Genomic DNA, 72,089 nt, shown 5'->3' with positions numbered 1-72,089 from the left:
GTGGCGGGATTTTGAATTCGACATTTTCCAATTCTTAATTTCGTGCAGCGGTTTAATCACGTACATCCCATTATCAGGGCTTCATTAAGCATTGAGGAGGGGTAGCACAGGTAGAAGCCTTGGCATCAAAGCTACTGCATAGTTTTGAGAGTAGGCATCCTTTAGCTAACTCTTTACTCTTCTCTTGGGACTCCTACCGACTTGTCCCTGGTTTTACATGTGTTCCAAGTTCCTCCATTTTGAGTCACTGTCGGAGGTTCTCATCAGCTTTCTGTCTGCATGGGATTGAAGAATGTGCGGTCTTATATCATAAACCCTATATCTGTGTTTTCCTGACAAAGTCATTCGTCATCTTTCTCCCATGTTTCTCCCAAAGAGTGAGGGGTTGGTTTTGCCAGTTTTTTTCATGGAATCAGAATTCCCTAGCACCAGAGTAAATGCAGTTCCTTGAGCTAGCACAATGCCATAAATATACTATGGCTATTTGGGATGCTCAATACCTTTGTGTCACTTTTGGAACATATTAGATGAGTTTAAACCTTCTCCTTCTACCCTGTGGATTAAATTGGTAATCTCTACAGCCTGCGACTTTTTGACCGCCCCAATTGCCACCTCTTGCATAGCCAATCAACTAGAGATATCACAGCCTCATGGGCAGAGTATAGTGGCACCTCTCTGCATGACTGTTAAGGAGGTTTTTGCACAACCCCCTGGTGATGGCTGTGTAACCATTTAATCTAAAGGTAGATCAGCGCATCTCACTAAAAGGAAATACCAGACTCTCTAATGGGGAAGCTGTGGCAGAGTAGTGAGGCTTAACTTAAGAAAGGAAGGAAGGCTGGTAGTTAAGTACAGTGATTCCATACTGTTAACCAAAGGAAACATGCAACACTGGTATACTGAAAAAATACTCTTTTGATAAATCACACACACATATATATATATATATAAGGTTAAGGTCAATGCATACTTAAGTTCCTGGTGATAGGCACGTCACAGGGCTAAGAGGTGGGAGGAAAAGGTGAACCCCAGGCAACAGAAACACACATTACAGTCATAATCAGGGGCCCATATGCCAGCTCAAAACACAGTCACAGTAATTCTTAACCCTCTATGACATAGTAATATGCATGATCTCAATGCAACCATATGTGAAAATAGCCCAGAGGCCAAAACAGTCAGGCCACAATGACACTAATAGCACCAGACTCATTACATATCTAAAACAATGATGCAGTCATATTTTACAGTGATACAATGTGACAACATAACAAGGCATTTTTCATGGACAGGAGCGGACGTTACAGATAAAATAAGTCATATTAGGAGAGTTTCAGGTAAGTTCAAAAAGTCAGCAGGCACAGCTGCCGTTATGGGGAAAAGGAAGGTAAATTCCAGTTCTACCTCACATGTGTAAAGAACACTGCAACCAACCCCAGGGAATGCCAGCTGCGACCATCTTGATGAGCTCCAGTGCCAGGTTTGAGACCCAGCAACCCTGGGAATAAGATAAATGAACAAAGATTCGGGCCAGTGCAAGTGAATGGCAAAACACAGTAAAAGGGGCCCTGCAGAAACCCTCAACCACGGACCATGGGAACCTCTGAGGGTGAGTACCTTGAAGAATCCATCAATCCAAGGCCCAGGGTAAGTGGCCATGATGGTGGCTCCTGCAAACACAGCTCAGGAATAGCTAAACAACTTGGTGAGTACAAGATCTTCTTTTGCAAGGTAGTATACAGGGACGTAAATCCAGGACCAGCAATGATCCAGGCATCCAAAAAGAATAACAAACAGCCTTCAAAGGAGTGAGATTCACCAGCCAGGAGTGAAAGCCATTGTGAAGAGGGTGAGAGGAAAATGGAGCCTACTATGAGGGGTCAGAAATGCGAGGCGGACAACTTTGTGAAGGTTTTTCAAAAAAATCCCTTTTATTAAATTAGATGGTTTGATACATGCCTCACTATCCCTACCCTGACGAGGATTTCCCTGCCTAAAATAAAGAAAAGGAAACCCTATAACAAAGGATATCTGTCCCTCACACTTATACATACAATACATAAATAAGGAAATACGTGACAGTTCAAAGACAACAAAATAATATGATAATTATGATAATGATTATATGAAAAATATGATATTCGTAATGTAACGAGAGTCTCTCCGAATTCCCCTTCCCCAGATTTAAGCAGGATTCTGCTTCACAGTTCCAAAAAGAAAGTAAGGAAATCCTGATTTGCAACAAATTTCCAGCACAGTTCTTTGCAACTTGAACTTGTCAACAGAAAGTTCTAACACTCCAGTTATTCAACAAAGAAAATAGAAGGCTCTTCCTCTTCTTTGAACCAGTGTACGATTCATCCTTCTCCGATAAAGAACATTTTCTCAGTTCATCAACAGCAACAATAATTATCTTGGTCAGGATGATTTGCCACAACTGATAAGTTCTAAAGAAATATAACTTCTTTGTTATACAGTTGTTCCTTCAGCACCACTGATAACATACATTGGGCCTCATTACGAGTCCGGCGGTAGCCGTGCCGGAAAAACTGGGGCATGAATTACTGCCTCCGGACTTGCCAGATTTACCGGGGCATTACAGCCCCGGCGGTCCGGTAGTTCCGGAGCCAGAATAACGTTACTCCCCATTCCCATGGAGTCCCATAGGACTCCATGGGGATGGGGACCATGGAAACACTGGCACCCTAATTAACGGTGCCACCAGTGTTTCCATTTCCGTCTGCAGGTGGGTGGCGCTATTCCCGCCAGGTCAGACCAGGTCACCACCCGCCTGCAGAACTCTTAATCTGCCGGTCCAGAAACAACGGTGGAGGAGGGTTTACCGCCACCGTTGTTTCTGGATCTGCAGAGTCATAATGAGGCCCATTGTCTTTGTCAGGATCACTTTATAGCACTTCAACTTCTACTTGGTTTACTTCCATGCCAGGCCTACTCCCTCGGTTTACACCTGGTTTATTCCCATGCCAGGCCTAGTCCTCGAAAGGTGCACCATCCGGATGCCCTTCCCTGCCTAAACAGCATTTTACAATCACAAGTACCTTTATGGTTAAGGTCAACTGACAAGAGGTTTACAACAGCTTCACAGTTTTGCAGCTTCAAACTTTTAACAACTCTTCAGGGAAACCCAGATTCACATTGTTGCTCTTTAATACTCTTCTGTAAATAATGCTCCTGTCTTTCTGAATAACCTTTTCCAGTAGGGCAGCCTTTTTTGCCACTCTTGTTTCTCCAGTGCACAAGTAACCAAACACTGGCAAGGATAGGGTCTTATTCTGCTTCTCCCTTGTCTTTGGCAATGCAAGTTTATACCAACTTTTACCATATGTTGTACCAAGTATGGGCAAAGGTTTCACAATTTATAGAGCTTCCATTAGCCCACTTCTGCTGTTGGCAATATCGGCTGGATTGTAGTTGCCTTGATTTTAGTCTCTCTTGGCTTGGGCAATGTTTGTAGGTATTAGTTATTAGCAATATCGCCCCATCAGGTTGCTGGCTATTCCACAAACTCACATGTTTAAAGTTACAGTCATTTGGTTTTGTTATATAAGGCTTTCACTGCTTTTCAATATTTCGGTATTTCAAAATGACTTTTAGAACCACTTTCACTCATACGCGAGTGCTGCTTTTGCTGCTTTTCAATAGTCCGCTATTCAAAATTACTTTCAGAGCCACTTTCACTCTTACGAACGTGCTGTTTACTTGATGAATGCCTGCCTTGAACACGCAAGCGAGTGCAGAGCGCTCCAGGGTCACTCCCAGCTTGTGAACTCACCGGATAAGTCTTGCACTTCCGTTCCCATCGCCACTCGCAGGACTTCTGCGGCTCCTCGCAACCCGGCAAACTGCTTCTCTTACTCCGCTGTCACCCATGCCACCTGCAATAGGAGCTCCTTTTTCTCCTGAGGCCCTCTGGTGCACTCCAGCCACCGGAGACACCCTCAAGGCCTTCTGGTGCACGCCAGTGCAGGAGGAAAGCTTCCCTAGCTTTCACTTCCTACTGTGCAGACTCTGCAGAACAGGTCCCCAGAGGACAAGCTTCCCTCCTGCACGCTTCCCGCTGCGCAACCTCTGCACTCAGGTTTCGGGAGACACAGACCCTCTCAGGGCAGCAGCTGATATCTGCCGAACAGTGGTCCTGCGTCTTCTCCCTCCTCCAGCTTCTGCCTTGGCTGCCTGCACAAATCACACTGCTTCTGCTTCTTGCTCTTTCTGTTGGCCTGCACCTGAGGGGTCCTTTTAAGCCCCTTTGTCTCCTCCAGGTGTGGGTCATCTGAGTTAATAATCTGACCACTCCTGCAACAGTGTACCTTTTTAGCCCTCTTCTTCGTCCCAGTACTAAGGGAATTATAGTACTTGAAATCCCTAATGGCAAAGGTTTGATTTTCACTTTTAAACTCATCTCTGTTCCTTATACTATTCTTTAGGGGAATAATATAAGGTTCAGTCACCAGACGGGATTGAAAAGAGGAATGCAGTTCTTTTAAGCTGTTATTATTTTCAGATTTTCTTTCACTGTACCTTTATGAATTAGGGAGGTTTTCAGGATTTGTGATTGTTCTTAACCATATTTATATGTTTAGCTTGTGGGACAAAAGATGGTTATTACAACAAGCCATTACATAGTTTGGCATTGAGGAGATATCCTACCTAGAGGAAGACAAATACTGTGTCTTATCCAATGGAGTCCTCCCGCAGAACACCACCCCCAAGGTCAGGACCAGAATGGGTCTGTCTTTCCCTGGCCACCTGGGAAGAGACTTTAGGCAGGGATTTAGTGAGGAGTCTGTAGGATTCACCACACTACCAAGCAAATTTCAGTGGCAGGATGGACAAACATGGGCAACCAACCAGCATAAAATGGTCCCACGAACTAACAAATGGTAGTGGTGACCCGAAATAGGCCAAACAAACAGGGAAGATGGATTATTGGAGTCCCAATACCCTTCTGGTGATGACAGCTTCCTACCCTAAGACAACAAAGGCAGTAAAACTGGAAGACAACAGTAATATGGCCCAGAGATGGTCTTGCTCAGTCAATGAGGAGGACAAGGGGGAGAAGAAGACAGGCCAGGATGGACATCCAGCAGCCAAAGATAAAAAAACTGGAGCTAAGGATGTGGGACTCTAGCCCGGGCAGTATGACGAAACCTAGTCCCAAAACTGCAGCAGTAGCTCCTTGTTGAAAAATCCTCCAGCAGGTTAGGAAACCTACAGAGATCAACAGAACTCTGGAAGGAAATATCCAGCAGAACTGAGGCAGAATCAGGGTATTTTCAAGAAAAATCCATACACTCATGGGCTGGTCTAAACCAGCCCCCCAATCACAGAGCAGGACACCTAAACGTAGGTGTCCATGGCCAGCCAATCGGGTTGGCCGCAAAATCCATCAAACATTCAGGTCCATCCACATACAAGGTGTAATGGCCTGTCTAGGGTTAGCGACTGGTCTTAACCAGTCCAAACCACTCTAGAGAGTGCATGGCAGAGCTCAGAGTGAGCTCATGTGTGCACAGCGGCTATTTTGGCCTTCCCTGTTCTTTCTCCATTCAAAGGGATGGCCAAAAAACAAAATGGCAGAGAAAAGGACTTTAAAATACATTAAAAACCCAATGTCTACCAAAATGTTACATTGGGCTACTAATGCAGTAAATCCGGCTCTCACCCCTGGTGAAGCCAAAGCTAGATTACATCTGCTACCACTCTACTCTCTAAAACCAACGTAGAGTGACATAATAACATGATGATCAAAATGTGATGTCTAAAACGAAACCCTGTTCCAGGAGCCACCTGGACAGTGAGCTACCACAGGACCCTATACTAAAAAGTGTTGCAGTATCAGGGGGACTTCAGTAGATGTTCCACTAGCTCCAAAAGAGGTAAACGATGCTGAAAACCGAAGGGGAAAAAGCAAAAACTTTAGGGGTCCCCTAATATTGTAGGCAAATCCAAGAAATAGACCCCTGCAGATTGAAGTAAGAGCAGTAACCATCCCAGTTAGGTTAACAACCAACCAACATCAGGAGCAGGCCCAATGGGGAGATGGATATAAATATGTTTTCCCCTAAAAACCAGGACAAGTACAGGGAGAAGTGCACCAGATACACACACAGCCTGGATGAGTGATAAGTCTAAAACCTTACTGGTTACCAGAAGCTTGGAAACAAATCATACATGAGGAACTGCAGAAAATGCTTGACTTGGGTGTCAAGTTGTCCTAGTTCCAAATTCACACAGTTCCTGGTTTTTCTGGACAAACTTCCGAATGCACAATGACTCAACACCTACCCCCTGCCTAGAGTTGATGAGCAGGTGGAGAGACTGGGTCAGGCAAAATTAATGTCGACACGGCACCTGATGAAAGGCTGCATTTTCTATGCCTGAAGGTTTTTTCCAGTTTACTGTCTTACCCTTCGTGCTCCGTGGGCCATGGGGCACCTGCCACCTTCCAGAGGTTGATGGATTATGTTCTAGTCACTTGTCAAGCCTTCAAGGGTGCTTATCTAGATAACATAGTCTTCTATAGTTCTACGTGGGAAGAACACCTACTAAAGTACCTTACTGCCATCTGGGACCAGCTGAGGAAAGCTCACTTGACCTCCAACCCATTGTCAAATATTTGGGGTTTCAATTAGGGAATTGACAAGTACTTCCCCAACAGCTTAAGATCGAGATAGTTCAAAAGGTTTCCAGACCGGTCACGAAAAAGGACATCTGAGCTTTCTTGGCCAATTTCCCTTACCTATAGAGTCCCCCAGCAGCTTTGCTGGATTTGAAGGGTTTGTTTTTTTCTCTTGTTAAGAGTGAGACTCTTTCTCCCACTCTTAGACATTTTTGCTATGTGTGTTCTAGGCTATTTTTGTGTTTAATGCCTATGCGGTTTCTCTCACCTCCATAGGAACCATCTTTATTCACATGTGTTACACAGCATCCTCCGTGCAGTGACACAGGGGTGTCGTAGCGACCCCCAAACATAGACTCCATACCCTGGGATTGACTACTGTCTCCCAGGGCATGTAAACTCCCCATTGACTTTACTAGTCAATTTTTGTGAACTAAACCAGTACAACCCATCTTACTATGGAGGTACTGGGAAGGGTTAATAGTTTTTCCCTTATGTTCATTTTCGAGAGGGTACCGTCCAGTCCCTCTCGCAAAAGTTTCTGGCTGGTGGCAGTGGTTACTACCGTAAATATTCGACCGCAAATATTTTCCTATGGGATTTTCCCACCACATTTTCTGACAGCCTCTAGCATACCGCCGGTGTATTTTAATATTAACTTTACTCTGGTAGGTTTTATTTGCCAGAACTTTAATATAACTTCTTTCTCGTGTCTTTCTCTAAACTCCTAACCCAGGTTGGGGATCCTTTGTTCGTCCTTTTGGCAGGCTTCTGCCAAGAAGCCCTCCTTTTGGCGCCACTGAGTCTGGGGTGAGTTCGTTGTGTGGGGGGGGAGTAGGACCCCTGGACAGGGTTGTCTCCGCAACCTATGTCGCATTCTATCCTGATAGGCTGGAGGGTCTCCCGCAACATGACCACTCCACTGTGACTAGGCTGTATGAATGGGGCTCTTTTTGCATAAAAGCAGGGCCCTGAGGACTGGAAGAGCAAGACGTCGCCACTGGAACTAAGAAGCCGAAGAGGAGAGAAGCCAAAGACACCTGCAACGACTGAACGACTGAACCACCGGTGAAGCCCTCCTGCAGCGTCTCACCACTTTCCACCACACGACGAGAGGAGATCTTCATCCGAAAGAGCCTTCTTCCCTTGAGCTGGTGGGGCCAACCAGTTTGCCAATCGCATTCCCGGACCTGTCTTGGTCGAATCGCCAGTACCCTGTACTCGGAGGCCGGATAGCCAGGCACCAGACCACCCGGACCGCGATTTAAAGGATCGTACCTTTTATTTGTCGGGCAGCACCGCGGCTGGTTTCCTCCCTGGGTAGTGCAGTAACTCGAACGTTCCGCCACAACGAGAGCCTCTCTTCCTCTGCTGGATCCCCTGAACTGCAGGAACTACCAGGAACAACCACCACCACAGCTGCCACTTCTTCATTTTAAAGGTACATTGTTCCGCCAGGCCGCCCTTTCTCCGCGGTAGAGCTAAAGGTGTCTTAAATCCTTTACCTACCTGTTGGGTTGGCCGCCCCTCTCTCTTAACATTGTCTTTCACCTTCAGCATCCACCTTTTCAAAATCGTTAACCAAAGACTTGACTGCAGCTACAAGAACAGTTTGCTCCTGGGACCTTGCCCTGTACCACTGACTCTGGCACAGGCCTACTTTGGCTAAATTTGTTAGAACTGCCTTCTCTAGATTGCTTCTCAACTAGAACTGTGTTGATGCGCCTACTTCTTATAACCACCCTTTCCTCCCCACTTTTAAACCTTGTGAAATGCCATTTTGCTCAGTTTTCCTTTAAGTATTTTCTATACTGATGCACTGTCTTGCTTAAACTGGTTCACAAACTTATGGGAAGTGTTGCTAGGGTGTGTAAGAAGATATTTCTGTATAACTTGTGCTTTCCCTCCCTTGTGAGAAATTGCTAGAGTGCCATTTGTGTTTGCTTTGCACTGTGCCGTTTTGCTCAGTTTTCCCTCTTGCGCAAACTTGTCTACAATTTAACTGGGGAGTTGTGTATACTTTCTTTGACCGAATTTAACTTGCTTAATAACTGTGATAGATGTGTTTAACTAGAAGTGTATAAAATAAATATATATATTCTTTTTACTACAAAGCTTTGGTCAGTGTTGCCTTGTTCCATAGTACTGAAGGTCTATTGTGTAAACCCTGAATACAGCTCATCTCCCTCTTGAGATAAGTCTGACTGCTCAGCCACAGCTACCAACTAAATCTTTGTGGTCCAGACTGATACCAAAGGGGATTTATTGCTCTCACCTGTAGTCTCAATCTTCTGTAGTGCTCCCTAAGGGAACTGCACAGGATTCTGCCTAACACTAACTTTTCAGAGAAAGCCCGCTCATGCCCATTTCATCGCAGGCACATTTGCCCGAGGCAGATTTGTTTGCAAATTTGTAACACATGTCCTCGCAAATATGTATTGTCCGGGTGGGTTTAGGTATTTAATTATGGTGTGGGAATGTGGGCGGGTTGTGAGGGGTCTGCCCCACATTTTATTTGCAAGTAAATGTGTTACAAAAAGAAATAATGCAAACAAATCTGCCTCGACTAAATTGCCACAAACAAACAACGTAGAACCATAAAGCCAGCCCTCTAACTATCCGACTTGGAAAAAGCCACTCCTATATCATCAAATGGAATAAACTGGCCCAAGATCCCTTCAGTCAGTTGAAGAATGCTTTATCGTAAAGCCCTTTATTATACCAGACGTTTCAAAGCAATTCATCCTCCAGACTGACGCAATTCGTCCTCCAGACTGACGCGTCCTCTGTCACTTGTGATGAATCTGGGGAATTCTGCCCTTCTTTGCAGAGGGGAGCCAACCCCTTACTACCTATAAAGAATACCCTGTTTGCATACATGGGAATAGAAATTACTAATGTTGTTTCAGTTGATCTGCATTCAAAACATACGAAAATCAATTCCCTAATGTTGGCTCATGGTAATGCTGGAATTTCTCACAAACTCAGCAATTGCTGGAGAACAACACACTTCTTTTAAGTACGGTGGCAAGAATAAAGAGATGAGGAACCTTGAATACAGAGAGAAGAATTTTATGCAGAGGCCAGCCTCTGAAATGAGAACGCCCTCGAGGGGCAGAGCCACGCCACACTGCGGTGCTAGCGGTGGCGTGAAGGAACGAACAGAGGAGAGAAAGAGAGAGAGAAACAGGGAGGCCGGCATTGGAAAGGGCAATACTGCCAAGACGGAGACAGAAGGAAGATCGTCTTACCTGGTTGCGGGACCACTCTGCAGCCGCGCTGCAGAACTAATCCTCTGCCCTCATGGCAAGGACTGCTGAGCGTGCCATGATAGGCAGAATACAAGAAGCAAATCCTTACGAAATGGCGAACCCGAAGAGCGGGGTGAATGGCCACGTCCTTGCTGAGACACCACTCCACTGGAGCACGCCCGACGACAGCAAAGGTACCCTGGTTGTCCAGGGGAGAGGGAGGCAAGTGGAACAAAGCCAGAACAGAGGAAATGACAACAAGGGTTATGAGAGCCCTCAAAGTCTGAATGGCGAAGATTGGCAGAGGCCACAGATACAACCCCAAAGGTTAAACAAGCCAGAAGTCTGGAGAGGGGGTCTGGAGAGGGCTAGAGAATTAAGTGACATTTTTCAACCTGTGAGAAGAAGGGAATCTGCCGGGTTCAATCAGTCTGTCCAAGACATAAAAGATGTGTAAATGAAAGGACCAAGTTGATGGAGAAGGATTAAGGGAGTCATTCCTCCCCTCAAAGAGAGATTTAATTTGTATAAAAATGTACAAGATTTACAACTTTTCTTGAGGAGCCTAAAGAGAGAGCTGAAATATTTTCTTTGGAGAACTGTGAAGAACATTGTTTTGAACTGTGACCAATACTCAGAGAGAGACCCAAGTAACATTGGCCAGACAAAGCCTGAGCCAGTATTTTATGTTGTTCTTTTCTAAAGTGGTAGGTTTTTTGGACTGAAGACTCATTTTGTTTTGACAAATGACAAGCACCTTTAGTTTAGTTTGTAGGCAGGGAAAATCCCTCTGAGCAGTAGGAACAGATAAGCATTTTTTCATTTGATTTAAATAAGATGAAGTCCTTGGGTCTGACTCCTTCTGGTTCGCCACACATTTTAAGAGCAGTGTTGTCGCAAATAGAAAATGGGGAAGAGAAAACAATCATGTACCTCAGATGTAAATAATTCCAAAGGGAAAGAAATGATCCTGACCTTGTCAAGATGCAAAGGGAACTTATCTCAGCCAGAGGTGGGAAACCTCTGAAGGAGCAAGCCAGTACTTCCCATGAGGAATATGGTGGCCAATGAAAGGGTTCTAGTTCCTATCCCTCAGCTTGTGCCAGCATGCTATTATGCAGTCCAGAGTTGTCTCACAACATGCCTCCTATACACAATTCTTGACACACTGTTTCTGTTTTGGTAGAATCAGAGTGAAGCTCATCATCCAATGTCATCAGCAAAGATCCTTGCCCTAAACATCTTAGGCAGCTGTGAAGTAGACACAGACAACTTAATAAAGTTTGGGCTATAAATGTTTATTAAATCAAAAAGAGGTTTACAAAAAGGCCTAACTTGCCCTATGCTAAGGTGGGATTACCCTACCTAAATGAAACTAAGGATAGTCTGTGTCAGAAAGCCCAAAGCAAATGTCTGTCTGTGTCCGAAACCTATACTTGCCCTCACATCTAACTGCATGCAATGTGTAGGGATGTAAGCATCAAAGTAAGTAGTGTTCAAATACAAGTTCAGAGTTTCTTCCAGCTTTTGGTTTGTTAAGGGTTTCTCTTCCCCAAGTTCAAAATATTTCACAATGCATAGGGGTTCCCTTCCCCAAGCTTTCAGGTCTTTCAACTTTACAAAACAACACAATTCCTCTGGACACTTCCCAGCTCTTCTGGTTTGGTTAATTCGCACCAGGTCCATATAGTTCAGTTCACACAAGATTTCCTTTCTTATTCAAACACAAACTTCTTTGTGGCTGCTTTAAGTGGCTTTTCCATAGATGGGTGCACTCCGTCTAGGCACCACACGGTCCACCCATTACAGGTCAACCAACCGACACACCTTACTTGCTTCTTTTTCATATGCACGTTGCCACTGCTTCAACTATACAGTGGAGCTTGGTTCATTCTCATTTTACATCCTCATGATGCTTTCTTATTGCTTGTTTTGCCATCATTCACTTGTTGGACTTTCACATACTCTCCTGGCTCTTGCCAATTCTTGTTCATTCAATTTACACAGTTCCTTTTACTCTTATGGCTCTTGCCAATGCGTGTTTGCCAATACTTGGGTCTTTCAAATTACACAGTTCCTTTTCATCAGGAAGTTCCACAAATTTGCTTTCAATCAGATCAGTATTCAAAAAACGTTTACTTTTGTTTTCACTCGGATCGGTCTTCGAAAAGTACTTGCTTTCAATCAAATCAGCATTCATCAAAAGTATTGCGTGCTCACCTGCCACCCCGGTGTCCCCTTTTCTAGGTTGACTCACCGGTCGGAGCTTACTGCGTTCCATCAAGGCTTCCAGACACCATAAACTCTCTCTCTCTCTTGTGCAGCGTCTTGCTCTGTATCCCCAGCAGCTCTCCATGGCCTTGCTCACACCACCAACGCTTCTCTCGCAGCTCTGGCCTCGCACTGCAGCTTCGTCTGGTCATGCCGGTTCCTTTTCCTCTGTCGGCCACCGGTCTCCAGCTTCCTTCAGCCTCACTTCCCGCTGAATACACTCTGCATCTTCCAGGGGTTCTCGAGCACTCTATCTGCCACTCTGCCTTCAAGGAGCGGTCTGCTCTCATCCAGCAGTCCGTAGACCTGCTTCCACAGCTGACTCCAGTTTCACCGTACTTCCTGCTTTTAAACCTCCTGCCAGGTTGATTGGTCCAAAAAGGACTAGACCGCTCATTGCTGACTCAGGAGTTCTGCATTGCTTTTGCTGGCCTTCTCCTCAACCCAGGACCAAATTGGTGTCTATTGGGGAATGATTCAAGGGAAAAATAGGCCAGGGATTTACAATAGCCTATAAAGTCTTAAGGGACATTAGAGTCATGGTGAAAGGGGAATAGGGATACTGTGTCTCACATAAGGGTGCCTCATCCCCACTCCCCAAGTCTCCTCCACCCAGGTGATCATCCCTCGCAAATCCACCCCCAGGGTCAGGATCCGATAGCGACAGCCTTTCCCTGGCCACCTGGGAGGAGGATATATTGGGGAAAGAAGTCAGGATGGCCTCAGATTCCTCACACAGCCTAGAACTGAAGCAACAACAGTAACCCCTCCACTTTGAGCACCACTGGCATTCCATGCCGGGAAGGAGAGAGACCGCTAGAACCACACAAGCCACAAAACCATTATGCAACAGCAAGTGGAACCATACAACACTTCCAAGCGCTAGCAACAACAGATGCATGCTCTTCACCACCAGAGACATTTTAAGCAAACCTTTAAGCATAAAGAGACTGAACCTACCTGGGGCGATTTAGGAGCTATCACCCCAACAGGAACATGGGCACTGAACGCCTAGGCCCTGCATCAGTATTCTGTGATCTGCCTGCGTGGAAAAAAGGGGCACAGCATGTGACTTATCCCACCATTTAATATCTCTGTTTATTGTGTCTCTACCCAGGAGGGAACATGAGTGCTAAATTGGTTTAGCTCCCTTCCTAACTAGTGTCAGGAAGTGGGAGGACATAAAAGGAAGGACAGGAGACAAGAAATTGTGGGTTGTTCAGATGAGATCAGAGGAGGTGGTTGACCAAGACCAGCAGGAAGAAGAAAGGAGTGACGAATTGTGGAGACAATTTCTGGAAAAGGTGAGGTATTGGTTACTGAGTGCAAGTGGTACTGCAGCGTGAGGCAAGTGTGGTTAGAGAATTTAGTGTAGGGAGTGATAGTTAAGTGGCTGTGACTAGATGACAGGAGTGTGACTGACTAAATAGGGGGCTGGACGGGAGTAGTAGTATTGTGGAGGTGGGAGTAGTAATGTAGAGGAGGGTGTAATAGTATGGAGGAGTGAGCAGCAGTGTGGAGGAGGGAGTAGACAAGTGGAGGTGGGGTAGTGTAGAGGAGGGAGTAGTAGTGTGGAGGAGGGAGTAGTAGTGTAGAGGAGGGGGAAGCATAATCAAGAGGGTGGAGTAATATCAAAGGCTTGAGGTGAGGCTTAGGTGGAGTGAGAGATATCGGAGACACAGTAGAGTAGAGGTAGGTGAGAGAGAAAGATGGGCGGAGTTGGAGGAGGAGTGTAGCGAGAGATCAGGAGAGGGAGAGGCACGAGTGAGCGTGGTAGAAGAAGGGCCGAATCCAACATGGTGTCTGTAAGGTACAACTCCCTATTCATATTGAACACCAGCAACTGGTTAGAGTAAGGACAGTTAGGTAGTCGCTGAGGGAGTTTATTTAGAGAAGGCACCCTGACTTTAGGTCCTCATATCTAGCATAAGCTAAATGTAGACAGTAGGGGACAATCTTCAGTTCCTACTTACCTTAGGGTTTGGAACACCTGGGTTAGGGAGGAGGTGTGAAACAAGACTAGAGAGAGGTGGCCCTAGTGGCTATTACGATTTCACTAAAAACCCTGAACAGTCTCTGAGGCTTGGAGTAATTCTTATGCTATCTATGACGAGTCTCAGGAAGTTGATACCTCACATAAGTATGGCCTGTGATGTCGAAGACATGAACTCATAGCAATGAAGATTACCAGTAAGTAATCGGCCCACATTTCACTATCTCGAATCCTGGCACCTGTCAGGTATAATGGAACCACATTTGTATTTGGAATCCTGTTTCAGTACTCCACCATCACACAACAGCGAGCTTACAAAGCTAGCCTTGATAATCTACCTTCTGGCCTCACAATACTTGCCTGTGTTGCAGAGTCAGGGTTTCCCAACACAGACCAAACCATGTGATGAGTTGCTGTAATGCTGAGTCAGCAACAACAGTGCAACTGAACATATATGTAAACGTTGTAACACTGGCTGCTAGAATTAAACTAGCAGGAAAACTGCTTAAATGTGGAATAAGGCCTTTATAGTGGCATCCTCCTCAATGATACAGTAACTTAGCATGGAAACAAGCAACAATCATTACAAGAAGGGTGATTTCTAATGGCTTTTATAAAAATCTAATTAACTTTAAAAATGTTTTTACTTTACAGTTTAGAGAAAAGAAATCAGTACTTGGAAGGCTTGATCATGAAGTTCAGAAAGAAATACAGGAAGGAAAGGTAAACACAATTGTCTTTGCAACATATATAGAAATTCATCTGTTAAAGGAACACTGTATTTCTCACGGCTATACATGTAGTGTCTTTTGTGGTCTCAATTGTAGCTCAGGGCCCTGATGTGTTGATATTATTGAATTATATAATGGATTATATAAAATCATTATCAGTCATTCCCTTTCTGGTGAAGGTGCATTTTTTAAATGATCCTGGGGAAAAAGTATGCACCAACTCTATATAATGCCCAGTAGCTTCTACTCTGTATGGTCTCACTATGGCATTACAGAAAGGTCTGACTTCCATTATATTCCTGTTACAATGGAAGTTGGTCCTTTCCGAGAAAGACTGTGCAAGACTGTTGAGGCAAAAGTTATGTTTCATTAGAATGCAACTGTCATCAGCAACCACTCCAATGGATCAATGGGAGACCAGGAGCACCAACCAGCAGCACCAATTGGCATTTGCGGTTCTTGTGTTTCTGCACTTTCACTTCTCTATCCCTATGGAGGTTGGAGTCTGATTAGTTATTCTTGCTGATCCTTGCTTAGGGCTTTATTGAGTGCTTGTGGGTATTTTGTTTTAGAAATATAGTGTTTACTGCATTAGCATATGCATTTATATTATGTTATGCTAAATCATTTATAAAGCACTTTTATGCCATAAATGGCTCTTTGGCACTGACTGATTAGTCTCCCACTACCCACCTAAATCGGATAGAGATGAGTCTTCAGCAGATTTCAGTAGATAAGATTAGCCTTTGTTTACTGTGTAGCGGTAGGACATTCCATCAAGGTAGAGAAAGCACTGAGAAGAACCTGCCTCCTAACCCCCCAAGCCCATAACAAGGAACAACCAGAAGAAATTTATTGGAAGAGGGAAATGGGCGGATGGGTGCATATTCCTTAAATTGCTTTTCAGATATTCTAGACCGGTATTGAGAAACACTCTATATCCCATACGAAAGATCTGCAGCCTTCCAAATAAATACTTACAGAACCCAAGATAAATGACATTTGCATAATCCAAGCTGAATTAGACGAGTGCCAGAACTGCTTAAATATGAGAAGAGATGAAATAGTGTTCAATAAATGCAGATGGGGAAAAAAATGTTTTATTATCCGAGGAATTTGGGAGACTAGGTAAAGTTCATTGCCTATGGGAATTCGAAGGCTTCTCACAGACTGTGATAGAACTGGGAGGTTGCAGATCAAAAGTCGAGCCACCCACAAGCATTGCCACAGCTTTGCTACGATTGAATTTGAGAAAGTTCATATTCACCCATGTATCCAATGATAAAAAGAGATTTTTACATTTCTTTGCAAACATCTCTGATAATGACATAGTCATTTCTTGAATAATCTGTGTTTCATGTGCATAATTAAAATATAAAATCAAAAGATTAGATTAAAGATGCCAGTCAGCGCAAGTAAACATTGAAACAATTTGGGGATAAAGTTGACCCCTGAGACAACCCGCATTTCAATGATGTGGAGTTAGAAGCAAAAAGGGGAAGACTAAGTCATTGATATTAGTTCATCAAGAATAAAGTAATCACATTTTGGAAGCAAAAGGGGAAGACTGAACCATTGATAGTGGTTCGTCAAAAAGAAAGTAATCAAATTCAAGGCAGTTTCTTCATAGCCTATGCCACTTAGGTCAACTAAAGCTGCAATTAGAACTGATACCCAACTACTGCCCGGACTAAATCCAACCTATAAGGCAGTGATCTGTAATCTTTGGCTCTAATGATGTTTTGGACTACAACTCCCATCATTCCAAGCCAAAATAGTCAATGGTAAGGGATCATGGAAGTCATAGTCCGAAACAGCTAGAGAGCAGCAGGGTACAGAACCCTGCTGTAAGGGTTCTAGAATTTACTTGGTGTACAACAACTACGGATTCCAAGGTTTTAAATAGATACGCAAGATTAGAAATTGGGTGAAGGTTTCCAGGGTTTATGTTTGGTCTAGGGGGTCGAAATGGCCTCCTTAAAGATATCTGGGACCTGGCCCTGACTTAAGGAACCTTGACAAATATTGCTAAAGGCACTGCAAAGCAGTGGTTACTGAATCTCTTACCTGAACAAAGTCAGTGGAAGAGGAGCGAGAGGGGTTCCAGCCACTTAGCTGGCCTTAATAAAAAAGAGCCTAATTGTTTAGTTGTCAGCATATGAAATGAGTGAAACATGTATTCAGCAGGCTTGGTTACGTGATTAAACATAGCTTGTATGCCTTGAGTGGGGAGTTTATGCTGAATTTCTATGTGGATCTTACAAATTTGACCCTCAAAAACATGCCACGTCCTTACATAGCTGTTGACTAACAGCTATGTAAGAACTTTAATTGTGTGTGTGACTTTAATTGTGTGGCCAATGGGTTTCAAAAATCCACTTTCAGCAGCCCCAAGAGTGCTTTCTGAGCATTAGGTGCCTCTTCTACCTTCTGTATATAAAAGCTTTTTTTGTTGCAATAATCAGTGGTTGATAGGTTGAAGTTTGAATTTAAAGGGCTTCCTAATAAAAGCAGAGTAGTGGCTAAGCAGCCATGCTGTGAGGACGTTAACTCTGAGAGCTCCCGATGATCCGTAATTATCCTGGCCTGAAACGGGGGTCCCAGTTTGCAGGGACTCACAAATAAAATTGCATTGGACGTCGGAAAGTAGCTGGCACAATCGTATGCAGACACATAGCTGGTGGGATATGCTGCAACAGAGAGCGAGGCAGCGAAGTAGAGAGCCCCGCCAGAGACAAAAAGAACAAAATGGCAGCCACCATGCAGAACGGAGGAGAATAAACAATAACACAGCATCAGAGATGGGATCAGTTACAACAACAAGCATCGAATCACAGTGGGCACAGTGCTTGGGGTTCACAGAGGTCGGGTCTGATTAAAGGAGGCAGGCTGCTGGCTAGAACCTCAGTGGGACGCACAGAGGACCAGATGGGAGCCAAAGCGGTGAAAACTGTCTGTTTCCACTGTGGTCCGCCCGCGACAGGGAATATAACAACAACAGAAGCCGTTGTAACGCGAGGGACCCTGAATCGGAATGGTCATAGGAGGACAGAACATTGATCCCCCGGAGGGCAGTCCGCAGCACACCCATAGTTGAAGGCGGAGCGGCAGTGCAAGCTGCGTTACCCTAGGTACATCTGCGGACATTCAGCTTCCACTGTGGTCTGCTCATAAGGACAAAGGCATGCAAGGTTGGAAAGATAACAGACGCATGCACAATGGAAGCGTGGGACGCAACCTGAAACGAGGAACTTGACTCTGGAGGCTGGTTGCTGACTTCGCTGAGAGCTGGCCCAAAAAAGGGACATTCAGCAGGTGCGAGATTATAGTGCATAGAAGTTAGGCATGTGCAGTGAAAGCAAGCAGAGTTGAAAACTCTTGTTGGCAAAGGACTGCCTGTCTCCACTGCGGTCCGCCCACGGAGAAGTGCGCCACACATTGAAATCGCTACAGCAAAGAGGATCCCGGTGAAGGCAAAGTTGTGCTGCAAGCTGTTCCCCTTAGGGTCTGCCCGCTGCACATTTAAAGTTGGAGGAAAATCAGTTGTGGGACGTGAATGGCATCGTTCCACGTTTATAAGCGAATACTCAGCTTCCAGTGCAGTCTGCCCATATGTGTAAGCCAGCGGGAAGCAAATGATTTTTGACACATGCCCTGCTGGTACAAGAGAGCTGACTTGGTGGCCTGTTAGCCGACTCCCACCGAGACCCGGTCCAATAAAGAACATCCGGGACACAGGCAGCATCACTGCAGTGGGCGCCAGAATATTAGCGCTGCACTCTGAGACATCTGCAAATTCACCACGATACGTACAGCAGAGCCGCATGAAGGACAACAGAAGACACAGAATCATGCCCTGCAGTAGGCGACATGTATAATAACACAGGGCGCTGGCTGAAGCCATTTCGGCACAGCCCAGCTCAGCATCAAGAGGACAGAGGGTGTGCAGCTTCCCCCCCCCCCGGCCTGCTCAGGAGGCATTACTTGAAAAGTGGCGCGAGGGGGCGGGATGAAGCCAGGTACTGGGAGCATATCAATGACCCAATGCATGGAATGTCAACAACAGCCAGACCGACACTCCCAGTGAATAGAGGTAACCCGGGAGAGGTGTGACTAGTGTCATGGTGCCTACCCCCAGGCATCCGGACCAAGCCCATCAGCCCCGGGAGCAGGCATCTAGACATTTAGTAAAACCTCAGCAGCCCCGGCTAGGGGCTATCTGGGTTCAGTCCTGGCGCCTGATGCGCCAGGCTCATAGTAGGAATCAGTCCTGGCGCCTAAGGCGCCAGGCTCATAGTCATTACTTACCTCAGGCAGACCATGCTGCAAATGACTCCAATCCAACATTAAGCCTGAAAGGGACTATTTTTCTACAGGGACTATTTTTTACTCGGGTGTGGTTCTAGGGACTTCTTACCTGGGACTACTTTTGAGGCTTTTTAAACCACACCCGACCAGCAACACACGCTTCGCGTTATTCTGCATCCAGCAGCGTAACACTCACCGTGCCTGCAGCCTGCATCGAGTCTTCTGCCACGCCCGCCTCGAATCCAGAGCTCCTAAAACAAAGAGGAAAGAAAGGGACAAGGTTAGAAAACGAACTTATTTCTATTCCAACCTGATTCTGGATCCATCTTGTCTCCGGACCTGTAAAGAACATAATTTCTGCACGCATCGCACCTCCAGCTGCAGCGCCACGCCATACTCACCAGTCTTCACAGCATCCTTCGGGTCGGCGCTGCCTCCATCATTTCTTCGCCGAACTTCGGCACCTAGGAGACAAAAGAAAACCACAAGGTGAGCCGAGGGAACCAACAAATATAATTCTTACCACCATAGACTTACCTGATTTACCACCGTAGGCATCCTTTTGTGACTCTCCATATTTTCACGTGCCACATCTGTAAAGAGAGACAAAACAACACGTTTTCCTCGTGCAACATTTACCGGACAGCGCCGGGTAATACAGACTCTTACCTGAGCGCCACCAGCTGCCACAAGAGCATCTTTTCACGAGCCAGCTGCAAGACAAGAAAGGAAGGGGGGAACAAGAGTGAACATTGGACAAATTGAACTCTATGAACTTAATACTTACTGGTCCTCACCAGGAACCTCAGAGTCAATACTCTCCAGAACTCTCCCGAGCCTTCAAACCAGTGAAGTAACTGGAATCGACGCGCCCCTGCAAATCCACGCAGGATGGATAGCTCATCTTTCAAGAATATAAGGTGAGATTGCTGTGAGGGCATTTCGGAGGTGATTAGTTGGGGAGGACTGTGGGGGTGCCATCACTTGAATCCACAAGTGGCTAAATCCATCTCTCCACTTGCAGGAGAATATTTCTACAGGTTAAGCAGACAAGATTAGGAGGGCAGATCCAGTCAGTCATCGCTGCACTACGCATCACGTGGGTGGAGACCGCAGCTGTCCGGGTCCGACCGACGCACCTGTGGGAGCCAGGTGAGCGTAACAGAACGCGAAGCCTATCTACAAATCCCCACCCGGGCGTTATGGAAACGTCAGAAACCGACCAACTAGCCCTATTGTTAGGGGAACGTAGGGTAGAAGTGCACTCCGCGCGCCAAGAGACTAATGCCCTCAGGAGAGAACTGATTGTGTCAAAGGAGCGCACTGATGATCTTGTTAGACAATTACTGCAAAACCAAGCTGGGCAAACACCATTACCTGGACTCGTGGGGAATCCAACTCCTGTTTCATCGAGCAATCCTGTGCAAGTGGTTCTACCAGGGAGCATTCCTTTAGCTCCACCCGAACGTTTTACTGGGGACCCAAAAAAGTTTGCCGTGTTTATGAACCAATGCCACTTGCACTTTTTATGCAGACCTGGAGCTTTTCCGAACGACCAAACCAAAGTAGCCTTTGTACTATCATATCTTAGTGGCAGCGCAGCGGATTGGTCAATTCCATTAGTTAACCAGGATGACCCTCTTCTTCGGGATTTTCAAGGTTTTCAATTGAGCATGGAACGACTATTTGCCAGGCATTCACAGGGACAGGCCCGGGATAACAAACTTTTATCATTACTACAAGGTAACCAGGATCTACTAACCTATATCGCCACTTTCAATAGGTTGGTGGTGGAAACCGGATGGCCAGAGGTAAAACGAATTACATTATTTCATCGTGGACTTCGGGGTGAACTCAAAGACGTTTTGGCCCAAGTTGTGAACCCACCTCAGGATTGTGCAGAATATATAGACTTAGTGGTCCAGTTAGACCACCGACTTCAGAATAGAAAGGCTGATCGAGCTAAGTTCGAGAATCGGGTATTGGTTAAACCCAATGTTATCCTCAAAGGAACAGATGTATCAGAACCGATGCAGATCGGGGGGGTCAAGGGACCCTTAACTCAAAAGGAAAGAGAAAGAAGACGGCAGATGCAATTGTGTCTGTACTGTGGGCCTCAGGACATTTTCTACGGGATTGCCCTATAAAAACATCTAAAAAGGTAGTCGGAGTTGCTGATAAAAATCAAACATAGCCTGATTCGGGAAATGACCACGCCCGACAAGCGTAGAGGTCCGCTTGCCGAGCTTGAAGAAGGATACTCAGACCTCGCACTTCATCATACCAATGGTCCTTATAGATCCAAGGCAGCCATCACGTATGCACGCAGTGAGGGCATACATTGATAGCGGGGCCATAGGAAACTATGTGGACCACGAGGTGGCTTCTAGGATGAATCTATCTCTCTGCAAAAAGACCACTTCGGATGTCATCACCACAGTCGATGGAACTGAAATTGCCTATGGGCCTGTAACCCATTCCACCGCAGAGATGACACTATTGGGTCAGGATGGGCATCGAGAGACTATTGTGTTTGATTTAATCAAAGCCCCGCAGTTCCATATAATACTGGGGATACCTTGGTTGGAAACATATAATCCTTGTATTGATTGGCGAGAGAAGAGAATAACCTTCCCAGATTGTGCACATACTTGTTACCCAAAAAAACCCTTGAACCAAGGCCTGGCCACAGTCACTACTCCAGTCGTGCAGTTACCTCAGGAATATCAAGAATTCCAGGATGCTTTCCAAAAGGAACAGGCAAACACCCTACCACCTCACAGATCATACGATTGTCAAATCGATCTCATACCTGGTGCACAACCTCCATGTACTAGGATCTACGCCCTTACGGAACCCGAAAACCTTCACCTACGACAATACTTGGACCAATACCTTGCTAATGGCTTCATTCGTCCATCCAAGTCCCCTGCATCTTCAGCTTTGTTCTTCGTGCCTAAAAAGGAAGGTGACCTCAAAACGTGCATAGACTACCGCGCATTAAATCAGATCACGGTTAAAAACCGATACCCATTGCCTCTGAACCCCGAATTACTAGACCAAGTAAAGGACGCTTGCAGCTACACTAAATTAGATCTCTGAGGGGCATATCATCTGGTACGTGTAAAGAAAGGTGACAAATGGAAGACTGCTTTTCGCACTAAGTACCGGTTATTTGAATACCAGGTGATGCCCTTCGGGTTGTGCAATGCACCAGCAGCCTTCCAGTATTTTATGAACAATGTCCTTCGTGAACTCATTGACGTCTGTGCTGTTGTATACATAGACGATATTCTAGTGTTGTAACGCTCACCTGATTCCCACAGAGGCGCTGACCCGTTCTGGACTGCTACCAATTCTTCTACAGTAAAGCGCAGGGCCCGGAAGATGGACTGGACTGGCCCTCCCCCAAATCTCGTCTGTCTGGCTCGTAGGATAATTTTTCTGTAGGTGGGAAAGAGGGAGTTAATATCTGCTGGAAAGAGTATCTGCTCCCCCCTATCTCCCCCTTCTAAATCCCCTTGTCGCTAGTTTGGTTTTTGTGGGCTCTCACCTTATTTTCTGTAAGGATGAGCCCTCCATCCTGCTTCTGGTGCAGGGGCGCGTTGATTCCAGTTACTTCACTGGGGTATTTAGTGGGCGCGATTCCTCTGGCTGTTCGATCCCACTTCGGGATTGCCGTAAGTATGTAGTCTTTAGATTATATTAAATGTCTTTTCCCCTTCGGGGCCCGGGTCTAGGAAAGGCAGAAAGGCCCTTCTGACCCGAATGGAGGATTGAGTTCAGCCAAAATCTGGTAAGTCCTTAGGTGAGTATTCCCTCCTGTATCAAGTCCGATGCTCACCTTCTCCCCTTTTGTAGGAGCCGATTCGCTGCCGGCGTCGAAACCGCTGTTGTTCGTGGTAAGGCCTCGTAAAGGTAAGTGGAATAGGTGTGGCACCGGGTGAAGCGGAGCGCTTCTAATTGTGTCTTTCCCCTTTTTGCAGGTGCCGAGGTGCTGCAAGCTTTGTAGCCGTTTCTGCACGTGGCACGGCCACGATAAGGTAAGAGAAAGCGGCGCTGCGGCGAGCGTTGTGGTGCGCTGCTAACCTTGTGCTTTTCTTTTGCAGGATTGTCGGAAGAAGGTTTCCCGAGTGCAGGATTCCAGTGAGTAAAGCTTTGGTTGCTTGTCTTTTCTCTCCTTTTGTCTTTCAGGTGTTCCAGGAGCTGCGGGCGTGTCAGGAGCCAGGATGCAGGAGCCGACTCGGTGAGCGTCCTGCTGCTGATGCAGAATAACGCGAAGCACGTGAATTCCTTCGGGCGTGGTTTAAATAGCAGAGGAGTGCTTCAGGTGAGTATCCTTCCTCCGGCCCCACCCAGATAAGAAAAGAGTTCCTGAAGAGGAAAAAATAGTTCCTCCCAGCCTAAATGGCTGGAGACCTCAGCCAGACTGGATTGCTCTGGGTGAGTAAGCAGCATGGTCTGCCTCAGGTAACTCCACTCAAGCATTATGACATGTTTTGACCAAATGAGCCTGGCGCGCCAAAGGCGCCAGGACGTGGTCCAAAGGGCCCCAGTAGCGGTCTGCTGGATCCGGTGATGTGGGTGATAGGTCTGCTTCCGGGGACGCTGGGCCTGGCCAGGCTCCCCGGGAGCAGCCATCATGACAGCACCCCCCCTCAAGGCCCCTCCCAAGATTGTCTTCCCAGGGGGTTTTGGTTTATTTGGAAAGGTCTGATGACATTTCTTAATCAGCCGAGGAGCATGGACGTGGTCACAGGGTTCCCATGATCTCTCCTGAGGACCATAACCTTTCCAGTCAATTAGGTAGAACAGCCTTGACCTAATGACCTTAGAGTCCAAAATGTTCTTTACTTCGAATTCAGGTTCTCCATCCACTTGAATGGGTCCCGGAGGTTTAGTTAGTCTAGTTCCAGGTTGCATAGGTTTTAAAAGTGATACATGAAACACTGGATGTATTCGCATATGAGTTGGTAATTCTAGTTTAACAGCCACCGGATTAATTATAGCAGTAATAGGATATGGCCCCAGATACTTCGGATTAAAAGTGCGAGGTCCTTTGAGTGATAAGTATTTGGTGGACAACCAGACTTGGTCCCCAACCTGGTATTGAGGTGTCTCGCTCCGGTGTTGATCTGCACCTCTCTTGTATCTTTCCTTGGCTTGCTGTAAGTGTGCCGTTGCTTCCTTGAAGGCTTGGGTAATAGTAGTGTGCAGCTGATCCACGGCGGGTGTTCCGAGATCCTGAGGAGAATCGAGGTTGGAGGTTCGAGGGTGGATTCCATATACTGTGTAGAAGGGACTCTGCCCCATTCCTGAGTGAACTGAATTGTTGTATGCATATTCAGCTATCCAAAGAATGTCTTTCCAGTTGCTTTCTGACTGTTGTAGCATGCATCGTAAATATTGTTCGAGAGTCTGGTTCGTTCTCTCAGTTTGACCATCGGTTTGGGGGTGGTGGCTGGTTGAGAGTCTTACATCAATTTGGGCCAACTGACAGCAACTACGCCAGAAATGGGAAATAAATTGACTCCCTCTGTCGGAGATGAGCACCGACAGGAATCCGTGTAACCGGACAATATTTTCAAGGAATTCTCTGCCTAGTACTGAAGCTGAAGGTAAACCTTTTAACGGAATGAAATGTGCCATTTTGGAAAATAGATCTACAATAACGAGGATGGTGTTGTACCCGGAGCAGGGGGGTAAGTCAGTGATAAAATCCATAGAAAGGGTGTGCCAGGGAGATGGTGGAATGCCTAACAGTTGAAGAAGACCAGTCGGTCTTTTCTTTTGACCCTTGTTTTGTGCGCACACACCACAGGACATCACAAATTCTTTTATATCTTTTCTCCACGAAGGCCACCAGAATTGTTTTTTCACTTTTTCTTCTGTTTTGGCTATGCCAGGATGTCCTTCTATCAATGAGTCGTGATAGCAGGTAATAACTTGCTTTTGGAGTTCAGAGTGTGGAAGAAACAGTCAACCTCGGAAATAAGGTAGGCCATTGGTTAAGGTAAAATCAGTTCCTTTTTGTATCCAGTTCTGCAAATCAGTTGAATTTAAGAGTTGTTTAACTCTGTCCTGAATGTCTTCAAGTGATTGCGAAGAAGTCATGCCTAAGATTCTTTGCTCAGGAATTATTGGTACCGGTTCAGTGTTACCGATAACATCCCCCATTCCAATTCGAGAAAGAGCATCTGCTTTACCATTCTTACAGCCAGGGCGGTCAGTGATTACAAAGTCGAATTCGGCAAAGAACAGGGCCCAACGGAGCTGTCGAGATGATTGTGCCCTGGCGGTTTTCAGATACTGTAAATTCATATGATCAGTAATCACCGTGATGGTGTGTCTTGCTCCAAGGAGATAATGACGCCAGGCCTTAAAGGCGGATTTAATTGCCAGCAGTTCCTTGTCAGTGATGGCGTAGTTTATCTCGTGAGCCGAGAATTTCCGGGACCAGAACGCTACGGGATGTAATTGGTTGGTTTCTGGGTCTCTTTGAGAGAGAACGGCTCCCATAGTTAAGCTGGACGCGTCAGTTTCGACGATGTAAGGGAGGTCCGGACGTAGGTGTTTCAATATAGGTGCAGAAGTAAACTTCTCTTTTAGTTCTTGAAAGGCTTGCTCAGCTTCTTTGGACCATTCAAAACGTTTATTCTTTCTTAAGAGTGCCGTGATGGGTTGCACCACTCGTGAAAACTCCGGAATGAATCGGTGATAAAAATTGGCGAAACCTAACATGCTCTGAACACCTTTTACGGAACTGGGTGATGGCCATTTGAGGATAGCGTCAACTTTTTGTGAGTCCATTTGGACTCCTTTAGGTGTCAGGATAAAACCCAGAAATTCGACTTCGGTGGCATGGAAAACACATTTTTCAAGTTTTGCAAATCATTTGTGTTGACGTAATTTTTTAAGTGCTGCTCTGACATGATTTCGATGATCAGCTTCCGAAGAGGAGTATACGAGAATGTCATCTATGTACACAACAACACAAACGTCAATGAGCTCCCTGAGGACATCATTCATAAAATATTGGAAGGCAGCCGGTGCATTGCACAGTCCGAAAGGCATCACTTGGTACTCAAACAACCCATATTTGGTGCGGAACGCCGTCTTCCATTCGTCGTCTTCCTTGACCCGCACCAATTGGTAAGCCCCTCGGAGATCTAACTTGGTGTATATGCAGGCGTCCTTCACCTGGTCAAGAAGCTCTGGGATCAGAGGTAGTGGATATCTGTTTTTGACTGTTATCCGATTCAAAGCACGGTAATCTATGCAGGTTCTGAGGTCACCTTCTTTTTTTGGTACGAAGAATAATGCCGAGGATGCAGGGGACTTTGACGGGCGAATAAAACCATTGGCCAGGTACTGGTCCAGATACTGACGTAAATGAAGATTCTCGGGCTCGGTGAGGGCATAAATCCTGCTGCAGGGAGGAGTTGCTCCGGGTATTAAATCTATCTGACAATCATATGACCTGTGGGGCGGTAGGGTATTGGCTTGCTCCTTTTGAAAAACGTCCTGAAATTCTCGGTATTCCGGCGGTAATTGCAAGCAGTCAGCCGTTGCTGTAGCTAGGCCAGTGCCCGAAGCTCGTAGGTAGCAGGTTTGTGCACACTCTGGAAAAGTTATCGTCTTTGCTCGCCAATCAATTTGAGGATTGTGTGTTTCCAGCCAAGGAATTCCCTGAATTTCTTGAAATTGCGGGGCCTTGATCACGTCAAACACTATTGCCTCCCGATGCCCATCTTGACCTAACAATGTCACTTCGGTAGTTGAGTGGGTTACCGGCCCAGAGGCGATCTCGGTTCCATCCACTGTGGTGATGACATCCTTGATGGTTTTTGGGCAAAGAGGCAGATTCATCCTGGAAGCCAACTCGTGATCCACGTAGTTTCCTATAGCCCCACTGTCGATGTACGCCTGAATTGCATGCAATCGTTCTGGCTGCTTCGGATTTACGAGAACCATTGGCATAATGAAGTGCGAGGTCAAAGAATTGGTTTTCAAGCTCGGCAAACGGACCTCTACGCTTGTCGGGCGAGGTCGTTTCCCGGCTCAGACTCTACAGGATTTTTATCAGAGGCGCCTACTGTCTTCTTGGGAGATTTCACCGGACAATCTCGAAGAAAATGCCCTGACGACCCACAGTAGTGACACAGTTGCATTTGCCGTCTTCTGTCACGCTCCTTTTGGGTCAAGGGGCCTTTTACCACCCCAATTTGCATAGGTTCAGTGGCGTCGAGGCCTTTGGAGTTACTCTGGATTTTCGCGAAAACCTGAGTTTCAAACCTGGATCGATCTGCTTTCCTATTTTGAAGCCTGTGATCCAATTGGACCACCAAGTCAATATATTCCGAACAGTCCTGGGGTGGATTTACAACTTGGGCAAGGACGTCTTTAAGTTCACCACGAAGACCTCGATGGAATAGCGTGATTCTTTTGTCCTCGGGCCATCTTGTTTCTACAACTAGCCTATTGAAGGTTGCAATGTAGGCCAAAAGGTCCAGATTACCTTGTCGTAGGGATAGGAGTTCATTGTCCAGGGCCTGCCCCTGGGAGTGTCTTTTAAACAGTCTTTCCATACTAGTCTAGAAGGCTTCAAAATTCCGAAGGATTGGATCATCTTCGGTAACCAATGGAATTGACCAGTCAGCTGCACTGCCACTGAGGTACGAAAGTACAAAAGCTACCTTGGTCTGGTCATTCGGGAAGGCCCCAGGCCTGCAGAGAAAGTGCAATCGACATTGATTCATAAATACTGCGAATCGTTTGGGATCTCCTGCAAAACGTTCAGGTGGTGCCAATGGCACATTTCCGGGTAGGTTGTTTTGAACTGGATTAGTTGCAGGCACAGGGGTGAAATTCCCCCCTGAATTGAGTAAAGGTGTCTGCCCCGCTTGACTCTGTAACAGCTGTCTGGCAAGATCATCAGTTTGTTCCTTGGACACTATCAATTCCCTCCTGAGGGCGTTTGTCTCCTGGCGGGCAGCATGAACTTCGGCCCGTAGCTCCCCTAATAGCTGAGCCAGTTGGTCTGTCTCAGAAGTTTCCATAGCGCCTGGGTAGGAGGTTATTGGTAGGCTTCGCGTTCTGTAACGCTCACCTGATTCCCACAGAGGCGCTGACCCGTTCTGGACTGCTACCAATTCTTCTACAGTAAAGCGCAGGGCCCGGAAGATGGACTGGACTGGCCCTCCCCCGAATCTCGTCTGTCTGGCTCGTAGGATAATTTTTCTGTAGGTGGGAAAGAGGGAGTTAATATCTGCTGGAAAGAGTATCTGCTCCCCCCTATCTCCCCCTTCTAAATCCCCTTGTCGCTAGTTCGGTTTTTGTGGGCTCTCACCTTATTTTCTGTAAGGATGAGCCCTCCATCCTGCTTCTGGTGCAGGGGCGCGTTGATTCCAGTTACTTCACTGGGGTATTTAGTGGGCGCGATTCCTCTGGCTGTTCGATCCCACTTAGGGATTGCCGTAAGTATGTAGTCTTTAGATTATATTAAATGTCTTTTCCCCTTCGGGGCCGGGGTCTAGGAAAGGCAGAAAGGCCCTTCTGACCCGAATGGAGGATTGAGTTCAACCAAAATCTGGTAAGCCTTAGGTGAGTATTCCCTCCTGTATCAAGTCCGATGCTCACCTTCTCCCCTTTTGCAGGAGCCGATTCGCTGCCGGCGTCGAAACCACTGTTGTTCGTGGTAAGGCCTCGTAAAGGTAAGTGGAATAGGTGTGGCACCGGGTGAAGCGGAGCGCTTCTAATTGTGTCTTTCCCCTTTTTGCAGGTGCCGAGGTGCTGCAAGCTTTGTAGCCGTTTCTGCACGTGGCGCGGCCACGATAAGGTAAGAGAAAGCGGCGCTGCGGCGAGCGTTGTGGTGCGCTGCTAACCTTGTGCTTTTCTTTTGCAGGATTGTCGGAAGAAGGTTTCCCGCGTGCAGGATTCCGGTGAGTAAAGCTTTGGATGCTTGTCTTTTCTCTCCTTTTGTCTTTCAGGTGTTCCAGGAGCTGCGGGCGTGTCAGGAGCCAGGATGCAGGAGCCGACTCGGTGAGCGTCCTGCTGCTGATGCAGAATAACGTGAAGCACGTGAATTCCTTCGGGCGTGGTTTAAATAGCAGAGGAGTGCTTCAGGTGAGTATCCTTCCTCTGGCCCCACCCAGGTAAGAAAAGAGTTCCTGAAGAGGAAAAAATAGTTCCTCCCAGCCTAAATGGCTGGAGACCTCAGCCAGACTGGACTGCTCTGGGTGAGTAAGCAGCATGGTCTGCCTCAGGTAAGTCCACCCAAGCATTATGACATGTTTTGACCAAATGAGCCTGGCGCCTATGGCGCCAGGACTGAAGCCTTTTATGAGCCTGGCGCCAAAGGTGCCAGGATGTGGTCCAACGGGCCCCAGTAGCGGTCTGCTGGATCCGGTGATGTGGGTGATAGGTCTGCTTCCGGGGACACTGGGCCTGGCCTGGCTCCCCGGGAGCAGCCATCATGACAAGTGTACTCCTCTTCAGAATCAGACCATGTGAAGCACGTTCGTGCAGTCCTTGAGAAACTACGCCAGCACAAGTTATATGCAAAATTGGAAAAATGCGTTTTTCATGCTACGGAAGTTGAATTCCTTGGATTTATCCTGACTCCAAAAGGAGTCCGAATGGACTCTGGAAAGGTGGACGCAATCCTCAAGTGGCCATCACCCAGTTCAATTAAAGGGCTACAAAGCATGCTCGGATTTGCTAATTTCTACCGCAGATTCATTCCGGATTTCTCACATGTTGTACACCCTATCACAGCACTTTTGCGAAAAAAAAACAAACGCTTCTTGTGGATCGAAGAAGCTGAAGAGGCCTTCAAAGAGCTGAAAGCGAAATTCACGTCGGCACCTGTCTTAAAGCATCCACGCCCCAAACTTCCATACATAGTTGAAACTGATGCATCCAGTTTAGCCATGGGAGCTGTCCTGTCCCAGAAGGATCCTGAAACCGGTCAAATTCACCCAGTAGCATTTTGGTCCAGAAAGTTCTCGGCACCCGAGTTAAACTATGCGGTTACCGATAAAGAATTATTAGCCATCAAATCTGCCATAAAGGCTTGGCGGCATTATCTTCTTGGTGCCAGGCACACCATTACGGTAATCACCGATCACCGGAACTTGCAGTATTTAAAAAAAGCCAAGGCCCAATCGTCGCGTCAACTTCGAAGGGCATTGTTCTTTGCCGAGTTCGATTTCGTGATCACTTATCGACCAGGTTGTAAAAATGGCAAGGCAGATGCCTTATCCCAAATAGGGATGGGAGAAGCATATGCGAACCCGGAACCGGTGCCTATAATTTCAGAACAAAGAATTCTTGGCATAACCACTCTACAGACACTAGAGGATATTCAAGTAAAGATCCAACAACTCTTCGATCCAACAGCCCTGCAGGACTGGGTGAAGAAAGGCCCGGACTACTCAGTTACCAATGACCTGCCTTATTATCAAGGGCGACTATTTCTACCACACAAGGAACTACAAGAACTAGTCATCTCCAATTATCATGACACCCTGATGGAAGGACACCCAGGTATCGCAAAAACTGAAGCTACAATTAAGAGACAATTCTGGTGGCCCACCTGGCGAAAAGACGTAAAGTCATTTGTAATGTCTTGTGGCATTTGCGCCCAAAACAAAAGTCAGAAGAAAAAACCAGCTGGCCCCTTACAACCTTTGGATATTCCACCTACACCATGGCACACCTTATCGCTAGACTTTATTACAGATCTACCTCCATGTAATGGATTTAACACCATTTTAGTTATTGTGGATCTTTTTTCCAAGATGGCCCACTTTATTCCTCTAAAGGGATTTCCTTTTGCTTCATTTCTGGCCTAGGAGTTCCTCGAAAACATTGTTCGAATACACAGATTTCCTTCCGTATTGGTCTCTGACTGAGGTCGTCAATTCATTTCACATTTTTGGAAGAAATGTTGTCAACTGGCGCAAATCGACATGAGGTTATCAACCAGTCACCATCCCCAGACCGATGGTCAGATGGAGAGGACCAACCAGACCCTTGAACAGTACCTACGTTGCATGCTACACCAGACCGAAAGTAATTGGAAAGATATTTTATGGATTTCCGAGTATGCATACAATAACTCTGTACATTCAGGAACCGGACAAAGCCCCTTTTATACCATATATGGACATCACCCTCGAACCTCAGAACTAGATTCGCCTCAGCATTTAGAGATGCCTGCAGTTAGTCATTTGCATTCTACTATTACACAAGCCTTTAAAGAGGCAACAGAATATTTGAAACAAGCAAAAGAGAAATATAAGAAAAATGCTGATCAACATAGAAGTGAAACTCCACAATACCAGATTGGGCATCAAGTTTGGCAGGCTACAAAACACATACCTCTGAAGGGAACTCGGACTTTTAACCCTAGATATTTGGGACCTTTCACTATTAAGGCCATTATCGACACGGTAGCCGTCAAATTGGAATTACCCTCTAATATGCGCATTCATCCTGTCTTTCAAGTTAGAACCAGTTCAACCAGGAACAAGATTAACCAAACCACCCGACCCCATCTTGATAGATGGAGAACCTGAGTTCGAGGTAAAAAATATCCTGGACTCCAAGACCAAAACTTTTTTATTTAATCGATTGGAAGGGCTACGGACCACAAGAAAGGTCATGGGAACCCAGTGACCACGTCCATGCACCTCGGTTGCTGAAAAGATTCCATCGGAACTTCCCAGACAAACCAGGGCCCAGGGGAAGAACAACTTTAGGAGGGGCCTTGGGGGGGAGTGCTGTCATGATGCCTACCCCCAGGCATCCGGACCAAGCCCATCAGCCCCGGGAGCAGGGATCTAGACATTTAGTAAAACCTCAGCAGCCCCGGCTAGGGGCTATCTGGGTTCAGTCCTGGCGCCTTAGGCGCCAGGCTCATTGTAGGAATCAGTCCTGGCGCCTAAGGCGCCAGGCTCATAGTCATTACTTACCTCAGGCAGACCATGCTGCAAATGACTCCAATCCAACATGAAGCCTGAAAGGGACTATTTTTCTACAGGGACTATTTTTTACTCGGGTGTGGTTCTAGGGACTTCTTACCTGAGACTTCTTTTGAGGCTATTTAAACCACACCCGACCAGCAACACACACTTCGCGTTATTCTGCATCCAGCAGCGTAACACTCACCGTGCCTGCAGCCTGCATCCAGTCTTCTGCCACGCCCGCCTCGAATCCGGAGATCCTAAAACAAAGAGGGACAAGGTTAGAAAACAAACTTATTTCTATTCCACACCTTATTCTGGATCCATCTTGTCTCCGGACCTGTAAAGAACATCATTTCTGCACGCGCCGGACCTCCAGCTGCAGCGCCACGCCATACTCACCAGTCTTCACAGCATCCTTCGGGTCGGCGCTGCCTCCATCATTTCTTGGCCGAACTTCGGCACCTAGGAGACAAAAGAAAACCACAAGGTGAGCCGAGGGAACCAACAAATATAATTCTTACCACCATAGACTTACCTGATTTACCACCGGAGGCATCCTTTTGTGACTCTCCATATTTTCACGTGCCGCATCTGTAAAGAGAGACAAAACAACACGTTTTCCTCGTGCAACATTTACCGGACAGCGCCGGGTAATACAGACTCTTACCTGAGCGCCACCAGCTGCCACAAGAGCATCTTTTCACGAGCCAGCTGCAAGACAAGAAAGGAAGGGGGGAACAAGAGTGAACATCGTACAAATTGAACTCTATGAACTTAATTCTTACTGGTCCTCACCAGGAACCTCAGAGTCAATACTCTCCGGAACTCTCCCGAGCCTTCAAACCAGTGAAGTAACTGGAATCGACGTGCCCCTGCAAATCCACGCAGGATGGAGAGCTCATCTTTCAAGAATATAAGGTGAGATTGCTGTGAGGGCATTTCGAAGGTGATTAGTTGGGGAGGACTGTGGGGGTGCCATCACTTGAATCCACAAGTGGCTAAATCCATCTCTCCACTTGCAGGAGAATATTTCTACGGGTTAAGCAGACAAGATTAGGAGGGCAGATCCAGTCAGTCATCGCTGCACTACGCATCACGTGGGTGGAGACCACAGCTGTCCGGGTCCGACCGACGCCCCTGTGGGAGCCAGGTGAGCGTAACAATGAGAAGGTTCAATACCAGGTGAACGCACAGGTGTGGAAGGAGCATTGGCACGGGAGGACCAGACAGTAAGTGCCTGCCTTGCTTTCGGCACAAACACAAAAAGCAAACAACAGAGATTCAACATCTGTATAACGGATGCCAGCTAGTGAGTACTCCGCCTGGACGACACAACCTCAGTGGGCGAAACCGAGACACCTGGTGGGAATGAGAGGCAGTGGTGTCTTTTGAGCTCATAGTGGGCTGCGGACGCATGGGGATAATCCTCACCCAACCTGTTATCATCCAAGGGAATGCCTGCAAGTATAGGGTGGCCTAAAAAGACCAAGACAACAACAAAAGAGAGCAGACATGTCATCCAAGGCAAAGAAAGGTAAAATCCGACAGCCCACACTGGACACCTTTACCAAGTCTGCAAATCCAGCGGAGAACGATGGCTCAGGCAACTCGCCCCCCACAAGAAGAATCGACACACGCAAAGGGAGACCAACAAGTACTGGAGGCCATTGCAGCACTGAAGATTGTACTAGAGTCCAAAATGGATGCCATTAACCTGGAAGTGAATCTCCTGCGGAAAGATGTTCGGTCACTGGCAGAACGCACAGGGGTGCTGGAGAAAGAGGTTGCATCGCAAGCACCCAGTCTTAAAGATACCTCCAGTGATGTCAAATCTTACAACAGCAACTGGAAGGGAGAGTGGAAAATGCAGAAGGGCGAACCAGACGCAATAACGTACGCATAATTGGACTTCCGGAAGGCAAAGAAGGCATTAATCCCACTAATTTTATTGAAAACATGCTGCTTCAGGAAATTGGCCCAGGCAACCTTACTCAGGGCTTCACGGTGGAGAGAGCACACAGATCGCTGGCAAGAAGACCGCCACCATTTGCACCACCGTGACCAATAATAGCCTGAATCCTGAATTATAAGGACAGGAAAAAAATCCTAGAATACTTCCGGAAGGGGGGCATGATTCAAAAGGTGTCAGCAAATATCACGGCATATCCAGATTACACACTGCAGGTGCGGTGACAAAGAATTAACTTTACAGCGCTCAAGAGGAGACTACGTGAAGGAAACTTCAAGTATATCCTGATGAGGCGCATAGATGGATGGACACTAAAAACTTACCGACCAAAACATAAAGACTCGTCAGCCACAAGAGAAAACACTGACTGAGACATACACGCGAGACCGGACAAGATGTCATTGGCTGAAGATGTCTGATGACTACGCGAGACATCTTTTTATCGACACATTCAGGCATCATTATTGTGTGAAATGAAGGGGCTTACAGTGGGACCCGTTTTAGGGCATACTCCGGAGGGACGTCCTGCGCCCATGTGTGGATTGGACCACGGATACGTTTTGGGAGTATCCACCTGCTGCACTTCTAGCAGATTGTACACCAAGGCAGAAGCTAGAAGCTGGAATGCCTGAGCACGAGGTATTGAGATGGGCAACTGTTGAGGGGGGGGGCAGTTTGGGTTGTTTAGGGGAAGTTAGCCTATAGAACCACGCACCTGATGTATATTATGCACAACGGACTGTCAAGACAAGCTAGATCATCAATCTGGGATGGGTGACCTTAAAATAATCTCTTGGAATGTTAGAGGGCTCAATAGTTTTATAAAAACGAAATAGGGTTATGCAATTTTTAAGGTGCCGAAATATAGATATTGCACTACTCCAAGAAACACACTTGACCATGGACAGACAAACTACATTGGCAAATAAATGGAGGGGGTGGACCCTGGGCTCAATGTACTCAGCATTTGCCAGAGGTGTTCTGATATGGGTTGCACTGTCAGTCTCTTTCAAAGTGCTGAAGACCTACAAAGACACAGAGGGCAGAATGGCTATAGTACAAGGGATGGTGGAAAGGAGGGAGCTTTGTATTGTTAACACATATGCACCGAACCAGGGAACTGCTAACTACCTTAGATCACTGTACCCGCAACTATCCAGGTATAGAGATGGCATGCTGATATGGGGTGGTGACTTCAATTGCACTCTGAACCCTAAGTTAGATAGGTCAGATGACAAAATGGCGCAACCCGCCCCGGCGGCCAGGGTCCTGAATACATTATTGCAGGCATTTACATTGTCAGATGTATGCGGAGGCTTACACCCACAAGTCCGGGGATGTTCACACTACACCACCCTCAATACATTATACACTAGATTAGACTATTTCTTTACTGGGGAGGAGACACTGGGTGAGTTCACAACGGCGGAATATAAAGCAAGAGTTTTGTTGGCTCATGCCCCCCTACTGGTCAGATGGCAGTATTCCCCCCAACAGCACGCATCCCAATGTGGAAACTAAGAAGTGAATCTCTTAAAGATGTGATACTTAGGGAACGCTTAAGAGAAGGGGTCAAAGACTATTTCAGGAATATTACAGGAAGTGTAAGTTCAGCTGGCACATTGTGGGAAGCATTCAAGATAGTGATTAGAGGGATAACGATAGTCACAGCCAAGGGTAAGCAAGCTACAATAGAGAGAGATTCAGGCAGAGTGGAGGCCAAACTAGAAGCTTTTGAGTGACTTGGAAAACACAACCATGGAACGGGCCCAGGAAGAAGCCTGACTGCAGCAAGACGGTATGGACCACTGGGTTAGGCTAGGTAACTTAAACTATAGCAAATACATGGAAAGGCAACATGCAGAAGGAGATAAGCCGGGATGATTACTGGCCTGGCTTCATAACCCCTGTTTCTCATTGGTCATAGAAGGCCTGCAAGGGCGCTTCAACCCATTGGAGTAGTGGGACTAACTACTCTCGGCTCCTCCTGCTTAACCTGCAAACGAGCCTTCTCGGTAGTGTTCCTGGACCGCCCAGTGAACTGACCAGCTTGTACCGAACCTTTGCCCTGGAACCACCGTCTTCTTGAGTTTTGACTTGAGCCTTTGAGAACCGTAAGCTCTTCGTAGAATGCACTCTCCTGCCAAGTTTTGTATACCTAGCATTCCTAGGTCTGGAATTAGGAGAGTTTGTCTGAACCCGAACATACACGGTCCTCGTGTCGCCCCGCTGTGGTGACAAACTTCACGGGTGCCTTACTGCTGTGCCCCCCTGTGCCCTAAGATGAGCTGCAGTGGAAGTAGCCCAATCTCTTCACCAGAAGCAGAGAAATGGCCACTGTCCCGCCACGGACTGAGGTCCCGGAACTCAGCCCCTGAAAGCCAGAGAGACGCACAACTGTGGGATTCGAACTTGCAAACAAACTCGACATGACTGGCAAAGTTTGGGCCGGAGTGTGCCGAGGGTCGGTAATTACTTACAACTCTTGCAAGTGGCCTCTGGCACATCCATCCATGGGCTTTTACGCACAAGTTTCCCCAAGGGCTACTCTACTTTGTTAAGGTAGCCTGTGCTACCAAGCTATTAATGATTCTTGGAAATCGCTCTGCCCTCTTGTGGAAACCCTCCTTGAATAGTGGGACCTTATTCTTCATCACCTCACCCACCTTTCTGAGCCACTACAGCCCCCTGAAGAAGACCCGTTTTGAACCTCACTGCATGATTGAGTGCTCCGGCACTGAATGTACTTTTGAGCGCAAGGCTCAACACTTCTTAGGGACTGAACTGCTTACTAGTTACGGTTTGAGTTGTTGAAGGACTGCCTAAAGTATATTTGCTCTGAATGACCCCTTTCAGTTGCGGATTGTGGATCTATGCTTGTCGAATGTTACTTTAGGCCAATAGTTACTGTATATATGTTTCATAGTGTTGTGTTAGTTTTGTTAATATTGCTGTGGTTTCACTTTGTGTTTGACTTAAAAGGCCTTTAATAAATGTATATGTATTTTTGATATGTACACCTGACTGAGAGTAATTTGTGGTTTCATTTACTGTGTGTGCTCATTGTGGGCTTTTGATCACCCTCATCCCTCTTGAGACCTAGTCTTGACCTAGTCTTGACCGCCGCCAATGCTACTTTGATTGGTGTGGCTTGTCCAGAAGGTTACCCTGTTCCAAGAAACTAGGCTGGCTTTCTGAACCTCTGCCCACCCGGTCAGAGTTCAGAAATCCATCTGGGTAACACTTCAACGACATCAGAGCGCAGGTGTGGGCCGCACCTCAGCAGGCATACCCAGATATACCGGATTTGCAGTCCATAACGCAGTATACAATGAGGGATGATGAAGACCTTGCTCAGTGCATTGTGAAAGTACAGGAGATGTGGAGGGTAGAGACAGGTGAACAGTGGGACCACTCAGTGCCGCTTTTTTACTGTGTTTACAGACGGTAGAAGCCTATTATATTGCACAGTTTGTACATGTCCCTTTTTCAAGGCAAGGGGTAAATACTATAAAGCAGACGATCCCTGATATTAGGAAGAAGCCGTCAGGATTTTATAAAGAAGTTGAATCTGTTTTGAACTCATCTGTTTTTACATTGAGTGACATTGATTTATGGTTTCCTGTGATTCTTCCTGTAGACATATGTAAACAGGTTAGAAATATAAATGATGTGCCGATATTAGGTGATACATGGGAGAATTCGACTGGAATTGATAGTGAGAGAAAGGCTGGAGAGAAGCCACCGCAAGTTATGTTGGCTTTACCATCGCGAATAGTAGAGAAATTGAAAACTTTGGTACCCCAAAAGAGAATAGTTTGGGATAAATTGACTGCTTGTTTACAGGGCAAAGAGGAAGGAGCAACAGATTATTTTAATCGATTTGAAGAAGTATTTGAAGAGTTTAGTGGTCAAGATTTAAGTACTGAACCCGGGAAAAGATTGTTTGTTGATAAGTTTGTGCGAGGGTTGCTACCGAAAATTCAAAGTTTAATAATGACATCTGAAAGTGCTTGGCAGGCAAAAACACAAAGTGAAGTATTACATATGGCCCAGTATTATGAGAACAGAGTCAATTCATAAAAGGACAAGGAACTGAGGGACAAAGGGAACATGAAAACAAGAGTATTGTTGCAGAAAGTAGCAAACAATAATAGAGGTGGTGGGAACGCACCATCCAGAGTCCAATTTTCATTAGCGTCCAACATGCAAGGTGGTCCAATAGGGATTAATCAATGTGCATATTGTAGACAAGAAGGCCATTGGCGAGCACAGTGCCCGTATATACAGAATTGAAATGGGACTTTACCAAGAATAGAGGTCGCCCGGGAATACAAGGACAGAATAGAAACCAAAGAGTGCCACAATTTCAGAATAACCAGGGTAATCAGAACCAGAATCAGGACCAACAGCGAAACAGTACAAGTGATGGGAATATTTTTGACAATCAGTCCAATGCATATTACTCTGGTGACTTTACATCTAATGATGTACTGTTCTACTAGGACAGCCCGAGACAGGGGTTGGAACCAGTATCTATTCCCGTAGACCAGAAAGGGCCCTACGTAGAAATGAAGGTTGGGAATAGGGAGCACATTTTTTTAGTGGACACCGGTGCCCAAAAATATTCGATTGACCATCAGCCGGTTCCAGATATACCACTGTCAGGGCATAAAAATGTCTCAGTAGGGTTCTCAGGTACACCAGTAATTAGTGCAGTGTCACAACCAGTACCTATAACACTAGGTCCATTCACTGAATCTTGCCCATTTCTTTAGATGAAAAATTGGGGCAAAAATGTATTGGGATTAAACTTGTTGAAGAAACTGAATGCAGTCATTTATTGTTCTCCTGATGGAGTGTATTTGACAATATTGCCACAAACGACTCCTGTATGTCACGCAGCGCGCGCCACTCACCTGTTCTGGGGGTCGGGGTCCTCAGCTGCGGCGGTCTCCCTCCTGGAGATTGTTTCCGCGTTGGCGCCTTTCTCTATGGCGTACCGCGGTCCGGGCTCCCGGCTCCCTGGGCGCGGCCATCTTGAATGTCCTGCGCATGCGCGGAACGTCAGTATCCGACGTTTCGCGCATGCGCAGTGACAGCGGCTTGCGTTCCAAGCCTCGGTTTGGTCCCAGGCTATAAATAGCCTTCGCAGACCCAGAAACAACGCGTCTCAACGCGGTTTGTTCCGTGTATACGCTCCAGGAGCCCTACTTTGTCTGAGTCTCTGTTCTGCTCCTGTCCTGTTCCTGTTTCTTCCTTGTGCTTAGCCCAGTGCTCCTTTTCCTTTGCCTTGTTCCTTGTGCCCTGCCCTGCCTTGTTCCTTGCCCTTTTGGGTTCCAGTCTGGTACTTGGTCTTGGGGTTAGGTAGGTCCCTGCCTGGGTTCCTCTCTAGTCCTGCACCATTCCTTGGTTGGGAAGGGGTCCGGTCCTGGGGTCTTCGTTCTCTTCCCCTACTCTTTCTTTCCTCCTTGTAGGGTCTGCCACCCCATTTCCTTTTCTACTGGTCTTGTGCCCTGCCGGTATCCGTGCCATTACTACCACCGAGGAATTACCGAAGATCTGTCCCTCGAACTGCTGGTACCGAAGTGGACTTCACCTTGCCTTCTCTGTCAGTGTTTACACTGTCCTGACGTCACGCAAATACAGAGAAGTGCTACCCGTGACGTTGGGAGCTGGTTCAGCTCAATCCTGTCCTTTATTGTCAGGAGGGTGTTGGGTCAGTTCCCCGCGTTGCTCTTTCATCTTTGCGAAGATTCATCGACAGACTGGCAGCCTCATCTCCTCGCTCCCCAGGAAGAAAAGGTAACCAGCGATCTTGTGACGCCTCTTATAACACTGTATCGCAATTTTTATCTAAGCCATTACCGACTGAATTGAGTAAAGTACCAGCTTGTATATGGGCAGTGAACGATAATGATGTTGGTTGTTTGAAAGTAGAGCCAGTGAAAATCGTTTTGAAAGAAGGTATTACATTGCAGCGTATTCCGCAATATAACATTTCAGCCAAAGGAGAGAAAGCATTGAAATGAGTAGTATCAGATTTGATTAAAAGAAACGTAATTGAAGAAACTTCTGGTAGTACTTGTAATAGTCTGATTCTTCCGGTTTACAAGAAAGGAGGTAATGACATACCGTACCATTTTATAATTGATTTGCACGGAGTGAATAAAGTTGTTGATCCGCAATTTCCATTAGTCCCGGATGTGACTACGATTTTGACTATGATTCCAGCTTCTGCATCGTATTTTAGAGTTGTAGATTTGAAGAATGTGTTTTTTAGTATCCCAGTGCATCCAGATAGCAGATATTTATTTGGTTTTACTTTAGGAGGACGTTCATTTACATTCACACGAATTCCGCAGGGCTACACTGAAAGTCCAAGTATTTAGAGAAGAGCTTTAAAAGAACAACTTGATATTCTAGAATTACCAGCAGGCTCTGTTTTATTACAGTATATAGACGATTTATTGATAGCACCAGACACAGAAGAAATTTGTAAAGAGAGTACAGTTGCACTACTGACACATTTAGCAGCACATGGACACAAAGCTTTGCTGAAGAAATTCCAGTATTGTCGAAAGGAAGTGGCCTACATGGGCTACCTGCTTTCGAAGGAGGGAACAAGATTGACACCAGAAAGAATAGAAAGCATCTCTGATATGCCTATTCCAAATACGCAGAAAGAAGTCAGCGCTTTAATTGGCATGGCTTCATATTGTAGGCAGTGGATCACTAATTTTTCTATGATCATGAAACCAATAGTGGCATTCACAAGGAAGGATGTTACCTTACCATTGCCATGGAACATGGAATGTCAAGAAGCATTTAACCTGCTCAAAGCTGCATTGTGTTCAGCTCCAGTTTTGGGCACGCCAAATTATGAAAAGAATTTTAAGTTATTTGTGCATGAAAATAATGGATGTGCTTTGGCTGTTTTGACTCAGGAACAAGGAGGGAGGAATAGACCTTGCGGTTACTTCTCTTCCATGTTGGATCTTGTTGCATGTGCTTTGTCGCACTGCTTGCGAGCTGTTGCTTCAGCCGCTGCATCAGTAAAACAAACTGAGGGGATGGTTTTAGGTCACGCTTTAACCGTCCTGGCACCCCACTAAGTGGACGTTCTTTTAAATATAAAGCAGGGGCAACACCTTAGATCAGCCAGATTAACAAGGAATGAAATAGTTCTATTTGCACCACATATCCAAATTATGAGGTGTTGGGCTTTAAATCCAGCCGAGTTAATGCTCCCTCCCAATGACAAAGGGGGTGAAAAACAATTCCCCCATGATTGTTTAATGGTTACTGAACAAGAGACAAAGGAAGAATTGATCTAACTGATACCCCACAGAAAGAGCCAGATGGAGAAGGTTTTTGTGACGGTTCTTGTTTTAAATTATCCGATGGTACATCAACTGCTGCTTATGCCATCACTACACTGAAAAGTATTGTAGAAAGCAAAAGAATCCCATATAACTCAGCACAAGCTGCAGAGATAATAGTGTTAACAAGAGAAATTTCTGCAAACCTCAATGTAAAAATATACACTGACAGTCAGTATGCCTTTGGGATGGTACACAATTTTGGTCGATTATGGGTTGAAAGAGGTTTCCTGACATCACACGGAACTAAAGTGGCACTTTGAAAGTGAGACTGTTGTCAGCACTCGCACTTCCAAACGATTAGCAATAATGAAATGTGAAGCACATAAAAAAGTAACATGTAACGATGGAAAGGGAAAAGCATTTGCAGACAGAATTGCGAAACAAACTGCCACTGATTTACACACAAAAATGTATGTCGAAAAAATAAAGGAAGTACCCTGCATGATAGAGAATGGGATTGCCACAGTTAAGGAAATGCAAGCAGAAGCTACTGTATATGAAATAAAAAAAAGTGGTCTGAGGGTCCAGCAGAATTAGATTCTGAAGGTTGTTTGGTGGACAAACAGAACAACAGATGGATGTTGCCAAATGCCTATGTGATGGCGATGGTCACCATGGCCCACAGTCCAACACACATATGTGCTAGGAAAATGATTCAACATCTGGATTCTGTATGGCAGAATCCACACATTAGAAAAACTGCTGAAAGAATGGTTCAAAATTGTATGACTTGGTTACAACATAACATTGGAAAGTGAACAGCGACTCCAGTAGGAAGTTTTGGCCCATCATCTATGCCATTTGAAGTGATCCATTTTGATTTCATAGAAATGGAAAGGTGCCAAAACTATAAATATGTCCTTGTGGTGGTCTGTGCATTCAGTAAATGGGTAGAGGCCTATACCCTGAAAGATTGTACAGCTATGTATACAGCTAATGTCATGCTAAAATAATATTTTTCCCATTTTGGGCTACCCCCAGTCATATGGTCAGACAACGGCCCACTCTTTATTGCAGCCGTGATATTGCAAATTTGTGCGGGCCTCCAGATTGATGAACAATTCCATTTGGCCAGACCCCCGATGAGTGCCGGTTTGGTGGAACGTCAGAACGGTATATTGAAAAATAAATTAAGCAAAATCTGTGAGGGGAGCCATTTGAAATGGCCCGATGCATTACCGCTAGCTTTATTATGCATGAGAACAGCTGTACAAGCGAGGACTGGTCTCTCCCCTTACGAAATCGTCATGGGGAGACCAGTGAATGTTTGGAATGCTCCTCAGCCGAAACGGCTGAGGGATATAGAATACCCGTTGCTTATTAATTATTGCAAACAGTTGACTCAAAACTACACGACATTGTCTGCAGCCTGGGGACTGGACGGTAATTAAGAATTTTGAAAGAAAGTCTTAACTCGCACCACGAAGGAAGGGGCCTTTCCAGGTGCTACTGGCTACGCAGACTGCAGTCCGGGTGGATGGCCGCAGACACTGGATCCACGCAACACACACAGAAAGAGTTCAGTTTTCTTTGCCACATGAGAAAGAGCTTGATCCTGACGTCGAAAGAAATACAGCTGCACTTGATCACAAAGAAATCATCGTCAGTTCTCTGCCAGAAGTGCTTCCTAAGCCCGAGAAAGGGCCTGGGGAGATTGCAACGAAGATCGAAAAGCCAAAGGTGCCTCAACCTTGTTTGGCCACTGCCTCATCATCATGCGCTGCATTGCAAGCTGGCACTGATCCTGCATCTGGAAATAAGAGTGCATTGTTCATTGATCATACTGTACCAGGAGCTATGAGGTACAATCTACGTTCACAAAATTGGAAGTGATCAGCGTTTTGTTTTGTCTTTGTTCCCAGCATGGATGAAGTGGGAACGGAGGCCTAGGGAAGAGGAGCGTATGAGCTGTATCAAGCTGCATCAAATTGAAAGCTCTGACACACGGTTTCCCGGTGCTACCATTGAAAAGTGAAGCACCGTTGCAACCTAGCACGAACAAGCGGGGCAATTGGTACCCACACTCTCGAACTGATACTTGCTCCTGCCTTTTTGGAGCTCTGTGCAAATTCACATCAGCTTGCTGTCATTTGTTAAGCAGGCTAGCCTGAACTGGCCTGAACGCTTCGATGTTAACGTGTGTTGCTGTGGAGAACTTCCCCCGACGGACACTGAACATTTTCCAGAGATAAACATTGTAAGACAATGCCTATATTCACTCCTGCTCCCTCCTGCACCAATGTTGTTGATGATATAGAAATAGAGACTAAGCATGCTCCTAGAAAGACATGGTTCAAAAGGAATAAGATGCTAATGATTATGATACCGCTTTGCATTTTGATAACACTGGTCCCAGTATTTTGGTATTTAGAAACTGTGCATCCTTTGAACTCTTTTTTGACTGCTACCAATGCTCCTACTATGAGCAGCCCTGTAAATGTGCTCTCTTATACTCTCCCCTCACAAGAAGTGAAACATAGGAAACGTTATGACAATAATACACTGTTACAGATTATGAATATGACCCATGCTATCTTGAATAGGTCCAATTGTTGGGTCTTTTCCCATTTACCCCAGCACGGTGAAAGAGTAATGGGTTGGTATGTACATCCTTTGCCACTTAATACTGCCTGTTATGCATCATTAAGAGCACTATTTTTTGGAAAGTGGAATGATAGTGTTGCTGGTCAGTTTGATGGAACAAACATACATTAATTTGAAAGATTAGTATTGGAACCGTTGGGCTGTTCCATATTTACAAGCAGAAGCAAAATAAACACGGTAACAACGAATCCAGTAGACAGGCTCTCGAGGCCTTATAAGTCCCTAATCACTTTTAAAATGGCTCCAGTAAGAACCAAAGATGCTGTTCCTCCTTCCTATACTATTAATCACAGTCCACGTTCTGTCCCATTTTGCTTACGGAAAAAGGGTTCCTATCCAGTGGGAATGTTTACTAGATGCATGAATATTGCTGTACTTGAGCAAGAAGAGAAACCATTATATATAGGAGGTTCTGTCTATTTCGTATGTGGAAATCAGGCCTATCCATGGTTACCTAGAACTTGGGAAGGGACCTGTTATTTAGGTATACGTTTACCTGGTATATTTCTTTCCAAAACTTCAGAAATATCAAAGCTATCTAGATCTCGGCCACGACGAGATGATACCGCAGGACAGATCGTAGGGGATATAGCAAAGTCATTCATACCATTTTGGGGACAAGCAATACATTCATGGAATATAAGGAAACGGTCCAGGGTGTTAGAAAAAACGATAAATGGAATTACAGATATACTCTATAATATGACACTGGAACAAAAAGCAATCAGATTAGTTGCACTTCAAAATAGAATGGTACTTGATAGAATTTTGGCTGATCGTGGAGGGGTATGCAAATTGGTGGGGTCAGCGTGCTGCGTATTCGTAAGTGACTCCTCCCCCACAATATTTGAAGCGATCAAGAAATTGCATATCCTAAATTCTGAAATTCATGTTCCTACAGGTGGTTGGAATCTGAATATAAGTTCATGGTTTTGGGGACTGCTGCAATCATGGGGATGGAAACTAATTGTAATTTTGATAATGATATTTGGAATGCTCATGTTCTGCTGTTGTTGCATACAATGCCTGCCAGTCCTCTGCTCCCAAATTACAAATGAGTGTGTACATGCAATCAAAACAAAACCTCCTTGCATGCTAAGTGAAGGTGCACAACACGAAAATGAAATAATTAAAGAATTTATGGCAATTAATATTTCTGATGACGATTACAGCAGTATGGGTAGTTCGGAATTGGAAACGTGGTCTGATGAAGACGTGATGTATGGATGATGCTCTTGGCTTACGGCCAAAAGGAGGGTTTGTTAGACCAGACACGACCCTATGGTATGTATAGTATGTTGGCCAGAAACCAATCGCATTATGTGACAAACATTGCAATCTCAGGATCGTCATTTTAACCAGAGGGCATCCATTTTGTGAAATGTCGTCCATTTGCTTTTTTCCTTTCTGTCAAAACGCTTTGCAAATGTATTTTATGCTTCTAGCTCACACACAGTGCGAGGCCACGGCCTGAATGCTGAAATACTGACACAGACAGGAATGTCAAACTATGCAGAAATACATTTATTTTCCCTCTCACTAAGTCCTTAAAGCCGAGCAGAAGCCGCATCTAATAGGTAGTCCAGGTGCCGGCCTGCCTTGTAAACTCTGTAGTAAAAGGCAGTTAAACCATGAATTATATTCTCCTAGCGGTGCTCCTTCGCAGAGAGTGGTATTTTCTGCTTCAGAGCTATTGGACCCTTAGCACATGAACCGAGACACACAGATAACGTGCTAAGGAATGTTTCTCTGCTAAGAACATGATATCTTTGTCAAGCTAAGAGCTCTATGTTCCCCATAACAGAAAGCTGTCTCTGCTGCCATTGCTAGAATAACTATGTTTAGACTGAATGAAGACTTGTCATAACGTGTCATAATTGTCATGATTGTCAATCACTGAATCCTAGCTGAATGACATGTTTGTGGGCGGATCGAATTGCCTTCGTAAAGATTATGTGTAATGTATATATATTGCTGTTTGAGCTTTGCTCGCTCTCTCGCATCTCACGAGGTCTGGGAACACACGTCCTGAGGCGTGGAGACCCAGTCGGCTGATTGAGAATACTCTGAAATAAACCAGACTTGTTTGGAAATCGAACCTCGTGTCTGACGTGTCACTATAGTATATGGTTATTGTGCCTTAGTTTCCATATGCGGTCTTTATGGCCTAGCATGATGGCCCTTGTAAAAGCGCCGCCTTTCACTGCAAATGACCTAGCACAGGTTCCTGAGAGGGTATGGACAACCAGTGCCCACAATGTAAGCCTCTTACAGGGAGTTGCATCCATTCGAATCACATTCAAACAAGGTGCAGTGTTGCCCCGGGTCAGACAATATCCCCTGTCCAATAAATCAGAAGATGTGATAAGAGACACCATTTCCACACTCCTCAGTCAAGGGATTATTGTGCCCTCTAGCTCTCCATGCAACACGGCTATATACCCGATAAAAAGGGTGAAGGGGTCAAGGTGGAGAATGGTGCAAGATCTCTGCCCCTTGAATTACATTGTAAAGGCACAATTTCTAGTAGTTCCTAACCCTGCGACCATTCTGTGCAGAATCCCAAAGCAAGCAACATATTTCACTGTTGTAGACCTAAAGAATACCTTCTTCTCCCCCTACACCCAGATTCTCAATATCTGCCACGTTTACGCACAGGGGAAGTGGTACTAGCACACAAGATTACCACAGGGGTATTGTGAATCCCCTAGTATCTTTAACAGAATACTACAAGCAGATTTGGGAAACATACAGGTACCCAGCACTATCATACAATATGTGGACTTGCTAGTATGCAGTGATAATAAACAACAGTGCTGAATGGACACTGTCATGCTCTTACAGCTGTTAGCACATAAGGGGTACAAAGTGGATAAGGCTAAGTTACAGTACAGCCTCCAGGAGGTTCTTTACTTGTGGCAATTGATATCCGTCCATGAGAAGAAAATAACACCAGAACGTGTTGCATCAGTCCGCAGTGCTGCCCAGCAAAAAACTGTCAAAGAAATGCAGAAGTTCCCTGGGCTGTGTAATTACTGCAGAGCGTGCATCCTAGATTACGCTGCATACACTAGGCCCTTGTTGCAAGGCCTTAAAGAAGCACAACAGACAGACAATAAGATAGCATGGCCAGAGGACATGCTGACAAGCTTTAACAAACTAAAAGAGGTTGCTTCCACCACCCCGGTTTTGGCAACCCCTGTCTACACTCAAGAGTGTAGACTACTTTTTCTCCCATTCTGATGGTTAGATCAGGATGGTATTACTCACTCAAAAGATCACTATGAGCCACAAGCCATTGGCCTATTACAGTAATGTGCTAGATTCAGAAATTCAGGGGCGAGTAAGCGCTTGCCACTGTCGCATTCACAATAAAAAAAGCTCCACAATTACCATGGAGTGTTCCGTAACATTGTATGTGGAGCATGCATTATTACCATACTAGAATGATCTAAATCCACGCTAACTACACAGCGCGCATCCGCATATGAGATTTTATCCAGCCCAAACATCCACATAGTGCGGTGCAAGATAGTAAACCCGAACCATTTCTCTTACAGAACTATGTATTGAGGAAGATAGAGTTAGGCACGACTGAGTAACATTTGAGGGGGAGGAGGAGGAAATACCAAAGGCAAAAGATAGCCCGCTTGAGGGGGGGATATTTTTTGTTGACGGTTCAGCAACCATTGACCAGGGGACAGGACTGTGACATATGGGGGCAGCAGTTGTCCGCTTAGTGGATGGTGAGTACAAAGTACTGGTAAAAAAAAGGCTACCCATGCATTATTCAGCCCAGGCAGTGGAGCTCAAATCGCTTGTTGAAGCACTTCTAGCCTCCCAGGGGTGCCGGGTGACTATTTATTCAGTATCAGCCTAGGTAACAACAATGGTGCATCCCGGGCTTGTGAGGTGGAAAAGGAGAGGGTCTAGCAGAGCTGACAGGTCCCCAGTCCAACATGCAGCATTGCTAGATAAACTGATTGAAGCACTTTGCCAGCCCTCCATGATGCCGGTGGTTAAATGCCCTGCCCATACAAATGATACAGTTGAAGTTTCACTCTGCAACACCGCCGCAAAACCAGTAGCCAAACAGAACACTTATCTACCAGTGCCTAACATCATAGAGTTTCCAGCAATAGCACTGGGATGAGAGCAGTTGCCAGCACCATACATTTCAGACGTGCCCCACAGGAGGAGGAGTTATGGCAGAAAAGAGGGTGCACACAATCCCCCACAGATGTATTATGGTGGCAAAGAAGTACGGGCAAAGTTGTCAAGCCGCACAAACTGTTGTTGGTCACCTTCGACCAGTTGCATCATCCGTCTCATTTGTCAAAACAACATATCGCTTCATATGTCCCCAGACTACAGGAAGGGCCTACCAAAATGGTGATAAATTGCATCACAAGCCAGACCTACAGTACTGGTCACACCCTAAGAACGATACGAGGTACATTATCTCACCCTAATGGGCCATTTTGGGAGACGTTTTGGGAGCTCCATATAGATTACGCTGATATGGGAGAGCGGTGCAATTGGTGTAAGTATATGATCATCATAGTGTGTCCCTTCTCTCAGTGGGTTGAGGCAGGTTCTTGTGCACATCCAGATGCTAAATGCGCTGCCAAATTCTTAGTAAGTGAGCACCCATTTCTTTAATAAATTCTTTAAAGAAGTGACCGTGTTATTGGGCATCAAGCATTGGATGTGCACAATTTGCCACCCCCTGGCCAACGGGATTGTGGAAAGGATCAATGGATTGCTAAAGGGCAAATGATAAATGGGTAAATTATCTAAGTTAGATGCCACCCTTAAGAGAAACTGGGTGCACTGTCTGTACCTTGCTCTATTCAGTTTGCGCACACAGCCCTGTAAGCATCATCACTTATCGCTGCATGAAGTGGTAACAGGCCGGCAAATACATATGCCTCTATCTCCTGTAAGGATGGCTTATGATGCTCACAGGGCAGTGTATGTTATGGGTGAGGAATTTAAGGATTATTTGGCTGTTTTGGCTAGACCAATCAAATGTATTTCTCAACAGATAGCACCACATCGATTTGAAGAAATAACCAGCGCTGCACCTACTTCGGCGACATCAAAGCCTCTTCAATTGTCTCTGGGGATTACGTATTCATTAGGAACTTCGTCCGCAGGTAGAGTGAACCAAGATACAACGGCCCTTTTACGTTGTGTATGCCACTCCGTTTGCAGTGAAGGTCCGTGAGTTGCTGATGTCTGAAAGGCTCCAAATGCCGCACTCCCCACTAACGAACATGACAGTAGTACATGAGTAGTACATGAGTTATGCCTTATAATAGTGAGCTCTCCCTTGTGCCCCCACCCTCCTCAAAAAGTCTTCTGCCGATCCTACCTGTCCGGCAAACTATCGCTCAATCTCTGTCACTCTTTTCCTGGGCAAACTCCTGGAAAAGCTGCCCATCTCCCAGCTTACTCCCACACTGAAACTCTTGGTTATCTCCATGACCATCAATTTGGCTTCAGAGCAGCCAGTGACATGGAAACTGCTCTCCTCAACACCTGTGAAGACCTGCTCTCCAACCTCTCCTCCAGCATTCCTACTGTCCCCATCCTCCTTGACCTTTCCTCTGCTTTTGACATGGTCAATACACACCACTCTGATCAATCGACTCCATGAGAACCTGGGCATCACAGATCAGGCTTGTAGTGGCTGACCTCCTTCCTGTGGGACCGACCCTGCCAGGTCCAACTTGGGTCCTTTCTATCCACCACCTTTCTCTCCACATGTGGTATTCCGCAGGGCTGTAACCTCTCACCCTGGCTCTTCAATGTCTATTTGGCCCCTTTGGACCACCAGAGCTCTACTTTATGCTCTAACTTTCAGTGTCATGCAGATGACACTCAGCTCTCTTTCAGGCTCCCCACAGCCTCCTCTCCTCTCTCGTACATTCCTGACTGTCTTTGCACGATTCAGGATTGGTGCACCTCCAACGATCTCTGCCTTAATGCCAGTAAGATGGAGAGCCTTCTCATTGGGACCCCTGCTCCTGCTTTTCCTCTCTCACTCTGGCCGCCCTCATTGGCCCTCTTCCTTCACCATCCTGTGAGGCAAAAAACCTTGGTGTCATCTATGACTCCACTCTCTCCTTATATCCGCACATCATGGACCTTGCCAAGAAGTCCCACTACCAACTGCACCTCCTCAAAGGCACTCTTTCTTTTCTCACTTTCCCCCAGAAGCTCATTGTCTCGAGAGTCCTGGTTCTCTCTAGACTGGACTACTGCAACAGCCTCTTTCTCAATCTGCCTTCCACTACTCTCCACCCTCTGCAACTAATCCAGAACAGGACTGCGAGAATGATCCTTGGCCTCAAGCCCAGGGACGATATCTCTCCAGCCCTGAAATCTCTCCACTGGCTCCTGGTGGCTGCAAGGATCAAGTTCAAGACCTTCTGCATCGTCCACATGGCTTTCTGGAGCCGGGTCCCGCACTACATCCAACTCTCTCTTCCAAAATACCTTCCTTCTCGAGCCCTTCGCTCAGCTACCTCCAACTCTCTGAGAGTCAGATGCTTCCCCAGGCAAAGAGTAGGGGGTATATCTCTCTCCTCTGTTGGTGCCTCCCTCGGGAATGTCCTTCCTGCCTCTCTCAAACTTGAGCCGGACCACCTGAAGTTCCGGAAGCAGCTCAAGACCTTCCTTTTCTCCTCTGCTTTCTCTTTCTCCCTCCCCTGCTGATCTACCTGTCTGACGCATGGACTGACTGCTTGGCTACCCTCATAGTCTCATTGGGTACCAGGCTCTTACATAATCAGTCTCCCCCGCACTGCCTCCTGACCTGCCATGCACTAGGGGCTGTAATTGTAACCTCTACAGTCCCCTGCCTCCTGGCACTTACCCAGAGCCACGCTGCCCTGGCTGCACTTACTCAGAGCAATACTGCCCTGATTCCACTTCCCCTTCACTCTCCTTTGCACTTCCATCTCACTCCCCCTACACTTTGCGCTGTTGCACTTGCACAATCTGAATGACACAAGACCTAGTAAAATCATTTGCTTGTCCTCCCGCTGCTCCCTTCCTTGTCTTGTCGCGCCTAGAAACACTTGTGTACAGGCACATTATAAATTATTTATCATAGCATACATTTGCAAAGTAATTCATCGGATGTACATTTGTATATGAACTACATACAGAGTTTCACACATTGTCTATTTTAACTGGATGCAGTGTTGATTTACGTTTTTACTCTGTGCACTAGTATATTCCTACAGTTTTGGGCTATTCATCTTTTTCCCTTCCCTTTTTATCTAATAATGAAATTACAAATAATTATCGATACACCTATTACTAATGTATGACATGAAGCTAAGAACAGACCTGATAATACTATGTTTTTCTCAGTAAATATGTGTGTGATGCATTTCGCATTGAAAATATTTTGTACTTGTATGTTTGGTTTAGGAGAATATTTAGTACATATTATGTTCCGCTATTGGATGCTAAATGTCTTGTTTATCTAGCACTATGCAGGTTGCGAAGCACGTTCCAAGCAAACAGCATACACCTTGTGATGATGGACCCAAATGAGCAGCAGTGTGCCAGCAATGCCAAAAGCCCACAGTGCTTACTGTGAGAAACCTGAAGGTGTTCTCTCGCCTACTCCCCCAGGATCTTACATCCAGGTGGCCAGGGAAGGGCCATCGCTTTTGGATCCCAACCCTGAGGAGGACAAGTGTGGGAGGATCACCTGAGTGGAGGGTGTCTAGGGATTGAGGATAGAATGCCGGAAGGTGAGACATGCTATTCCCCCTTTCCCAATTATCAATCACCCTACTCTCTCTCAGCATTTATGCGATATTGTAATTCCTATCCCGTTTCCCCCTCCCCATTTTCAACATCTACTGCTATGAGGAAGAGGCATCCGCGAGTAATGCAGATCGCCTATGGGAACTATACCTTTAGTATTGAGAGGAGGAAGATGACTAGAGAGGCACACTGCAATACACTACAGACATGTCCCCCTAATGAGGTCAGGCAGAGTCAGTCACTTGAATCCAACTATGCACACCTGCACTCTATTGAAACCCGACCAAAGTATAAAAGGTGGAGCTTTGCCAAAGTGAATGAATGAGTTGTGGGAGCAGAACGCCAGGAATCTGCAGCTGAGAAGCCCAGAGTCAAGTGTTGGGAATGAGCATGGCGATGGAGTCGTGTCTCCAAGGAGCCAGAATCTCGAGGAGGACCCTGAAGGGTGTGCTGAGTCCTGTTGACTGCGTTAAGAAATGCTTGTTTCCCTGGGAGTGCTGAAGGACCCCAGGAAGGTCTGAGGGGCAGACGGTGAGACCCTGACCTCAGCCGTAAGAAGCAGACATTGGGAAAAGCATCACCCGACCAATGAGTTTCTGTCAGAGAGAGAAACCCAGTGCGCTTGTGAAACTGTAGCAAGAAATGAAGCAGTGAAAAGTAAAGCGTGCAAGCAGCACAGGAAAGTGAAGTGAAAGTAAAGTGTGCAAGCGGCACGGAAAAGCAAGGAAAGTAAAGCGTGCAAGTGGCACAGGAAAGAATAAGAAAGTTGAAAGCAAAGCAAGATAAGGAATTTGAAAACAGAGTAAGGCAGAGGCAGTGTATGCTTGACACGCTGCCGAGCACTCAGACAGAGGAGCAAATGAATGAAAGACGCAAGAGGATAGAGTGAAACTAAGTATCAGAGTGGTTGCCAATAGGGAAATATGAACTAAGCATTCTTGAAAGGCTCTGATATGCAGAAGTGTTGAAACCAGAGTAAAGATACAGTTGGCTGTTAAGAGAGCAGCAGAAGGGAAGCTACATGTAAAGTGAAGTGGGAGCAAAATCCCCCAAAGTGTTTGAAAGACTGTGAATCAGATGGAGAAGGAAACTCTACAGGAAGCATTTGCATCTTGGGAAAAGGAAAGATTAACACATTCTGGATCCAGAGAGGCTTAAGTTTGGGGAAGGGAACCCTGAGAGGCCTAAAGGAACTGTAAGCTCTAAGAAACTTGTGGAAGGGAACCCCAATAGAACTAGTGAACTTTTTTGAACTGATTTGATTTGAAACCACTAGGACACTTTTGTGAGTTGAAGTTACTTTGAACTGACAGAGCAAAACCTGAGAAGAAGGCCACCAGAATCCAGCTATGTTTCTATACTTCTTTTTGGAAAACTATTTTTCTTTTAGAGAATTCCTACACAAGATTTGTTTAAAGTGGGAGGGCAAGCATAGGTTTGACATAGACAAACTTTGTTATGGGACTTACTGACACAGACAATCCTTAGAAGTATCAGTTGAGGGTAAATCCAAAGTAGAGATAGAGCAAGATAGGCGTTACACCAAACGTGAGTACTTTAATTAAAGGCTTTCGAACTGTTATCCTTGTGTCTGTGTCTTCTCCTGATACCATGCCTGCCTCACATTACAAAGACTATACAATTCAGTTGGAAGGAGTGAAGTTCTTGGCCAATTGGTGGGAAGAGACTGTGATGAGCTGTATGGCAGGAGGATTCAGGAATATAGATAGGAAGTGATTCAGAGGGTAAACAAAGCATTTCAAGAGTACTGGGGGAAGCACGTGGCAAGGCTAACTAGATTGAAGCAAAGGAGAAGCCAGTGAAGGTGCAGAAACAAGAAGAATATCAACTGTGCTTCTATAATGCAGGAGATGTCCCCAAGGGTACACATAACAAGTGCAATGTGACAATACACATTCCATACCTCAAGAAAGCAGTGATGGATATGTACTGGGTCTGTGACCAGCAGGTGTTTCTGCACCTCCCACCATCATAGAGGGGCATATGCACGCTGGCCACGCTGCACTCAGCACTCCTTGTGGTCCCTGAAGCACACCTAACTATGAGACCAGAGAGCTTAGTTACCCCCACGCCACCGCCAGGTACAACTGCCTCTGTATCACCACTGCAGTCCCCTGTTTTCCAGATCTTGCCAGGGAAAAAACATACTTTTAAAAAGGAAAAAGAGGCCTCACTATCTGTCAAAAAACTCAGCTCAATTGCTTCTAGAACTAACCAACCAATAAAGACTATACAATAAAGAAGAGAAATGTTTCGCTTCTCTGTTAGTGCCAGAGATACAAACAGCGGCCAATGCTAAATGGCTACAAATAGTTAGATGGGAACTGATACAGCTGGCAAACGATACTGAACAAGGATTCAACGCAATCAATTTGTAAAGGTACAAGGAATTTACATGAGAGACCAACATGTGAGCCTCAGCGCTTTAAGTTGATTTGTAGTTCTACTGGAAGTGTTGCATGGATATAGAAGTTAAACGGAGAATCACATTCCTCTACTCCGTTATGCAATAGTCAAAATTGTATATTCCATATATTCACACGTGCCACAAATGGTAAGATATACTCAAAAAGGGTTTTATTGGTCAATTTTCAAAAAGTTGCCCTTTTGGATGACACGTGTTTCGACGTCTTTGTGCCTTTATCAAATCAGGGCTTTTATTTCAAGCTTTATATCATAGTGAAATGTCCTGATGTTTCGAGCTTTGCTCACAGCCATGGAAGGGGCGTCTGTAAAACAAATAAGAGAATCCTGCTGCACTTACGTACCCCCAAATGATGCACCGAATGGGTCTCTCACACAGATAATAGAGGCCATATACACCCTCGGAGAACATATTCATACAGAAGCAGGGATTCATCAGAGTGATTGGTTCGATGATCTCTTCTCGTGGGCACCATCATTAATGGGAGCAGTTGTGAAGATACTAGTGCCAGTGGTGGTGTTTGTGCTGGTGATTTTCTGCACTTGCCAGTTGGGACTTCGATGCTGCGCTAAAGCGATCCCTAATAGTGCAATGATGATGGCCTCAATTGGGGTAAGCAGTGCACCTTGCAGTACAAAAGATGGGCAGGTACAAACAGATGACCCAAATATTCCCTGTATGGTTTGTTTGTTTATTTGATAATGCGCACCGAGGCCTTGGGCAGTTGGGCGCAGCAGTACAAGAATCCTCGAAGCTTAGTTACAATGCCTGTCACAGTTTAGTACATACATGTAGTTACAGTGTGAAATACATAAGAAATATAAAAAATACATGAAACAGTGCAGTTATTTGATACAATGTGGATAAAGTGAATGAGGTGGAATTGATATGGCTATTCCTAGAGCATGAGAGGGGGTAAGCCATATCGGATAGAAGTCAGACTAACAGGACGTCGTTTTAGTAGAGCCTATGGTTACAGCTGTGAGTAGGAAAATAAGTAAGTCACCATCGTGCTGTCAAGTGCTTTGACAAAGGTTGTGTTGTGACTTGAGTGTCGTGTAGGCAGAAGAGGCCTCCGTCCCCAAATGCCGCACAGAGAGAACTTAAAGCCACTCTCTGTGCAGCCGTTGAGGCCACAGGCGAAGATGTTCAAGTCCGGGACCGCGAACCTCTGGGACCCCACACTGCTGCAAGAAAATGCAGATTAAGTACCAAGCCAGAAACAGTAACCACAGTGTTTAAGAAAAACGGAAAAGTCTTACCAATCAGGGTCAAGGAAGAGGTAGTGAACCTAGTGGAGAGGTCCGAGACCCACGTGGACGGAGGTACCCCAAGAGGAGTAATTCTCAGTAGTTCACCTGTTAGCAGGAGCTGTGGAGCTGTGGAGCTGTGAGGCAAGAAGTCCAAAGAGCCAAGGTACAAGGTACAAGAGGGTGACCCAGGAGGCAGTCCAATAACAGTCCGTGGTCGAGAGCCGTTTATCACTGTGCAAACGAATCCAAAAAGGGGCCAATCCAAGAAGAGTCCAGTAAAGCAAGCCAGGTCGATTCCGTGAGTGATCCAAAGGTGATTCAAGGTTCGTAACGCCAGACAGAATGCAGAGCACAGCTGTGAAGCAACGAGTACCCGGGTTTCTGAGTTTTAAGTACTCGCGCTTCTGGTCACGTGATGAGCGGCTTGGTCACGTGATCGGGCAAGAGCATCACGTGACCTTACAGTCCCGCGACGCGGAAGCTCAGGGCTAGCCCTTCGCGATCCTATGCGCCAAGGCAATTGCCAATGTAGGAACGGCCGTAACTTGGCAGCCGTCCTGTTACGGACCAGGCGCGGGTGCGCTCGCAAGACGTGCGAGAGTCCACGTGAGTCCCGGGGAAGGGGGGAAGAGAGGGAAGGGCGAGACGGGGGATGGGGGAGTGCCTTGGGGACCACATGAAGAGGGATCGTGACAGAACCCCCCCCCAAGGGCCCACGACCCCGTGGGCAGGAAGGGTGATCCCGGTGGAAGCGAGCCACCAACCGGAGAGCGTGGACATCAATAGCAGGAACCCAAGAGCGCTCCTCCGGGCCATAACCGACCCAATCAACCAGGTATTGCAAGCGTCCCCTGCAGACCCGGGAGCCTAGGATGGAGGACACCTCATACTCGTCTGGGGATGCCAAGGACACCGGGGCAGCAGAGGCGCGCAAGCGGGAAGGGGCCGGACATGGCTTGAGAAGGGAGACATGAAACACAGGGTGAACCCTCCAAGAACCCGGGAGAACCAGGCGGTACGCGACAGGGTTGATAACCCGGGAGACCACATAGGGACCCACAAAACGGGGCAACAGCTTCCTGCAACCCACTAACCTCAAGTGACGGGTAGAAAGCCACACCCGGGAACCCACCGAGAAAGTCGGAGCCAACAGCCGCTTCTTATCAGCCTGGACCTTCATGGATGACTGGGCCTCACGGAGATGTAACGCTGTCTGGGCGTGGATAGAGGACAGATCCCTAAGACAGGCACTAGCGGCCGGATTAGTGGAGGCCGCAAGGTCAGGGACCGGTAGCGTGCGGGGATGTTGGCCATAGAGTACATAGAAGGGGGAGAACCCAGTGGATGCATGAACCGCATTGTTGTAAGCGAATTCAGCGTGTCGGAGAGCACGCAACCAAGAACAGTGCTGTTGCAGGATCAAACAGCAGAGATATTGCTCCATCGTCTGATTCGTCCTTTCGGTCTGACCATCCGTCTCCGGGTGGTAGGCTGAAGAGAACCGGACATCAATACCCATCAATCGGGTCAGAGCGCGCCAGAAGCGCGAAGTGAATTGAGAACCCCGATCTGAGATAAGAACAGAGGGCAACCCAAAGAAACAAAAGACAGCATCAAAGAACAGGGTGGCCAGGACGGAAGCAGAGGGGATACCCTTACAGGGGATGAAGCGTGCCATTTTTGAGAAGGAATCTACCACCATCCAAATAGTGTCGTAACCCTGTACCCGAGGAAGTTCTGTAACAAAATCCATGGTTACTGTATGCCATGGTTTCGGGGGTACTGGTAAAGGGAGAAGCAGGCCTAATGGGCGTCCTCTACGGGTTTTGCATTGCGTACATATGGTGCATGTATTGACGTAGCCATCCACGTCCCTCTTCATGCCCGGCCACCAACACCAGCGCTTCAGGAGGGATAACGTACGGCGTTGGCCAGGATGACCATTCACAGGGGCATCGTGCGACCATTCCATGGCCATATTGCGTGTATCGGCAGTGGGCAAGAATAGGCGATTCAGCACAAACGGGAGACCATCCTGGAATACCAGATCCCACTCTGATAGCAGGTCGGGATGCAAGGACACCCACTTGCGTACCGCGTCCACTAAGGGCACTGAGGGGGTACATAGACAAATAACCTTAGTGTCGTCTAGCATTGTGTCAGGGAATACCGGCAGAGAAACCCCCCCGGGAGAGCAGGACAACGCATCGGCTTTGCCGTGTGCAGAACCAGCCCGATGTCGGATTTGGAAGTCGAATGCTGCGAAGAAAAGGTGCCACCTCACCTGTCGGCTGTTAAGACATTTCAGGGACGCCAAATCCTGCAGATTTTGGTGATCAGTGAACACCGTGACTCGATGCTTGGCGCCCAAGAGGTGGTGTCGCCACACGCGGAATGCGTCCATAACCGCTAATAACTCCTTCTCGGTCACGGTGTAGTGTGACTCGGGGGTGGTAAATTTGCGGGAATGAAATGCAACCGGGTGCAGACGACCCGTGGCCTGACAAGCTTGGGACAAGACAGCACCAAGAGCGAAGGAGGAGGCGTCGGCTTCCACGATAAAAGGGAGTTCTGAGTCGGGATGCTGAAGGACAGGGGCTGTGGTGAAAGCAGTCTTCAGCGAATCAAAGGCCTTCTGTTGTGTATCAGACCAAAGAAAGGGAACTTTAGGACTGGTTAATGCGGTGAGGGGAGACACGATAGAAGAGAAACCAGAGATGAATCTCCTGTAGAAATTCGCAAAACCCAAAAAGGACTGAAGAGCTTTCAGGTTCGTAGGAATAGGCCAATCCAAAACCGCTTTAACTTTGGAGTGGTTCATGGACAACCCCCCGGGAGTGATACAGAACCCGAGGAAATCAACGTTATCAACATGGAACAGGCACTTTTCCGGTTTGGCATATAGCGAGTGTTTGTGTAAGCGTGATAATACCTCACGAACGTGTCGCACATGCTCTTCCAGAGACTGAGAAAAGATTAAGATGTCGTCGAGGTAAACCACGATGTAGACCTCTAAGATATCACTCAGGATGTCATTCATAAACCTCTGGAAGGTCGCCGGGGCATTACACAACCCAAAAGGCATGACAGTATATTCATATAAGCCGTACCGGGTACAGAAAGCGGTTTTCCATTCGTCCCCGGAACGGACGCGGACCAGGTTGTAGGCTCCGCGGGGGTCCAGTTTGGTAAAAATGGTAGCGTGTGTGAGTCGTTCCAGCAAGGGCGTGATGAGGGGAATAGGGTACCGATCCTTCCTCGTGATGGCATTCAGGCGTCTATAATCAACACATGGGCGTAGATCGCCTTCCTTTTTCGGCACAAAAAAGATAGGGCTTGCTGCAGGCGAGGTGGATGGTCGTATGTGCCCTAGGCTCAAGGCCTTCCTAATGTACTCCTTGAGAGTCGTTTCCTCGGATGGTGAGAGGGAATAGATCCGCCCTGTGGGAATCACTGTGTCAGGGAGTAGATCGATGGGGCAATCGTACGGACGATGCGGAGGCAGTGTTTCAGAGGAACCACGATCAAACACAGTTGCAAAATCTTGGTATACCTGGGGAACGTCTTGCACCACTAACCCAACTACGTGTTCTGATGGTATTTCTTGCGGGTCCTGCACTGTAAGACGAGCTATAGCCTGGGCAGGATTGTCGCTGGGTGCGTCTGTGGGAAGACAGAAATGTTGGCAGACGTCCGACTCAAAGTGAACCAAACCCGATTTCCAATCAATGAGGGGGTTATGTTCCTGAAGCCAAGGGATTCCCAGAATGAGCCCAAACTGTGGCAGGGTGATAAGATCAAAACTTATGGTCTCCCTGTGTCTGGATTGTATGGTCAATAGCAAAGGGGCTGTTTGTTGTTTTACTGGGCCCGAAATCAAAGAAGAGCCATCTACAGCCTGTACCGGTTCAGGCCTGGTCTTGGTCAAGAGGGGCAGGTTTAACAAACGGGCCAAGGAAATGTCGATAAAGTTACCCGTTGCCCCTGAGTCGATTATCAGAGTAACAGGATGCGAAATGGACGCTGTGGGCTGTAGAGTGGCTTGTACATGAATGGGCCGGATACGCCCGAAAGAGGGTGTTAGGTTTGGGGTGTACATGGTATAGCTCGATCCCGCCCCCGGTACTATGATCGAGCTATCTGAAAACCCTGTGGCTTGTGTTTGGGACGGCGTGGGCATTCCTTAACAAAGTGACCTAAGGTGCCACAGTAGTAGCAAGCGTTATCTACCCTCCTACGTTCCCTTTCTAGAGGAGATATCGGGCTCCTGACGCCCCCGATCTGCATGGGTTCTTGGGAGGAGTCAGAGGAAGGAACTACCGTGTGAGATGTGGAGGACTGAGCGAAACCTGCTTCCACTCTTCTTTCGGACCTACGCCCGTCCACCTGGAGTGACAAGTCAACCAGATCCTGGAATGCAGTGGGTAATGAGGGTACTACTGATAAGGCGTCCTTCATGGGATTACTGAGACCCCTATAGAAGATTACTGCCTTCTTGATCTCGGGCCAAGAAGCTTCAGCGGAGAGCTGGTTAAAACGGGTTATGTATTCCATGAGGGAACCCCTACCCTGGCACAAATCCAGAAGTTCCAGATCTCGAGACTGGACCTTGTGTCTAGTATCAAAAACCCTGGACATCTCGGTGACGAGGAGATCGAAGTCATATAAGGCCGGGTTGTCGTTCTCCAACAAGGGGTTGGCCCATGCAGCGGCTATCCCAGCCAAATGAGAAAGGGTGAATGCTGCTTTCGTGGTGGAATCTGGGAAAGCCTGAGGTCGGCACAGGAAATGCAACTTGCATTGGTTTAGGAAGGTCCTGAATTTCTTGGGATCCCCATGGTATCTCTCAGGGGCCGCCAATGGGAAAGGAGTAGGTAGTACCACGGGAACGGGGTTCTGAGGTGGGAGAATCGGAGGTGGAACGGGTTGGGAAACAGAGGGTGTGTCTCCGAATTCTGCATCTGGGGGTAAAGGGTGTCTGACACTTTGTATGTTGTCGAGACGTTGATGAATAGCCGTGTTGGCTGCTGCCATATCGGCTCGTAGCACTGTAATGGCTTGGACTATAGCAGTCATGGGGTCTTCAGCGTTCCCCTCCATTGCCTACACGATAATAGGCTTCACAGTCTGTTGTGACTTGAGTGTCGTGTAGGCAGAAGAGGCCTCCGTCCCCAAATGCCGCACAGAGAGAACTTAAAGCCACTCTCTGTGCAGCCGTTGAGGCCACAGGCGAAGATGTTCAAGTCCGGGACCGCGAACCTCTGGGACCCCACACTGCTGCAAGAAAATGCGGATTAAGTACCAAGCCAGAAACAGTAACCACAGTGTTTAAGAAAAACGGAAAGGTCTTACCAATCAGGGTCAAGGAAGAGGTAGTGAACCTAGTGGAGAGGTCCGGGACCCACGTGGACGAGGTACCCCAAGAGGAGTAATTCTCAGTAGTTCACCTGTTAGCAGGAGCTGTGGAGCTGTGGAGCTGTGAGGCAAGAAGTCCAAAGAGCCAAGGTACAAGGTACAAGAGGGTGACCCAGGAGGCAGTCCAATAACAGTCCGTGGTCGAGAGCCGTGTATCACTGTGCAAACGAATCCAAAAAGGGGCCAATCCAAGAAGAGTCCAGTAAAGCAAGCCAGGTCGATTCCGTGAGTGATCCAAAGGTGATTCAAGGTTCGTAACACCAGACAGAATGCAGAGCACAGCTGTGAAGCAACGAGTACCCGGGTTTCCGAGTTTTAAGTACTCGCGCTTCTGGTCACGTGATGAGCGGCTGGGTCACGTGATCGGGCAAGAGCATCACGTGACCTTACAGTCCCGCGACGCGGAAGCTCAGGGCTAGCCCTTCGCGATCCTATGCGCCAAGGCAATTGCCAATGTAGGAACGGCCGTAACTTGGCAGCCGTCCTGTTACGGACCAGGCGCGGGTGCGCTCGCAAGACGTGCGAGAGTCCACGTGAGTCCCGGGGAAGGGGGGAAGAGAGGGAAGGGCGAGACGGGGAATGGGGGAGTGCCTTGGGGACCACATGACGAGGGATCGTGACAGGTTGTCAGATGTGGTCATGTGTGGTCAGGTGGTGTGGTTAAAGGTCATTGGAACAAAGCCATTTGAGGGCATTAATTCTAAATCTAGTGTACGGTAACGGACGTCTGAGGTCAATAGGGAGTGTATTCCATGCTTGAGCTGCTTTAACTGGGAAGCTGGTTCCTCCCGCCGTGGTGAGTTTATATCTGGGGATGTCGAGCAAGAAGGTGTTGGCAGATCTCAGAGGTCGGGAAATAAGTTTCCTGGTGATTTCTTCTGATAGGTAAGGGGGTGCTAAAGTGTTGAGACATTTAGAGGTGAGAGATATAGTTTTGAGGAAGATTCTGTCCTTTATTTTTAGCCAATGGGCCTCTTTCCTGTATTTAGAGATGTGCTCTCTATGAGGAATGTTCAAAGCTGCTCTTAGAGCCCCCTTTGTTGACCCCCCCGGAACAGTTACTATGGCTTCACCTGTTACTGAAAACTATGAGGAGCACTGGGAGGGATATGTGTATCTTACTTGCACCCCGGAACAGTACGCTCAGGCGGGAGAATTCTTGCATTCAGTATGTACAGAGTGGGTACCCAAAAAAGAAACATGATGGTATGAGGAGGCTGAGAGGATGACAAGGGAGTTTGTTAATATAGAATTAACAAAAGGGGGGAACGTTGGGGGGCGGAAGTCCCAGGCCCCTCAGCGATTTAGGACAAGGTGATTGCAGAAGGAGATGTTGGGGAGCTGGGAGAATGGAGGGGGTTCACGCATAGAAGGTGGATTGTAGTGGAAATGTAGTGAATCCTGGTACTAATATTATGTATGGAATGAGACTCAATTTTAGAAGTTAGACGCCATCTTGAAATTGAGGCCTAGTGCCATAGCTATGTCGGTACACCTAATACCGTCCCGAGGGATAGAGGGGTGTGCGCGCATTCTTTGCTCGCAGCCCTGGCAGCCCTGCAGAAAGGTAATTCACTGAAGACACACAGTTCTCCATTGTGTCTTGTCATTAGTGCATGTAACTCAGAAGGAATGTGCCCTGCAAGGCCAAGCGAGGGCCGGAATTGATCTTTGGAGAGCTATCCCATGAGAAGGGGGGTGAGAGCTTTAGGCTTTTGCCAGTCCAGTTCTTTAAGTTACAGCGGCCGGGGACCCCCGAGCCAAGGCCCCAAGTCCATAAAACTGTAAATTGGCCAATTGATCAAGAAGATCAGAGAGCAGTGATGGCCTGCCCCCACCATTGGTTCATGTGACTTGTACTGCAAGATGCCAGGGGAGAAGGTAACACATTTAGGTTGCGGGTGGGAAAGTTGTGGAGGCTCTGGCGTGTCTGCGATGGAGCAGGGGTTCATATAGTTCTGAGAAGTTATCACGACCTCGAAAGTATCCGCCTTGCTCATGCCCTTGGTACCTGGTGCACCGTAGAACTATGAAATAATGAATTGTGTAACTAAATTGCCAATTAGTCTTTGTACCCGATGATGGAAGAAGAAGATCCCCACGTGAAGGGAGATGGACAGAAGATGCTGCGACCAATGGCCTGGCTGGCATCCCGTATGGAGCAGGCTATATGTGTATAGGGTCGCACCAACCAGCTGCATGTATTTTTATCATATGTAATGTACGTCACTTGTGACGTTGTGTATCTTTAAAACCCATTGCATATTGTGAGACAGGCATGGCATCAAGAGAGACACAGACTCAAAGGTAACAGTTTCAGCACCTTTATTTAATAAAGTTCTGGGGTTGGTGTAATACCTAACTGGCCCTAACTCTAAAAGGATTGTTCCCTCAACTTATGTTTCTAAGGGCCGTCGATGTCTGAAAGTCCAAAACCAAAATCCGTCTGTGTCGAAACCTATGCTTGCCCTCACTCTTTGACAACATGTGATGGGAAGTATTCTTAAAGAAAAACAGTGGTTCAAAAGAAAGAAAGGTAAACCATACCTGGTTTCAGGTAGCCTTACCAATAGGTGTAGTTCTACCAGTTCAAAGTAGTTCCACGTAGGGCTCTTGCAGCAAATCAATAAAGTTGACAAGGTCTCTGGGTCTCTTGGAATTCCCTTACCCAAGCTTCGATCCTTCCCGTTCCAAACACACAAAAAAGACACAGTTCCTGTTCGGCCTCTCAGGGTTCCCTTCCCGATGTCTAGGCCTCTCTTCATAAAGTTCAAAAGTTCATTAATGTCTTTAATGGGCCTCTTAGGGTTCTTTTCTCCAAGCCTAGGCCCCTCTTGTCTCAAATGTAAGTTCACTTTGTCAGGATGCACTTTTCAACAAATAATCTTCTTCTGGGGTGGTGTCAGGGACTTTAAAAAATGCTGGGCTTTTTGCTCCCTGCGTCACCACTCTGACTTCTTGCCCCTCTCTTTTCACTTTAAATCTTTCCTCTGGCACCTTTCCCTTCTCGTGCCTTTTCCACTCTGCTCTTATTCCTCTTGAACTTGTATTTAATTTTACTTGTGCACCTTTGCACCCCTTTCCACTGGTTCCACTTGTCCTGTGCACACTTGCACCTTCTTTCACTGTTCACTTTATTTTCCACACTTGCACCTTCTTTCACTGTCTTTACTTGACTCCTGCACACTTGCACCTACTTTCACTGTTTTCACTTTACCTGTGCAACCTTGCACCTTCTTTCACACACTTTACTTTATTTCGGGTGCCTCGCACCCCTTTCCTGGTTTCTGGGTCTCTCGCGGTCTCTCTCCTGTTTGTGGGTCGCTCCCACCCGCCTTTTTGGCTCTTGGGTCTCTCGCGCCCTCTTTATTGCTGCTTTTCACTTTGCAATCACTCTCGCGCTTTTCTCTTTCCGATTAACAATGTTCATTTCTTTCTGCTTTCCGATTAACAATGTTAATTTCTTTCTGCTTTCCACTTAATGCCACTTGCTTCTGTCTGCTTCAGCCACCTGAATGCTACAGAGTTTTCAAACTCTCACGCTGACTGAAAACTCACTGGTAGCGCAGCACTGATCAGCGAGTCTTCAGGATTTTGAAGACTGAGGTCAGGGTCATATCACCTGCCCCTCAGACATCCCTGGGACCGGCTCACGTCCCAGGGAAATGAGCACTGGCCTGAACACGGCCAACAGCCTGCAGCACGGCTCACTACGGCTCCCTGGAGACACGGTTCCCTCGCCATGCTGCAACCCTCCTGACACACTGGGTCAGTGTCTCAGCGTTCTGGTCTACTCCGACTCTTCCAGGCTTCCACGTTCCAACCAGCAAACCCAGCTCGCACACTGCTTCTGGCCAGACCACACCTTTTATAGTGTAGTGGAGAGTCAAGTGGAGTCAGGTGTGCACAGTTGTGGTAAAGTGCCTGACCTTGCTTACTCTATTAGTGGGACTGCCCAACAGTGTTAGGCAGGAGGCCTCTCTTTGTATCCCCTTGCTGTTCCTATGGAAAATCCTCATTGCTCCTGATTGGCTCTTCCTCGTCCGAGTACTTGCTGGAAATGGGGAGGGGGAGATGGGGCAAGATGGAATCCTCACTGCTCCTGGTCGCCTCTTCCTCGTCCCAGTACTTGTTGGAAATGGGGAGGGGGGTGGCGAGATGGAAATTGGTATTTATGGGCTAACCCACTATAAGGTAAGTGACTAGGAAAAGAGGGGTATCTCCTGGCTCCATGTTTATAGACCTGGGGGGATTTATTTTCCCCGGTCTAAGCATGGGGAAGCCAAATAGGTGTTAAAGTGGGAACTGCATATGTGTCTTATCTGGCCCTCCTCCTTGTCTGGTTGTATTGTGCTAGGATGTTTCCATCTCCCGCTTAGATTTGGGGCCAGGGTGTCCATATATCCTACGAAGGCTTCCGGGACTTCCTCCTCCTTGCCAGCCATCCCTTTGACATACTGCGTCTCACCTGGGGCACCCCCGTACTCCCCTACTCAGATGGTCTGCCCTCGCTCGGCCACCTCCAGGGTTGGGATCCAAAAGCAATGGCCCTCAACAAGCCATCTGAATAGAGGATTCTCAAGGTCTACATGGGAGAGTACCCTAGGTTTCTCACAGTGTGCTGTTTTTGTCAGAGCGCTCTGTGGTAGCAGAGTTCTTTGCTGGCACGTACTTGTATTTTTGTGAGATTAAACCTTGTTCTCCTTGCAAGAGGTGTGCTTGGCCTTTATCCCTAGTGGGTTGTATTTTGTCTGGTGTGTGTGTTGAAGGGTTACTGTACAGTTCCCCTGGTCAAATGCTCCTCTTGGCCAATCTCTGGCTAAGCTGTACCTGGAAGCTGTACCTGGAAAGCTTCAAAAAGACGTTCACCCTGTCTCCTTTTAAATCTCCATGTATAGTGTACAAGCCATATGCCCAGGCTGCTCGTTTCCTTGTGGCTTTCTTCATATGCTAGTGAGGTTTGTTTTCATTTCATCATGAGAAGGCTTTCTGTGTCTCTCAGAATACAGTCCCTTTTCACTCTCATTTAATTTTCTATTGTCTGGCCAATGGCCCGGGAACTGGCTGGGGTTGTTAGATAGGGTGTTGGGCATCTATCTCACTAGCAGTATCATATCAAAGAGATTGCAGAATTATGTTGGTAGCATATTGCTATTCAGAGACCTCCAAAGCATGTGAAACTGATTGTTTGCTTATGCAACAAGTTAGATCTCCTACCATTCATATGTTGCAAAACATACAGGATTCATTAGAAGGATTGAGGGGGTTTATTCGGAAGTACTCTTTGGGGCATTAGGGTTTGGGAGGTGCCCTGCCATGGAGTGGGACAGGGTTATTTCTCTGAAGTCTACATGTGCACTCATTCTTCCAGTGCCCCACCTGTTTGCAGTAATTACAGGACATGTGCTCTACATCTTCCCCAGCTGTCTCTGCTGATTCCCTGTTGGGGCTCCCCTTCTCCTGTCCTCAAAACCTCCCCTAAACCCACCCCTACCTGTCAGGAACCTGTGACGAAAGTAGCAACATTGTCACTGATTCTCTGGAGGTATGTTTCTCTTACCTGGCCAGGGAAAGGCAGAAGCTATCTGGCTCTGATTCGGGGGTTGCTATCTGCGGGAGGACCATGTCCTCCAGAGAGGCAGGAAAACACTGAATCCAAATAAACCTTCAGATGTTATTCTTAATGACACCCATGTGCCTTTGCAGCATGCCTGTATGGCTTATTGTGAAACAGATAAAGAATTCCCAAGTTTTCTTGGCCAACAACCTTATTTACTACCCCCCCCTTTTTTAGTGCTGAGAAGAGGATGAAGGATGGAAACATGAGGATGACCAGAAGCGGTAAGCAAACGCTGCCTTTTAGTCCTTGGAAAATGTTAACGAATGCTGGGAAGTTGAAAGAACACACAGCTGAACAGAATGCGAGTGAGAGGCAGAGACTGCAGCAGAATGTAGCTTGTGTTGATGCAGGTTGGAACGCTGGAGGCGAGCACGCTGTGGAAGGCAGCATCGAACCTGACGAGAACGGCGCGCAGAGAGACCGAGCCAAGAGAAGCTCACCACTTTATTGCTATAGGCAGCTGTAGCCACCGGAAGCAAAGAAATGTAAAGCGGGAGCCAAATGTCTAATGGGGCACAACCCCAGTCAGCGAACCAAAGGAGAAGACCGATGGATGCGAGGAATGCCAGAGCTCCCCAGTAAGCCCTGAGAGAGCGAGTGGGTTATAGGAGCGCTTGAGAGCGGGTGTCGCATATCATTAACAGTGCGAGAAAGCCCAATTAAAGTAATTGGATGAGCTGATACAAATACAAACAGTTTTAAAGGGTTGGTGACTCACATCTTCAAAAGAAAGATAGATACAAATATGAATAGTGTTAAAAAACGGTTGGTGGCCCAAATCTTGGAAAGAGGGTTTGATACAAATACCAGAAGGGGTTGCTCTGCGAGACTCTCACTGAGCTTGGAGACGCCTGATTTCTGTAGTGAATACTACTTCAAAGGTTAAATCCTTGATATCCAATAGTTCTTTTTATATAGACTTTTCAATCAACCTGTCATGGTTGAAAAATAATCTTCACATTCATTCAAGTTTTCAAGTAGTAGGATTTGTTTTTATTCAAAATTCGTCAGCAGATGCACAGGCCGATGCATTTTGGACTCTCTGTCCTTCATCAGGGCGGGCTCTAAAACAGATTAACAAATAAGAGGTTAATTAAACCTCTGTTACTATTGATCCCAATATCGTATTTCACATGTAGAACAAAATTGACATCTTCTCAGAGAAACATACCTGTCATTAGAAATCCTATCTATGAGTATTTTGATCTCCATTTTCATTAAATCACTCTTAATCCTGATTAATCAGACATCCTTGCATGCAGGCTGAATACTGAAAATGAAACAGAATTGTAATACCTTGTGACAATCTATATGCATAGTGCTAATATAGCTAACATCTAATTGTATGTCTATTACCTTAGTCTTTGTGGAAGCCTTATGTCTAATGCACAGATGTTGTAAACTAGGTCTGCCAGGAATGTAATGGAGAAAATGGTTGCCTTGTCACTCCGATGAGCCTACTGGAAGTAAAAAATGCTGTATTCTGAGGCCAATTCACTGTAAGCCCTACTTTTACAAATTACGCTAATTGATTGATGACAGACTATGCTCCAGAGTCTCTATAATGAAGTGCTTACCTTCTGTAAACTAGAATCTATACTTGAAGCGTAATTGCAAAGCAGCCGTGATGTGTCGGAACGGAGGTAATACTTCTTCACCCTGACATATAAAAAAAGTGTGTCGGTAAATATGTCATGCTTAACGTTTAACCTCCGCCTCTTCACAAATGAGATTCTGATCGCTGTAATCGTATGCGTTGTGAGTGTTGATACAAATAAAAACAGTGTTAAGAAAGGGTTGGTAACCCAATACTTGGAAAGAGAGATTTATACAAATACAAACAGTGTGAAGAAAGTGTTGGCAACCCAATACTTGGAGCGAGAGGTGAAAATTAATACGAACAGTGTGAGGAAAGGGTCAGTGACCCAATGCTTGTAAAAGGTAATTGATACATATATAACCAGTGTTAGGAAAGGGTTGGTGATCCAATATTTGAAAAGAGAAGTTGATACCAATGAGAACTTTGCTGAGAAAGGGTTGGGGACTCAGTACTGGAAAAGCATTATTTATTGGATGAAAGAAAGAGTGAGCAGAGAACGGAAAAGCCCTGACAGGATAGTGAACCAGGCCAACAGTGAGTCTAGGACTCACACCCATGAAAGGTTATAAAGCCCTGGCAGGAGAGTAAACCAGGCACTTTGCAAGTCTGGGACACACACCCAAGAAGCAGAACTGTGATTTCCTGGCAGGAGAGTAAACCAGGAGTGAGAAGGGAAGTAAACCTGAAACCGTGGAACAGTAAGAACAACTACAAAAAGGAAGAGCCATACCCCTTTTAAGGATCAGTGATAAAGTTGCAGTACCCTGGCAGGAGAGTACGCCAGGGGTAAAAAGAGGATCAGTCAAAGGAAAAGGGAAGAACCATACCCCTTTAAGGTTAATTGAGATACAGAGTGGGATAAACAGAATATTTAAAAGAACTGTGTATTTAAAGGTGACTCATGAGAAGAGTCTTCCTCCTTCAGCTGTGATAAAGTGACATTCAAACTTACCAGAAGAAATCTAGGGGAAGGAAAGACCCTTTCCTTGTGGAACGTTTTTCCTTTGTTTTTGACACCTTAGAACCTTATGCTTTGAACTCTGAGATAAAACTTCAAGTACCTAGCTTGCAGAAGTCCCCTTTCTACACTTTATATTTAGTTTAGTGTGTAAGGGTCAGTTCAGGGATTTGGACACAGGACGGAGGATGCTCTTTTGTTTAACATCCTGGCACATACGTTCCTTAGTTTTGTTGAGGCAGGTAAATCCCTCTTAGGATCAAGGATAGATATCTTTTCTCCTATCCCCTTATTATTTTGTGATAAATACAAGTCTATAATCAACACTTAACATGCCACTGTGTCCGAGTCTTACTCTTGATCCCTTACAGATCCTTGAGCCTGTAAATCCTGTAATTATAATGCCATGCATAATTTCCTTCTTCTATTCTTGGCTCATTACGCAATGATTCCCTATCACTACCAGCTCAAACAACTGTTTATTTTGCCATTCATTACAAATAGTTTTCAATTAGGCCTGTACTTTAGACTGGGAATCAGATCCTTGGTGGTCTCATTGGTTTTGGTGATGCCTCAAAGCTAAGTGAAAACCATTTTCAAACGGTCTATGTAGTCTGCTGTGATCTCTCCTTTCTTCAGCCTACAATTGCTTACACTGCCCCAATCAGTCCTCCTAGGGCATACCTCTGGGATGACAGTTATAAATCAATTTCAGGCTTCTTCTAAGAAGTCCCCTCTTTCAGGATCCACAGCTGGCCAGTTTGTGTGCTACGTGAGTGTCTGTCTAACCTGTAATATTGAATCATGGTCTGGAGTTAAAATGCAGAGGCTCCTCCCAAATGTTTGAAAAATCTTTGACCAAAGATCTTAGATCACTAGGTGTCCATGGAGAAGGTCCGTGCCAAGCTGATTATTATCCCCAACAGTCGCTTCTGCCCTGGAACCTGCCTAAGGGGTGCCAGAAAAATTGAGCTGTATTGTCCATACTTAGTGGCACCCGTCATCATGGGCAGATTGTAGGACGTAGGTGATATGGATGTCTCTACAAACCTAGGGTCTACTGCCCATCCCATTAGAGAGCAAAGAGATTTGTGAGCGCTTGCTACAGGCTTAGAAGTTACCAGTACCAGAGCCAGCTGAGGCGGCGGAGGTGCAGTTGGAATAAGCACCAGGGCCAGAGCGTGCACATTAGTGAAAAAGTCTTTCAGATCTTGTGCATTCTCTTCATCTTGTTTGTCATCTATAATTTGGGGACAGGTTAACAAGGATGTCTTAGTGTTCTCAGACGTTCCTCGGTTTTTAATATATTTAATTTGGCCCCTTATTCTGTCCTTCGAATCGTTTGGCCTCCTTATATTTGCAGCATTTTGCTACTTCCTCAAACCAAGTGTTATGCCCCCCATTGCTTTGGACCCGTTTTGCCTTAAATTGATTCCAGTGTCCTCTTCAGTGCATCCAACCATCCAAAATGAAACATTCCTTCCAAACTGAATGTGTCTATTCTCCTGCATTAAGTGGTGCCAGGCTTCAAGAAACTCGCAAATGGCCCTGTTGTAATTGATGAATATATAGTGTGCAGGCATAACTTTACGTGGTTTAAGTACTTGTTTTGACTGACCTTTCCTCATGTCTGTCTCACGATTTTAGCCCAATTCACTCAAAACCTCAATCGCCTCACTTCTACGCATGCTGAGACTCCACTTTCTGTGTGATCATGAGAAGGAAGAGAGTCAATCAACAAAGACGTTGCTCAGTGGCCCTGAAAGGAATCGAGGCACTCACTCTGAACGGTTCCATGTGTCACAATCACAGCAAAAATGGCCGTTTACACAAAACATGGCGGCAAAAAGGCCATGGTTTTCCCGGCGCAATCCATGTAAAGTATGCGGGGGACATCCCTGCAACCCCCAGACCCATTATACCATTTAAGGGGAGCGGGGTACACCCCGGCAACCCCTTCTTCCCTTAAATGGTATAACGGGGTACACCTTACCAGGTCAAACCACTGCATTTTTGCCGCGATTTTTTGCACAGGTCACATTTTTGCCACGATTTTATTACTGCATACCCTCTGAACTTGTCCCATCTGACCCCATTTAAACTGGGCAACCAAAATAAATATTCCTATTCAGAATTACAGTCGTTGTAATATTTTCTCACTAGCTAATTAGCAGAGTAGAATTACCAGAAGGACGCTAGACCTTTACCAGAGCAGAATTAGGATACATCACATAATGTATCATGATAATTAGCCAGGCAAAGATGAACAACAAAACTAGATACCCTACCCAGAACCTCAACCCATATTAGCACAACCATGAAACTAATCTACATCTTGTTTAATCATCATCACAAACTTTGTATCCCCCGAGCGGCCATGCTAGTGCACCACTTACGGTCAGCCTTCTCCCGAACATCCCTCTGGAATTTTTTTTATAGGACTCCTGACCTGTTATGTTATGCCCAGTTTACCTCTTAGTTTAGGGCGTTTGGGAGGAAACAGCACGGAAGATTGGCAGTGCTCCTGCATTGCCTAACACAGGGCCCGCCAAAATCTACTAGCCCATTCACATTGCCAAGGAGATTTTATGAAGGGTGATTACCATTTGCATGGTACTCGACCTTGCTGGCAAGTATGGGGATGTTTGAAAATGTTATTTAACATTACTGCAAACAAGTTTTTTTCCAGTAAATGGCAAATACAAGTTTGACTGGGCTTTGCTGGCCTTTGGATTGCAGCATTGCACCAAATATGAAGTGTGCTTATGGTGACATGTACTATTTTACACAAAGCAATGGTAAATATTTGTCACCTGTCACCATGGGGCGAGGTATTTCTGTTAGCTCGAGTATGTAAATTAAGAAACTCACCTTGCAGGTCTA

This window comes from Ambystoma mexicanum, chromosome 5p (assembly GCF_040938575.1).
Source record: "Ambystoma mexicanum isolate Mex_15411 chromosome 5p, UKY_AmexF1_1, whole genome shotgun sequence".
Taxonomy (NCBI): domain Eukaryota; kingdom Metazoa; phylum Chordata; class Amphibia; order Caudata; family Ambystomatidae; genus Ambystoma; species Ambystoma mexicanum.
Note: the sequence above shows the minus strand (reverse complement) of the source record.